The sequence below is a fragment of the Dipteris shenzhenensis genome, chromosome 26 (assembly GCF_047967505.1).
Source record: "Dipteris shenzhenensis isolate YYH24624 ecotype China chromosome 26, Dip_SZ_1.0, whole genome shotgun sequence".
Classification (NCBI taxonomy): domain Eukaryota; kingdom Viridiplantae; phylum Streptophyta; class Polypodiopsida; order Gleicheniales; family Dipteridaceae; genus Dipteris; species Dipteris shenzhenensis.
Genome location: NC_141621.1, coordinates 13,202,338 through 13,274,426, shown reverse-complemented (window position 1 = coordinate 13,274,426; position 72,089 = coordinate 13,202,338). Strand labels below are relative to the sequence as shown.

Sequence of the window (72,089 nt, the reverse complement as noted above, 5' to 3'; positions counted from 1 at the left end):
TGCAACAGCAATGAAATTGGTCATGCTTACGTACTCAGAATCAAGGATTACAATAATCAACTCAAAGCAGAAAGAGAGACTATGAATCTCACAAAATTGGTTCAAGTCATCCTGAATGGACTAGGAGAGGAATGCGAGAATCTAGTCCAGGGTATTTCCATTCAATGGCAAATTCCAACATTGGAAGAGCTACAGTCAGTGTTACTTGGTGAAGAAGTCAGGATGCAAGACATCCATGCACGCAAAGGTCATTCCAATGATCAAAAGCATTAATAGCTTTAGATAAAAGCAAAGGTTGAGGCTGGGGTAGAGGTAGAGCATTTCGGCAAAGTGGTCATCATCAACAACAAAGTCATCATCAAAGTCAAAATCAACATCAGCATCATCCTCAATAGCATCAACATTAGCAACCAAGAGGAAATCATTCCAAGAGATTCCAAGGAAGAGGGAATGCATCCACCACCATGTCAAACATTTTGTGCAGCTACTGTCATAATTTTGGACACTATCAAAGAGATTTCCGCAAGAAGCAGTATGACCAAGGAGGTCAATAAGCTTTATATATAATGAAAGATGCACCAATTCATGCATATGAGAACCTCTTGAAACAAAAATACTTATCCCCTAGGATTCTTCCATATAATAAAGTTTCACTCCCTCCTATCATCATAGCCATTTAGAGATATGACTTCATCTAGAGGTCTTTTTATTTTTGAAAGTTGAGGATACCCTCATTATAAATTTTCTTTCTCAAGGAAGGATGTGAAATGCATTCTTTACTTGGACCATTTTTTGGATCTCTTGAGTCCTAAGAAGCCTTGTGTTGAGATCGTTGGAGCATTATTCTTTAAAGCTCCTCCATCAACCCTCACTTCAAGCTCCCTACCTTGCCTTCCCAGCATTTGCAGGCATTGCTGCACCTTCACAAAATGATCCCTCCTCTTTGACTACGGAACATATGGATGGCCATTTCCATGGCACTTAGCTATTGCTACTACTGGTTCACGATATATGGTGTATTGATAATGTGGAGAATAATGGCTCTGCAAGTGCTGACATGAGTGTCATGTTCTGAAAATTTGGAATTTGAATGATCTGGTCTGGATAGCTTGACTAAATAAATAAGTTGGAGGGAAAGAGATCTCCATGAGATGTCTAGTGGATGCAAGTGCCTCACACAACAAAGCTAGATCTTAGAACAAAACTTGACGTTGCTTGCAAATGGAACATGGAGCAATCGCTTGGGCAGCCCCTGCAAGCTTGCAAAGACATCTATTTGATATGATCGAGCACTCACAAACATAGTTTCCTAAGGGCTAGTGAGCATCTTCATTTGAGCAATGCACAATTGGGTTCACAGCTCATAAGCAACACCTTAGCACTTGTCAGTTAATGGTTGGAGAGTGAGCAAACTAGAGCGTCGATATTTTGACGATCCTGATGGGGAAGGGTCAATTGAATTTATGAGTTGACATGTTAGTTTGGGGAATTGAGTGGATTGAGTATAGCAAGCCTAGGATTGAGAGCACAGTCATTGAGAGAGGTTCACTGACCAATGATGAGCTGAAGCAGCTACTAGGTGTTGTGAGCTACTACAAGAAGTTTCTTCAAGTAACCACAAATGAGTGGTATAATCTGGTGTTATGCTTTAAGATCAAAGTGTGGACTACAGAAAGTAATCATACCACTAGTTGGTTAATTCATGACTTAGCCACCACTGTTTGATATATGCTCGAAAAGAAGACAAAGATACACGGTCATGCATGAAGAGTTCTTGAGTCAATGAAATCGGCTACATCCAACCATGAGAACTGGTGCAGTCTCAGAGCTAGAGGTGAGTTCCCAAACAAGGCAAGTAGAAGCATCAACTGTCCAATAGGAGCATAGAGCAAAAAGAGAGAGACTCGGCCTTGCCACTCCAAGGGTGGAATTTGATTATTACATAGTGCTAGAAGGATTAACCACTAGTAATTAGCTAAGGCATCCAAGAAAACCAACAAGCAAAGGTCCATCATGGAAAGTGGAGTTTGAACACTCGTCTACAAAGAGTTTGGACCTGGAACAATTAGCCATTTTGTAAGTTGATCCTTAGCATGACCATGAGGACCATGAGGTTTAAGAATTCTTTGCTACTCAGCTGTTCCCTTGGAAGAATCAACAGAAATGACGACAAGTGTGATTCTTTGACCAATCCTCATGGTCATGCTAAGGATCAACTGACAAAATGGTTAATTGTCTATGACCATGAGGATTGGTCAGAGAGAGGCGTGATTGAAGAAGACTTGCAAGAAAAGATGGTCAAAGAATCAACAGAAATGACGACAACTGTGCTTTTGATGGAGATAGATGCCACTAAGCACCTAAAAGGGTGAATATAGAGCAACTAAGGCAATTTGCCCGAGTACCTCTTTCTATTGACAATATCCCTCACTTGGTCATCAACACACATAAGGCTTGTAGCTATTTCTATTATCATCCACAACCTCATATTCATGAAGGTGGGTATGACACATGGAGGTCTGGAGACCCTATTCTTGTGAGTAGGCATCATGCATACCCTATCTATGTAGCTAACCAAGTGGAAGACTCAAATACTTGGCTGTGTAGATGCGTGTACAGTTTATTCTGAGGCATCCAATGGATTATACCAGCATACCCCAAAAGGCACATACAAGAATCGTGCAAATCCCATATGCCCTTAAAGCAAACCTTTCAAGGAATACACTAAAGCACAAGAAGAGTACAAGGTAGCAAACGACAAACAAAAGCACGTCTAAGCGCCATGCAAATTCCATGTGCAATTTGAGCAAACCTTATCAACTAGGCGAGGTGGCTTGAACCTTAGCAGTACATGTACTCAGCAAACGAATGGGCCCAAGCCCTTAGCCTTAGTCTTATATTTGCTAGCCATAACCTTGGAACAATATATAAACTTTCACATGACAATGTGGACTTTGTAATCCCTTGCGAGCGACGATAGCCAATTCAGTGTGGACATTATAAGGACTTTGTACCTTTTTAAAAGCACCATGTAGTTCCATATCAAAGTAGGATAGTTGACCATGCAGGTACGTGTATAGTTTATCTTGGGGCATCCAATGGATTATACTAGCATCTATCCCTGTAGTAGAATTTGTCATTAAGAGAGGCAAAAGCTCTGAATAGATGTGGCTCTTTCCTTCTTGTGAATAATGGGCCTAGGAATTGTAATGATATGTGCGTATAAATGGACCTACACTGTCGATATAACGAAGTAGATGGTCCTTGTAAGGACCCATATGGATCTATATGGTCTTAAAAAGGATCTCAGGGTAAACCAATTAATCACCTCACAAGGAATAGTGTGCTCAACTAATGAAGTCTACGTATAGAAGGGAGAGAGAAAGAGAGGGATATATATATATATATATATATAGAGAGAGAGAGAGAGAGAGAGAGAGCATCAATCAACGAAGTGGCAAACTAATATAATTAATAAAGTCAAGTAATCTAATTATGTTTACTCAAACTAGATCGATTAATTAGTTGCACGGTAGCTTAAACCTTAGCAATGCATGCAATCAGTGAATGGGCCCAAGCCCTCCTGTCTTACGTTCGCTGGCCATAACCTTGGAATATATAAGCCTTCACAAGACAATGTGGAGCCCATAATTTCCTATAAAGATAATCAATTCAATATGGCCATTTTAAGGACCTTGTAGCTTTTTAAAAGCACCATGCAACCCCATGCCAAAGTAAGTGCACGCAAATTTTACCCCCAAGATCCCAATGATTATACTAGCATCTATCCCAATGGCGGAGTTTGTAGTTAAAAGCCCTAGGCAGATATGTCCCCTTTCTTTCTTGTGCTAAATAGTTAGCCTAAAAGTTTTAATGCTATGCACACACAAATGAACCTACATAGTTGATACAAAGAAGTAGATGGTCCTTGTAAGGACCTATATGGATCTATATGGTCTTAAGGCTCATACAGCCTAGAGAATTCAATGTGGTCATTACAAGGACCTTTTAGCTTTTTAAAAGGACCGCATAGATCCATGTCAAACTAGAATAGTCTTCCATGCAGGTGCTTGCAAAGTATATCTTGAGGCAAGCATTTATCTCAATAGTGGAGTTCATAGTTGAAGGACGCAAAAGCCCTAGAGAGATATATCCTCTTTCTTTCTTACAATAAATAATTAGCCTAAAATTTCAATGCCAAATCTTCCAAATTAATTTAATTAATTCTACCTTCTCAAGCTAAATTAATTAATCTAATTAATCACTTGACTAGTTAATCCAAATAAGTTCGAGACTCCTATTTATAATTCTTGCCTAGAGGAAGCATCCCATGCCATAAAGGGCCCAAGAAAGTTTTTTTTCGATGCATATTAATTAATATAGCGGAGTTCGTAGTAAAAAGAGGAAAAATCCCTAGGCAAATATGTCCTCTTTCTTTCTTATGATAAATAGTTAGCCTAAAAATTTTGACGCTATGTGCAAACAAATAATAGTTGATACAAGGAAGTAGATGGTCCTTGTAAGGACCTATATGGATCTATATGGTCTTAGAAAGGCTAATACAACCTAGCGAATTCAATGTGACCTTGTAGCTTTTTAAAAGAACCACATAGCTCCATGTCAAACTAGAATAGTCTCCCATGCAGGTGCATGCAAAGTTTATCTTGAGGCAGGCATTTATCCCAATAGTGGAGTTCATAGTTAAAGGAGGCAAAAGCCCTAGAGAGATATATCCTCTTTCTTTCTTGCAATAAATAATTAGTCAAAATTTCAATGCCAAATCTTCCAAATTAATTATACCTTCTAAAACTAAACTAATTAATCTAATTATTTACCTCACTAGTTAATCCAAATAAGTTGGAGCCTCCTATTTATACTTCTTGCCCCCATTGGAAGCATCCCATCCCATAAAGGACACAAGAAAGTTTTTTTTTGGTGCATATTAAATAATATAAAAATGCAAGAAAATTTGAAATGTAGCAATAGGTAGACTCAAACCATGCAAACCCCATGTGCCATTTGAGTAAACCTTTAAAGGAATATTACAAGGAGAGTACATAGCAAGGAACTACCTGAAAAATGCACACAAGCATGGTGCAAATTCCATGTGCCATTTGAGCAAACCTTCCAAGGAATACTCCAAAGCACATGAAGAGTACACATTGGGAACCGACAAACAAAACTACGCACAAGCACCATGCGAATTTCATGTGCCATTTGGGCAAACCGTTCAAGGCATACTCCAAAGCATTGGAAGAGGACACGATGGCGAGCGACGAACAAAAACACACAAAAACACAGTAGGAAACAACCTATTTGGCTAACAGAGTCTAAGCATGGCATAAAGACAGAAAGAGAGAGAGAGAGAGAGAGAGAGAGAGAATAAATCAATTATTGGTGGGCAGCCAACTAAACTTATCAATATGATCAATTAACTTTATCGGTCTACGTAATCAACTAATTATATTTTCCCAAACTAGAACAATTAACCAACTACGATGGCTTGAACCTTAGTAGTACATGTACTTAGTCTTAGCCCCACATTTGCTAGCCATAACTTTGGGACAATGTGTAAACCTTCATAGGACAATGTGAACCTTGCAATCCCTTGCAACAATAGCCAACTCAATGCGGTCATTGTAAGGACTTTGTAGCCTTTCAAAAACACCATATAGTTCTATGTCAAAAGTAATCAAACCCAACCATAAGGATCCGTTAATTGAATCAATCTAATCAAGCCGTTACTTATACCTTCTCAAGTTAAATTAATTAACCTAATTAATCACCTCATTAGTTAATCCAAATAAGTTCGAGCTTCTTATTTATATTTCTTCTCTAGAGAAAGCATCTCATGCCGTAAAGGGCCTAGGTAAGTTTTTCTTTACATACATTAATTAATATAGAAACACAGAAAAACTTGGAATGTAGGAACAGGTACACGCGCACCATACAAATCCCATGTGCAATTTGAGCAAATTGTTAAAGGAATACTCCAAGGAACAGGGAGAGTACATGGCGTGAATCAATCGAAAAAACATGCGCACAAGCACAGTACAAATTCCAAATGCCATTTGAGTAAATTATCCAAAGAATACCCCAAAGCATAGGAAGAGTACACGGGGGAAGCGACAATGTGCACAAGCACCATGCAAATTCCATGTGCCATTTGAGGGAACCTTTCAAGGAATACTCCAAGACACAGGAAGAGCTCACGATGGCATGCGACACACGAAAGCACAGTAGAAACAACATGTCCAGCTAATAGAGTCTAAGTATGGGAGAGAGAGAGAGAGAGAGAGAGAGAGAGAGAGAGACAGAGCATATCAATTAACTAAACAACCAACTAAGCTAATGAATAAAGTCAATTAATTTAATCAATCCAAGTAATCGATTAGTTATACTTACCCGAACTAGAACAAGACAATGTGGACCTTGTAATGTGTTGGAACAATAGCCTCTTTCTTCCTTGTGATAAATAGTGGGCTAGGAATTGTAATGTTGTGTGCATATAAATGGACCGCTGACACGATCGATGTAAGGAAGTAGATACTCCTTGTTAGGACCCATACGGATCTATATGGTCTTAGAAAGGATCTCAAACTAAATTAATTGATCTAATTAATCACCTCACAATTGGGAATAGCATTTTCGGGGCTAATAGAGTCTAGGTATAGGAGGAAAAAGAAAGGGAGAGAGAAAAAGAGGGAGAAAGAGAGAGTGGATCAATCAATTAACTAGACAACTAATCTAACTATTCAAACTAGATCAATTGATTAGCCGTGGTGACTTAAACCTTGGCAATACATGTACTGAGTGAATGAATGGACCCAAGCCCTCAGTCTTAGCCTTACATTTGCTGCCCACCATAACCTTGGAACATATAAGCCTCCGCAAGACAAAATGGACCCCGTAATTCTCTACAACAATGGTCGATTCAATACGGCTGTTATAGGAACATTGCACCTTTTTTAAAGGACCATACATCCCATATCAAAATAGGATAGTTTGACACGCAAAGTTTACCCCTAAGCACCCCATGGATTATACCAGCATCTATCCCTCTAGCAGAGTTTGTAGCTAAAGGAGTCGAAAGCCCTAGAGAGATATGTGCCCTTTCTTTCCTATGATAAATAGTTAGCCTAAAAATTTTAACCCTATGTGCATGCAAATGGACCCACACGATTGTTACAAGGAAGCAGATGGTCCTTGCAAGGACCTATATGAATTTAAGTGGTCTTAGAAAGCCTCATGCAACCTAGCAAATTCCATGTGGTCATTACAAGGACCTTGTAGCTTTAAAAAGAACCACATAGCTCCATGTCAAAGTAGAATAGTCTCCCATGCACCTAGGTGTATGCAAAGTTTATCTTGAGGAAAGCATTTATCCCAATAGTAGAGTTCGTGGTTGAAGGAGGCAAAAGCATTAGAGAGGACCTACAAATAAACAATTAACCTAAATTTTGTAATGCCAAGTGCATATAAGAGGACCTACAAACTTACATCCAATGCCATGTCACTCAAGTAAGCAAATCTAATTTAAAGATTTGTCAACCCAACCAATCTAACCAAACCATTACCTTACATTCTCAAGCTAAACTAATTAATCTAATTAATCACCTCAGTAGTTAATCCAAATAAGTTTGAGCTTCCTATTTATATTTCCTGCCTAAAGAAAGTACCCCATGCCATAAAGGGCCCAAGAAAGTTTTTTTTCCACACATTAATCAATACAAAACGCAAAAAAATTTGGAATGTAGGAACAAGTACACATGCACCACACAAATCCCATGTGCCATTTGAGCAAACCTCTAAAAGAATACTCCAAAGCACAGGGAGTGTACATGGCGTGGAACTACCAAGAAAGTCAACCTCGCCTCAGCAACGTTCTAGAGCAGAACGATCTTGCACACGACCTCGACCTCACCTCAGCAAACATTGTAGAGTGAAGAAGACGTAGGCAACACACGCACTCGCACCTCACAACAATCTCACAAATGACCTCAACCTCGCCTCAGCAAATGTTGTAAAGCAGAGCAATAACTAGTTAGTAACGAACGGAAGAGCACGCAATGCAACCAAAATCCTGCTCAAAGTCACCAAAGTGGATCCCCATGCAAGCTGCCATGCAGCCAATCACCATGCACAAACCAGCCAGAGCAAAACCCCGCACAAAGCTGCAAAGAACTCAAGTTGAGTTGGGGTTCATGAATTTTTTAAATTCAAATTAATAGGTGGATTTTTACACTACTTTTGCCAAAAGCCCCTAAATCCGTTCCTAGAGCACTGGACTCTAACAAGCCAGTGCTAACAATTCATCAGTTGCTTGCTAAGGAAGTATCCTAGAATCGTAGCTGACCCGACCACTCCAACAAGAATGACTGCACCAGTGTTCCAACAGATCAAGACAACAGAACATTTTTCGATCAAAATGGCAATCCGAAGATGATCACCAAAACAGACAGAATGCATAAATCACGAGTAACCGAGATGTTGACCAAAATGATCATTCGTCCTTCAAGCATCTGAACCACCTTTGACAAAGAAAGCAAATGGTGATTTACGCTTTTGTATTGATTTTCACCCTTTAAATGCAATCATAGTTTGCCACACTTAGACGATTTACTCGACCAATTGGGGTCTTCAAAGTTCTACTGGGTACTGGCGATGCTTGGGGATAGATGTAGGGGTCTCCTATTTGTCTTATATGGAGCTTTGAATAGTGTAGGGCCTGCCCCTCCAGTCGCCAAAAAACAAGGCGCCATGAAAGAGCAAAAGGTTATAGACCTAAGAATTGAACTCAGGACCTACTCTGTGGCGTTCATATGCTTTTGCCACCATGCCACACGGATGCTTATGCACAAGCATGCACATATGAGTACTGTTCATGTACATAGGTTTACAAGCAATGCTTATAAACATCCCGACGCCGGAAAAAAGCTCCGACGATGCTGAGGCCCGCCGCACCCGCTAGGGACAAGTGGGATACCCCTAGATCTATCATGATCCCAGATGGATCCCTTTAGATCCTAAAGATGCAGAAAAGAGGGGGTTCAGAACTCCCACAAGTTTGTACCACATTCCAAAGGATGGTCAACAACATTTTTAGTGATTTGATCCAAAAGAAGGTCCTCGACGTTTTGATCCACACAGCAACATGGGACCAGCACGTGGAAATCTCGAATGAAGTACTCAGACGACTTCAAGAAAACAATTTAAAATTACAGCTGAGAAGTGTAAGTGGGCTGCAAGTAAAGTCAAGTTCTTAAGGTTTTGTCATTTCGCCAGTAGGCATCCAAATGGACCCAGACAAAGTTAGAGCAATTTCACAGTAACCAACGCCTCAAACAGAAAAACAATTGCAGCAATTTTTGGGAATGATAGTGTTCACAACAAGGTAGATTGCGAAGGTAACGTATCCTTTAAACAAATTACTGAAAAAAGGATCAAAATTCGAATGGACGACTGAGTGTGCAACTGCATACACAAAGCTGAAAGAAATGATGTCCTCAACTGCGATCCTGAAATACCCAGATTTTCAAAAACCTTTCATTCTACAGACTGATGCCAAATATGAGGGTTTAGATGCTCTTTTATTGCAGGAAGAAGCCTGCCAACTACGCCCTATTTCCTTCATCAGTCGTGCAGAGAGAAACTATGCAACAACTGAGAAAGAGATTTTGGCAATTTTATGGGCATTTTCCAAGCTACATCCGTTATCTTCATGGCACAGAAGTAGTGGTGCAGACAGACCATCAACCACTGATCCCATTGTTGAAGAAGAAGCATCCCTCAGGCCGATTGATGAGATGGGTCCTCGCTCTCCTGGACTATGTGTTCGACCTCCAGTTCACACCAGGTAAATACAATGAATTAGCCAACGCCTTATTAAGAAGTCCAGCAGTTCAAAATGTCCAACATAGCCAGCCAGTCTATTTAAACCTCAGACTCTCCACAGCAACTATGACCGCTCCTTCACCTTTTCATATAGATTCAGCCGTCCAACCTAACAACAAGATCTAGTAGTAATCCGCATTATAGCTAATATCTGCCAGTTACAGCCCCATCCGGACCAGACTAGATTTCAGATCCACAGCAATCTTTCGTACTTCATTGCACCGAACCAAGAACCCCGTTTGTATGTAGCATCTGCTTTACGCTTCCATTTCACAAACTACTTCCATGCCCACCCGTTGTTCGGACATTTAGGTGTTTACACGATCTTAGAAGCTATACGAACCCAATACTACTAGCCGAAGATGTGCCTTTTCATTACTAGTCATATACAAGCTTGTCCAAAATGCCGATCAACTACGTCCTCGACATCAAAACCACCACAAAGCATAAGAGTGAGCAAGCCTTTTGAGTTAGTATCTTGGGATGTGATAGGACCATTTCCATAGTCTTTGCAAGGATATAATCACTCTGATTGAATATCTGAAATGGTGTGAAGCAATTGCAGTTGCAAATATTTCGGCTAATACAATTGCAGTTGCAAATATTTCGGCTAATACAGTGGCAAAGTTTTTCTTAGAAGTCGTGGCGATCCTAGCAGAGTGTTTGGGCGTGCAGAATGCTTTCTCAAGTGCTCACCATCACCAGACAGTCTGACTCACAGAACGACTGAACAAAACCATCAAGCAAATGATCAAGATGTATATCAGTTCCACCCATGACAATTGGGATCAGATCCTCTCCTATGTGCTTCACGCCTATCGAATGACAGTACAAGCATCAACCAAGATGAGCCCATTCAGAGCACTCTACGGCTGCGACCGTAAGTTCCCACCACAGCTACCAGACGTCCAGATACAAGGAAAGTTCCGAGACGCAGTCGATTGGTACCAACACCTCAAAAAAGTTCAGCCAATCTTGCGATCTGCAATACTGAACAACTAGCAAGTGGCTCAAGCAAGGCAGCAGCAGGATAAAATCGAAGGCCGTGAAGATGTGACGTACTAGATAGAAGACCTTGTGTCCGTGTATTACCCCGTTTGTAAAAGAGGCCTGTGCAAGAGCTTCATGCACAATTGAATTGGGCCGTATAAAGTGCTACAGCGATTCTGCATGTACACGTCTAAACTTCAAACTTGTCAAGTCACACGTTTGCAGAATTAAGCCCTTTCCACCATGCTAAATAGAAGCTTTTCACAATATCTTTTAAAAAACAAGCAAGTCGAATATGCTTTTTGGAGGAGGGTGCGAAGAGATTAATTACAAGAGAATGGCAATGACCAAACATCTGATATGTAGCAATCATAGCTTCATTTAGTAGTTTGTTGTATCTTTGGTATGTTTTATTCTTGTAATATTCTTAAGAATACTATGTGCATAAGTAGATATGTTTCTTTCTATTTGTAAAAGTAACTTGAAATTTTTAAAAGAAATTTTGAATTTCTACTAATGATTTTGCAAATATCTACAAATAAGCCTTATGATTCCTTCGAATTGCTTACTTATACTTTTTCATCTTTACTTTATTTCACTATTTCATGTTACACCCACAAGGATGAGGGGTAATTATGTGGCTGCTATAACCATAAAGCAATCATTCCATTTACATCAAGGCCCAAGATTTTACCACAATCATTTTAGCACATTTACCCCTTGGATCAAAGTTTCCTTTTTTGTGAATCACATGCAAAAGCATGAATTATGTCGTTCTTTGGTGACCCTAATTGAACATTCATTATTAGGTCATAAATAGTAGAATTTGCTTATAGCATGGTATGCAATATTCTTTCATTCTTGGAACTATGCTAGAGCTACAACCCTTATTTAAATAAAAATTAATAAATTTCAATATGCTTGCCATAATGCAAGTTATTAGAAAAAGTCATTAAATGCAAGTGATGTTTTTGCAACACGAGAAGAGCGAGCTGGATCAATCTTGACATGATTGCCCCACCCTCTAGCACCAAGTGAGCACGTTTAATAATAATCTTTCCATCTTGTCTCCAATCGAGAGAGTTCCTCCTCATTCATGTGTCACGCAAACCTTATAAGGAGTGGGTTATGGCTCAAAGGAATATATATAAAAAAATTCCTTAAGTGTCAACTAGACAAAAAAATGTACCCCACCCCAAAGGAAGTTTAAAAAAGAGGCTACCATTAATATTACATCAACTTTGAGAGTATATCTAGCATGCAATACTCCACTTGCATGCATGCATGCACAGAGAGAGAGAGAGAGAGAGAGAGAGAGAGAGAGAGAGAGAGAGAGTCCATAAGGCAAATAATGTTAAACTTGCATTCATGAGCCCAAGGCATGGTCCAACTGTGGGTGGGCATGATGCTATTCATGACACAGAAACATTGTCAAAACTCAATGTTACCAAAAATATTTGTATGACCAACAGTGCTAGATTGGATGTCAACGATGGAAATTTAGCTTTTTCATAATCTTGGCATATGCATCGTGTACCACTGAAGGCCTTCTCAATTGACGTAGCTGCTTGTTGGTCTGCAAACATAGTTGGAAAGCTACGGTTAATGGATCACTCACCTAAGCTGTTCATGCTTACACTTGAGACAACAAGGATCCACAATGAAGTAAGATTTGCAGATCTAATCCAGACCAAGAAGGTTCATACAAAACAAAGTATGAATTGACCTGTAACAAAATTCAGCTAATCTCTACAATACCACATAATAATGTGCAACTCAATTCCGAACAATCCTCTCCAATCCCACATTTATGGAGCAAAGAAGTGAGCTGTTGACAGCAACATGCAGAATAACAAGTGAGCAAAGTCAACTCACCAGCTAGTAGCTAACATGTGTAATGAAAATGTAATGAGGTAAAGGTATTTGACAATCTTGAAGTACTACCCATATGAGGTGCAAAAAGAGGGATTCAAAGAGTGCGGATGGAAAGAGAAAACATGTGAAAAACAATTGCAGCCATGTACAAGAGAACATCAGAGGGGCTGCCTGGTACAGGAAGCCAAAAGAGGGATTCAAAAGCCAGGAAGACAGCAGAGGGTCACAAAGAACATGCACGGATTTCCAAGAAAATACTCCGAAGATAGCTGTTAGCAAAGCAAGTTAAGCAGCCGCAACAGGTCAGGTTGCACGTCTACTTCTTGGTTCCTGTGACCTCTCCATGCTATGTGGGGCCAATTCCGACAAAGCAGAAACTGCATATGTAGTATATACCTAGATGAATCCAGGAAAAATGCCCAGACTCATCCTCTGAAACACAACAAAAAGTGCAGTCTCAATCTCATGATGATCACTCAATCACAAGGTTGGAAACCATGAACTCTATCATGCATAGCAGGGACCAGCTACTATGACATCCCCATCAACATCATCACTGCCCAACGGTGGGTGTAGACCATAGTATAGACAAATGCTCTCACACATACATATCTGCCCACCCACGAATACTTGAGCATCCATTTATACAAAAAGTCTTTGTACCAAGCTTCTATCAGCACTCTGGAGGTGAAGGGCAGAATCAGCCATGACAAAGGCTAGCACTAAAGGAGAAGGCTAATTAGAAAGTAGTCCACATTCTCTTCATTCAAGCTATAACTACTTGTGAAGTCTATAGTATTTCATTTTAGTCTATGCAAAAGATGCTTAGAAAAGAAAGCTGATATGGCAATGCACCACTTAACATCGAAAGAATTTATCACAATATCAGTAAGCCGCAACATGGTCGAAAACTTACGAAATGATATAGTATTTCATTTTAGTCTATGCAAAAGATGCTTAGAAAAGAAAGCTGATATGGCAATGCACCACTTAAGATAGAAAGAATTTATCACAATATTAGTAAGCCGCAACATGGACGAAAACTTTACAAGGTGAAACTGCATGTCTGCTAATACGGCAGTAACATATATCTAAATGAATCCAGGAACATGCCCAGACTCATCCTCTGAAATAGTGTAATTTCAATCTCATGATAGTCACAAAGTTGAAAACCATAAACTCTATCATGCATAGCAAGGACTGCATATGTAATTTTTGACAAAGTGAGGGATCAAGGAGAATCAAAACACCATGAGAGAGACATAAGGTAGGCAATACTCAATCTATTGCAATGTGCGTAATCAACAATACATAATAGGCTTCTTATATAGAGAGAGCCCTTAGAATAGTCAACACCTGTGGGATCCTCTAATCCACATCTCTCGTTGTGGATGTCCTCGATCCACATCCTCACATCATGTAGTCCACTTCCTACAGTGGCTACTTTAATACATTCCTATACCATACCTTAGCCTCTAATTATGTGCACATGGCACCATATCTCAACACCTTCTCTTAGTGCCATGATCCTTTGGCTACTGCAAGGTGGTCAGATGTGAGTTACAAGATCAAATCCTCCTCTGGGTACTTTCATAGCTACTCTCAGGGGGTCAGGTTTGTTTTACAAACGTGTGGGCTAAAGGTGGCAAGGCTTTTGCTTCTCAATACATGTTCTTGTCATTCTGCTCAAGGCTTGATGATGACTTCACGTAGTTGACCTACTAGTTCTTCAATTTACAATCTTCTTCCTTGTGTCCCAGCTTCTTGCAATGGTGACACTTTGGTTTGTTCTTCAGTCTACCGTCACTTTGATAGTGACCCATCCTTCCGCAACGGTAACACTTTGTTGATGTTTTACTGAACAATGCTTGTTCTTCATTATTGTTGCTACGTGTTGATGTAGATGTCGATGCCTTCAACTCTCTTTCTTTCTCAATAAGAGAGAACACATATTCCTCAAACTTTGGATATGGAAGATTCTTCAAAGTGGTTGTCCGTGCACTGTACTCTTCAGGTCGATGTGCTATGTTTGTCTTGTCTATTTGAGCTAAACATGTCATTGAGTTGATCATGTTGCCTTGCAAGCAGTATTATCACCTCATGTGATTTGCTATGGCAAGCCTTGTGGTTGATAAGTGTAGTGTGATCAAGTGCTACAGACAACCTTTCCCCATACAATGAACTTAATTATTACAATTGAATACCAAACAAAGACTTTATAGAGAGTCAAGTTTCCTACTGAATGAATATAATGCTTTTGAATTGTGCTCAACATAACTGTTGAGGACTCATGCCAGCATCACATGTTATCATACGTATATAGCACTAACCAAACGAGTGCATAAAAGGAAAGGGTTAGAAACCCTAACCCTAACCCTAGAGTAGTTTGTGCTTTAAAGGAGAATTACAAGTGCATCCTTTTCTCCTACTTTTGCAAATATGCCTTCTAGTTGGGTCATAATGCTTTTGATCTTATTGACAAATTGTGCCATGGATTCATTCTTCTCTTACGGTCTTCCAAAGCTTTTAATGCATCAGGAGATACCTCATTTGTGTAGACCAAGTGTGGAATCCTTCCCCAGTAACTTCTCGACAGTTGAGGTGCGTATTGCCATTGCAAAGGCCTTACCAGTTGCAGAAACTTTCAAATCTAGCAGTGTCTAATTGCTAACAATAATTCTGACTTGACAGGCGCATAGAGCTTGAAAAGACGATCACTTTTGCTTTTTGGAGAGTGCAAATTCTTCTTGGATTGCAAGTTATGGCTTGCCGAAGTTTTATGAAGAAGAGGTGGCCTTTGATGATGTGGCACAGAAATTCATATGCAGCATGCAAGACTGTGTTTAGAAAGGGACTGTGTGCTTAGGTGGCACTATGCCACGTGGCAATCTGTTAATCCAACCAAGCCAACAAACTCAATCATGATAACCATTAGTCTAACCATAGTACTAACCCAAGGTCATAGTCTGAGTGTAGCTTAACCAAAGTACATACTTAACCATGGTCAAGTTTGCCATGTGCCAAATAGTTAGAACCTTACAGAAAGTGAAGGATAAGGTCATCGTTTCTAATTGTGGCCAATCGCACGATCTCGGCTTCTTCAATTTGCTTCGACGTGTCCCTCGCTACTCCAAATCTGACGTCGACGGCAATCCCTGTCGCTAGGCGTTGAAGCTACTGCACGTGGAATGGACTGGCTATAGATGCGGTTGCGCTCTAGGTCGACTGTGGAGAGGCTTGCCGTAGGAGATGCGGTTGCGCTGCAGGGAGTCCGACGGAGGGCGTTGTCTGATGTGTTGTGGTCGGCTTGCTAGCCCGTAGCTTTGTTGGAGGCAACCCGTGAGCTTTGCTGTTGCGTGGAGGCGCCACTCAGTTACATGCAGACGCTTTGGAACGTTGTTGGGCTAGTTGCAAGTCTCGTAGAAGGCAGTAGAGCTAGAGCAAAGCCTTGGTTAGATTGTTGTAGCTCATAGGTGCACAATTGCTCTCTTAAAATATCTAAAACAAAAAACTGAACTCTCTCAAACTCTTTCTCTCACAATGATATCAAATGGACGGATATCTATAACAGAAATATATCTTTCTCTCGGATTAACAGAAGAACAACTCTCAAGAGTGAAAGTCTCACAATAAGAAGAATAGATCTCTATTCCTCTCCAACTGAAATCTAAGGAAGAACTCACACGAAGAAAGGAACACAAGGAAACTCTCTCTCTTGCAAATAGTGGAAGAATGGATGGAATCCTCTCAAAGTGGACGGAAATTTCTCTCATCAACGGAATGAAAGAATGAAAACACTCGATCGCTCAATCACTCAATCTCTTTCACAAGGATCTCAATGCCTCAGCGGAAGACAAGGAAGCTCTGATACCATGACAAAGTGAGGGATCAAGGAAGATCAAAACACCGTGAGAGAAATGTAGGCAATACTCAATCTATTGCAATGTGCGTAATCAACAATACACGATAGGCTTCTTATATAGAGAGAGCCCTTAGAATAGTCAACACTTGTGGGATCCTCTGATCCACATCTCTCCTTGTGCATGTCCTCAATCCACATCCTGACATCATGTAGTCCACATCCTAGGGTGGCTACTTTAATACATTCCTATACCATACCTTAGCCTCTAATTATGTGCACAAGGCACCATATCTCAACAAATTTTCCATCGCAATATGGTCCCTCGTAAAGGGTTATATCCTTCTTTCATGTCTCCTGCAGGACCGTACTATAATTGGTTCTCAATAATAGCCAATATGTCTTTGGGAGGCTGCCTGCAATGTTCGTAGTGTGAATGAGAAAAGGCTGATGTTTATGTAGAGATCCCTGTTCTTCCAAGCTGTTTCACATCAGCTTTCCTAACTCATCTAGCAATTCAGTCTGCCCAAAGCAGCAGTTTTCCTGGCCTCTAAAGTGGTTTCCTGAGTCAATCCTCATCCAACCCCTAAGAGAGACTATGATCAGGTCCCCAAATAGTCCCACTTCTCGCTTTTGCCACTCAACATCTGGTTTTTAGCATCCCATGCATCACCTCCTTGCAAGACTATTGTGGCACCTTGTCACTTGCCAGAACAACCTCACTGGAATTCGACTCTCTCACAAAGCAAAGATACACAGATACACAAACAAAACTGGTAGCACACAGAATGCATGTAAACAGAGCTGAGCATGAGAAAACATGGCATTTCTACACAGATACACAAACAAAACTAATAGCACACAGAATGCATGTAAACAGAGCTGAGCATGAGAAAATATGGCATTTCTTACAGGAGTACAATAAAAAGGGCATCCACATACACAAACATTCAATAATTGTTAACTCTCCTCATGCCATGAAGATGCTAATGGCTCACAATAGCATGTCCACAATAAAGAAGCCAAATGCTGCAAGGCTGTGCTGTGTACTCAAAGGAGGGTACAAGCTGGGGCTAGATGGCTGCTCTGGCCAAAACCAGTCATCACGACGACGACTAGCAGTGGACATGCCTCCCAAAGCCAAGACTGTGGCCACAGCACTAGAGCATGCATGCTCAGTCAATCACCCAAAAATCACCACCATGCTTGCCAATGTGTGCATGTATGCTGTTTCACTCTGCCCATCCAGCCTGTGTTCCCCAAGCATCTCCCCATCTTGAGTCTGGCACCTGCGGGCAAATTAAAAGGGACTACCATACTACATAGTTACCAGGGACAAGGAAGGTTCTGGAAGAGTCAAATGCCAGAACAAGAATGTGTCAGGAAGGGGTAGCGTGGGCCCATGCCATGTCATACGATACATCACACAATACATCATCATATGACATAGAAATGTACTATAATATGGAAAGGATCATTTTTTACATCTCTGACCTTATCATTTGAGCTTTAAACATCAGAAAAATTGGCATGCTATAGATGAATGGTGATATTCTATAGATCATACAGCATATACATGATTCATGATATTCTATGGATCATACAGTGCATAGGAGGTCATGTCCTAAAAGCAACAGCCCATGCCACAAACAAGTGCCTTGGGTCCACTGCCCTCAATACCAAATAGGCAAAACTCAGGAGTCAAGTACATGATATACATTTAAAAAGAAAGTACAAAACATAATAAAACTCAAGCATCAGCCATGCCCCTGATCCATCAGTCCATGAAGTCTCGAAATCAGCCCTGAAGGACTGAAGGCGGCACAAATGATAGAGGCCTCCCAGATCCCAAAAATCTTGTAGCAGCATTCCCAAAATGTTTCGGGAACATCGAAATGCCAAATCTACCATATGCACACATGGTGTTCCAATGCCATTCCAGGATTTCCCTGCTCCGGAACAGTGATCCCCCGTTCCAAGAAGGGGGAACAGCATTGTCCTAGTAACTATGGGGACTACCTTCCCATCTCCACCCACTTTAGTGTGCATATATTAGGACCAGTCAAAATCAGCCCACAAGAAGTTCTTAACCACCTTTTATAGCATCCACAATAAAAGCACCATCCTGAAGCTATGTGCCACCACCATGTGGAGAACCAGACCTGCCTGACTACCAAGTCTCTAGCTACACAAAGAAGGTACTTCACCAGGTTCTCTAGAGAGCCACACAATACCCAAATCAAACCTACTGATGTACCTGGTCCATTCAACCTCCGAAAGCTAGACAGATCAATCCAATAAGCTATGAACCCAATCAAACCTTGAGGCCCTATCCTCAAAAAACAAGGCTGTGTCATCTATGAACTCAAAGTCAAGGGGGAAGCCTTAAGCTTATCAGGCCAAAAACCTGAGCTTTTACATAATATTCCAAGGCCTCTGCCATGAATAGAAGAGGAAGTGTACAAGAGGAGGGCCCTATCAACCAAATCTTAAGAAAGCAAAAGCCTCCATCATGTGCCCCCCAATGAGTATCCGGCAGGAGCTACCTATGTGTAGTGGGAACAAGCCTCAAATCTCTCCCTCCAAGAAGCCCAACCATTCATCAGGCCCTCTAAAAAGCCTAGGCCCACCTAATCAACGGCCCTCTTAAGGTCTAGAAGCAAGACCATCAGGGGCTTGTTCACTCACTGCGCCCAATCCATAGCTTCAAGGTAGAAAAGGATGTTATCCATGATGCCACAGCCTGCAATCATGAACAAAACCTGTCTACGCATAATGGAGCAACAAATCTATAAGTTGTAGATGCAGACCTGGAATCTTGGCTGACACCTATCAAACCATGGGAGAGGGACGCTAGCATAAACCAAGCATAAAAAGACTCATGGAATGCCAATCCGTGAGTCACGAGAATATCCAACAAATGTCAAAAGAAGGCAAGGATGAGCTCATCCATACTCTCATAGATTTGGTTTGGAAGACACACAAAACCTTAGGCAACTCATCAACACAAAGGGGCCCCAACCTGACCAAATAAAAAACCTGTGCCCGGTGCCGAAACTTCCTGTTACCTTGCTGAGTCATGGCCAAGGGAAAGTCATTGAGGATAACAAACATATGGAGGTCAAAATGGAGGCTAAGGTAGAAGAAAATGCCAAGAGGGCTAAAACATTGTCCCATGGCGTGAGCAAGCACAAGCGGCAGAAGGTCAGTCAAGAGACCTTCGAGGAGGAGAAGAAAGCGAAAGCCCTTAACGTCAAAAGGTTGGGCAAAAGGAGTATGCAACGAGCCCACTGGAACTGCAAGAGACCTCACACGAGAAGTTTGCGGTGGAGATTGCATCTTGATAATGCATGGAGAGTGGGGAGGGATGAGACGCACGAGAACTGCTCATTATCAACCTTATAAATACCAAAGTAAGACAAGACGTCCCATAAAGAGGGAAGACTTGAAAGGGACTCCAATCTTCATCAGCGAAGATCTCAAGTAGATGCAGATTGAGCATCAAGAGGGTGATGGGGGAAAGAGCTTGCATCTACCCTTCGACATGCATTTGTTTAATCTCGTGGACCTTGGTTTCAAATGGCTTAATGTTGGAGGCTTGCTTTTCCACCAATCCTTTTCAGATTTTTTTTCTCTTTCCAAACAGACCCCTGCATCTCCGCAAAGCTGGCCATTTATTTTATGCATAGGACTAGCCGTCCTTGCAATTTTGTGTCATAATCCCAAACTAACGTGGATGAGGCATCTGGCTTTTAAGATTGACAGTGTCTTTGAGTGCCTTCGCATGCCCATTCCATTTGGCATGACTTGTCATCCTGCAAACTAAAAAAGGTACTAGATTCAACCTTGGGTTTACTTGCTGTTTTTAACAGAGAAAGATCAGCATCAAAGACCGACAGTAATCCACAGTTCCTCTCTAGTTCCATCGATGGATTTTCGTCTATGCACTCTTCGTCCCACAGTTCCTGCTATTATCCTAAACGAACATGTAAACGTGTCTTTGAGTGCCTTCGCATGCCCAATCCATTTGTCACATTGTGTCATCCTGCAGCTAAAAAGGGTACTTCCTAGGTTCGGAATACAAGGCCTAACATACAGATTTTACTTTAAGTTTACATCTTGCTTTTTTAAAAGAGAAGATCAGCATCAAGGACAAACAGATAGCCATAGGTTCTATCCAGTTCCTTCAACAGATTTCCGTTTATGTCCTCTTTTCCTGCTTTCTGCCCCTACATGTCGCATGGGTCCTCCTCCCACATGAATGGATGTAGGCCAGCCACATGGGCCCTCCAAATTTGTTGAGACCCCCCCTTCCTTACGTTCATTTATTCGTCAAGGACAAAGTTGAATGAAGCTCATATGGCATTAGCATTTACAGGCTCTTGGTTTGATAGTCCCATCTCAAGTTTGGATTAAAAATATAGTGACTAGTCTATACTCCATAGAATATACCTAGATGAATCCAGGAACATTCCCAAACTTATCCTCTAAAAACACAACATAGTGCAGTTTCAATCTCACGAGAGTCACTCATAAGATTGAAAACCATAAACTCCATCATGCATAGCAGGGACTAGCTACTATGACATCCCCACTGACGTCATCAACGCCCAACAGTGGGTGTAGACCATAGTATAAAAGTATGCTCTCACACATACAAATCCACACACCTACACATACTTGAGCATCCATTTATACAAAGTCTTCGTATTGAGTTTCTGTCGGCACTCCGGAGGTGAAGGGCAAACTCAGCCATGACGAAGGCTAGCACTAAAGGAGAAGGCTAATCAAAAAGTAGTCCAAATCTCTTCATTCAAGCTACAACTGCTTGTGAAGTCTAAACGATTTCATTTTAGTCTCTCCCAAACGAGCAAAATCTAGCTGATAGGGCAATGCACCATTTAAGATAAAAAGAATTATCGCAATACCAGCAGGCCGCAACTTGGACGAAAACTTCATAAGGTGAAATTTGCATGTCCGCTAATACGGCAGAAGCATATACCTAGATGAATCCAGGAACATTCGCAAACTCCGTAGAATGTTTGTACCTCGAAGCTTGTAAGTTTTAAGACTTTTACTTCGTTGAGTTCTGCACTGGAGTCTGAAGTAAAGTATGCAAGTTTTTGAGTCTTTCTAAATAGAATTGGTTATCTAGTATCTGTGAGAGAAACTTAAGTTCTCTCGGATTGATATACACAAAGATTAGGAACATGCTTAATAGGAGCAATGTAAGAATAAGGCTAGCACAGAAGTTGAAGGATCCGAAGGGTCCAATGCAAGTAGTGTCATTGTAAATTCATGCACCGAGTCCTATTTGACATGCATACATTAGGATCACTCCTGCGTCATATGATACCCTTGGAAATTGGTTTTTGAATCTTAAATCCTTAATCATTACATGAATTGAGAAATAAATGTGATAAGTTCCTGAATTATCAATAAATAATGTGAAACTTGCTTGGGCCTATAAATAAATAGTATTAATAGAGGTGGAGGAGACGGCTCCACTTGAGGATGCATTCTTAAAGGACGAGGCTCAATTACTTGGGCACTAGACAGAGACTGAGTATTACAAGGACAGTACTACCATAACGAAGGAAGATTATGCATCCGCATCCTTCTCTAAGAAAGAGGAATAGAGCCTCGATTAATCAGTTAAGAGAGCCATGTCAGCACATCTTCATGCTGTCCACATGTCAGTCTATATGCTGGCCATATGCCAGCCTCAACCGATGTCCGTTTCTACCCAAATCTGCCCGTGTTGCAACTTGCTCTCATGGCCATTAGCGACTTCTCATGCCCCCCAATCCGATGCAGGCTTACAGTTGGGACAATGAACCATCTACTCCAACGCAAGAACTCTTGATATTTTCAAAAAGATAAAGTAATGGTAGAAAATCAAAAGAGCACAAGAATAGAGATATTAAGGTCAAATAGAGGAAGGGGTAGGAATGAGTATGAAGAGTTCAACTCAATACCTCCTACACTCCTCAACAAAAAAGGGTGATGGAGAGGAATAATCAAACTAAACCTGAATTGCAAGCAACCTGTTTCAAAAGAATCGTTTGAAAACATTTACTTTTCTCCAAAACACATTCAATTTTGGAAAAATTGTATGATGCCTGGTACTGCGCAATAGCCAATAAGAGATAAGTCAAGCAAGCGTACACAGATGCAAAGTGCACATTGAAGTAAAGCATGCACAAGGTCGAAGCAAAAGCTCACTAGAATGAAATTTATGTAGAATAATGAAACTTTCCAAAAGAAAACTACATAGCAGATGAGACAATATTACGCGGCAAATGAAATGTCTATTGACTTAGCCTCAGAAAGCATCTTAGCTTGTTTCAAGGAGGTGTCATCTCTAAGCAAGTGACATACTTTGTAGATCAAAACATGACCCAGCATGACTGTTGTTCGAATGACAGGTAGAATGCCAAGAGGCTACCCTAAGAAGGTAAGCCTCATCAAAATCATGACTGTTGTTCGAATGACAGGTAGAATGCCAAGAGGCTACCCTAAGAAGGTAAGCCTCATCATTTTGATGAGGCTACAAATTTCACAAAAGGCTACCTTACCATACACAGCTAACTCTAATAAGACCAATGAAGCTATTACAATGCTGCACCAATCCAACCAACCATGGACACAGAGCTCCTATGATCATGGACTATGGGTTCTCTACAAGTAGCAATCTCTAAAAATCCAGACGTATTAGACAAGTGGCCTGATTCTAGTACAGACACTATCAGAAAGGCACGGCACTTTATCATGAATTTTTTGATTCAGGTAATAGTCACAAAATCCTATCTGCAAGATTAATTTTCAAAAACCCTGAAAAAGTAGAGCGAAGTTCATAGTATTTCTTAAACCCCTTTTCGATAGAATCCTTTCATGAGCTCTATGCTAGCAGCCATGTTGTTGAGACCCTTGGCTCACAGTGGATGTTGCAACACATTGTGACATTTGAGTAACCAAACACCATGTGAGTACACAAGAACATAAGTGATGTAAGGAAATGGATAAGCCAAAAGGACATGTCACTTGGACAAACTTGAGGACCAAACTGAGCTGCCGCAGTTCTATACTGTAAACCTATTATGGAATTTATTCCTATTTTTGTCCACAAACTTGCTTATATTATCTTGTCTAGAGCAATTGCCAGTATCAATTCCTTTGACTATCGAGAACGGTTAATCACTAAAAAAAGTGTTGGGATAGATTGAGCCTATGTTTTGTTTTTGTAAACCAGAACTTGGCATTGCTGATGTGTGCTTCAACAGGACTAATTCAGCTAGTATGAAAGACTTATTCACACAAACAAATTGTATAAAAGGCTGAAGAACTACGTAAGAATCACCTTTGAATGAGCATTATGCCGCTTCCCAGCTCTCCATCGTTTATATTCTCCACTCTCATTTTCTTTGAATCTAAATTTGTAGGACCTTCACATGAACAAAAAAACCCATCTTTGTGAGCTCTTGAATGTTCCAACAATCAAATTCAATGAAGCTTCCTCAAAGATGGATTTAAAACGCTTGAGTACAGACGAGTAGGCTTTGATCTTGTATTTCTTTAACTTGGATGCATATGTCCGCCGTTGCTCCATCTGCGATAGTACAAAGACATCGTGAAAACACTGCTAAGCAGCACTTTCTACTAGGAAACTCCTTCCATTATTTTTATTAAAAAAAACTAAAACGATATATGCATGTGAGATGTCTATGCAAGGTTTCCTCTCTTTACTAAATGAATTAGATAGATGTCATACGGATGCTGGTAAGGAAAATTATCACATTAACAAGCTGTTAGAGGAAACGTTTTATAGCAGCTAAGCTTGCTGCAAAATCAGCCCTTCAACATCCAAGCTATCCGTGTGACATAAACATGTTGGAAATCTACGTGTAAAACCCCAATATAGCTCAGGGAAGGGCTTCACCCTTGGCTGTCTTCCAGGGCAGCAAGGTGGATCAAGAAAGCATTCACTGCCTCGCGTGGCTGTCCGCCAGGGATAGCTTGGAGGTGTGTTTGCAGGCACGGTGACAGCCAACTCAGCACACAAGCTTAGGGATCTAGAAGTGCCATTGAGGTGGGAGGACAGCATATGTTGGTAGGGGACAGAGGACCACACTCTGATGGGACTCTGAACTTGTTTTGTATCGTGTCCATTGGACAAAAATATAGTTACTGTTGGTTCTATATCTCTCCTGTGAGCACTGTCTATTTACTGGCTTGCACATGTATGCTGAGCACACTAAGTAAATAAGTTCCTTTTTGGATTCCACCTATAACACCACTGTGTGAGTTCCTGGGCTACTTTATCCATCTTCCAATGTGTGTACCCTCTGTTTTGGTTATTTCTAACACAAAGTAGCTTACTCCAAAGATCTGCTTCAGAGATGACTGAAGGTCTTTACCCAAATAAAGAAAGGTGACTTCAACTCAAGAAGTGTGCACTTGATGAAGAGATGTTGGCAATGAGTGCAAGGTCGACGGAAACTTCAGGGAATCTACAGAAGTACCCATGGTGACCTGGATGCATATTCCCAATTTCGGAGACAATAAGATGCTGGATGGGAATAATTATCCAATCTGGAAGATAAAGCTACAGAGTCGCATGGTAATGAGAGAACTATGGCAGATTACTAAGAACGTTGAGGTCAACCTCAAGGACCTTAAAGATGCGACAGGCAGAAGGCAGATAGGCATTGACAATTATTTTCAAGATGACTACTAATTCAGTTCTTCTGCATATTCAATTGGCAGAGACTACACGTGAAGCTTGGAGGATCTTGAAGGATCTGTATGAGACTAACAATGCACCACATATAGTTACCCTGCAGAATCAGTTATTCATGTGACATTGGGAGAGGGAGAAACTGTCAGCAACCATCTGGTCAAGGTCGCAGTGGCGAAATGGGCTAGTGATTGGAGAAAGGTTGAGGTCTCTTACATTTGAGTCCTTTGCTGCTCCAGGAAGAAGCTAGGTTGAAGTTGCAGGATACAGATGGTGATGAGAAGGCATTACCGCTTCTACAAGGAAGGGTAAAGTCAACTCCAGTAAGGGTAAGCAAAACAAGAAGCCTATACCTAGATGAATCCAGGAACATTCCCAAACTCATCCTCTAAAAACACAACATAGTGCAGTTTCAATCTCACGAGAGTCACTCATAAGATTGAAAACCATAAACTCCATCACACATAGCAGGGACTAGCTACTATGACATCCCCACTGACATCATCAGCGCCCAACAGTGGGTGTAGACCATAGTATAAAAGTATGCTCTCACACATACAAATCCACACACCCACACATACTTGAGCATCCATTTATACAAAGTCTTCGTACTGAGTTTCTGTCGGCACTCCGGAGGTGAAGGGCAAACTCAGCCATGATGAAGGCTAGCACTAAAGGAGAAGGCTAATCAAAAAGTAGTCCAAATCTCTTCATTCAAGCTACAACTAAACGATTTCATTTTAGTCTCTCCCAAACGAGCATCTAAATATAAATCTAAACAAGAAGCCTGAAGGATTCTTTAGGGGACAGCAACTCTTCTGATAATGACAGCAATAAAAAGAGAAAATGCTATCACTGAGATCAGCCTGGACATATTGTATGAGGCTACAGGAGGAGGAAGGAGGATGAGCAAAAAAAGGAGCCCAAGAAAGAACAGTCTGAGTCAAAGACAACCAATTTGGTAAGAAGTCCGTTGTTCTTGGTCAATAACCTTGAGATCTGTGCCATTGATCCAGGTATGACTACATGCATGTTTGACTTAGAGAAATGGTCAGAGGATCCAAAGCCTTTTGTGAAGTTGATGGATCGCACATTTTGATCGGATCGTACTGAGAACAAGGCTGTAGTGGACCAGGATCTTATAAAATGTGGAGCAGTGGAACAAGCTGGTTAATCCCCAGAGATTCATTCGGACGTTGTTCTAATTGGTACTTCGGGAGGTACCTGACTTGCTCCAAAGGTGGGTTCCAGGGTCTGATGGAATGAGGAGCTGTGGAACACGCTGGTGCACGCCCAGAGGTTCATAAAGAGGCCGTTCAAGATTGGTACTTTGGGGAGGTACCTGACTATTCCAAAGGCAAGAAAGACAACAGACCAAGGCACGTTTTCTCTCTGTGCATCAATATGGATTTCCAATGCACACTTTGTTTGCAACGTCTGTCCAGGTGGAGGGTAAATTCTTCCAGACATGCAGAGGGGGAAGTCTCAAGGCAGAGGCATTCAGAGCCATCTGGATGTCTTCTGAAGACTTTAGTGTCTTGCACTCGATGGAGATTAAGATATTGACAAATGCAGGTGACAAGGAGATTTCTTAAGGTGGGTCATTGGCATCATTCTGAATAGGGAATACGAGTGATTACAGGTTACGTTGGCGGACTACATGTTGCCTTGGCAGGCTTAGGATTCAGATCTGAGTGGAGCTCAGTGAGACTTGGGTCCAAAGACAGCTGGGAGCAGTTCCAGAGTTTCTGGAAAGGGATCAGTTGGTGGAGACTATGTGGAGCAGCCACAAGGTTCTCACTTTATAGTTTCTGAGGGTCGAGGTTGGAGATACTATTGCGAGGAAGATCAGGTTGAAACAGACCCAGGATGCTTGATACTTTGAAGGGTCTGGTCTTTCTTGGATTCTGAGGGGGATGACTAGATGGACATTTTGGTGCCTGGGACTCTTGGAGAGTCCGGAGTGTTCCTGACTTCGACCAGTGATTGTACCAATGTTCCAGCAGTTCCTGCACAATAAGGAGCAGACCTAGAGATACTAGAGGTGCAGGTTCCTGGACCAGATGATGAAGACATACTGTACATGTTCCTGAAAGCTTTTGCATGGCAGCTGAAGGCATGGTTCAGCAGAGTGGGTATCGGACCATGGCACATCATTGAGAGGGAATGTTGGAAATTTATGGTCAATGCCCCAACCTGTGAGCTACCAACTGAGGAGAGCAACAAGGCTGGACACCTACAAGATGTTGGGTGAAGGGCACACATAGGCAGTGATCAAAAGTCCTCCAAGGACATCCACATGGACCACCAAACCCACCATAGCTGGTTGTCCCACACTCCTCCTTCAGAGCTGTAAATATGTCCATACTTCAGGGCTGGCTGTGGGACTTACGGATGCCCAGCCAGGGGGCCCTCTAAAGGGCAGAGGATCTGGTGCAGAACGGCAGTCACGTGGGCTTCTGTGCAGGCCAGCGTAAGCCCTTGTACAGGCCCATGTAGTGGGCAGATGGGCTGGCAACCCCAAGGTTGTTAACAAGGGCTTAGGTACTATGTCATCCCGACACTCGAACAATGCACAACAGTGTGTGCATACCCTTGCATAAACAAGAACATATATCTACAACACCACACACACAAGTATGAATTCGTACAAAAGCATTCAATTGAGTTTTTGCAAGCTCCGAAAGCCAAACTTAATCTTTTGATGAAGGCTAGCACTGGGGGTATGACTCAACTTATCCTCTAGAAACTATGCGAAGAATACCATCAAGTGTATCTTGCAGAACAAGCAATATCTTCCATGACAACCCTATGAACCTTCAACAGCCACTGGTGATAAGATCATTGGATTTGCATAAGCTTTTAAACGTGACACATAATGACGTAGACATGAAAATATATTTATGCAAATATTTTCCTATGGAATTCCTTATCATTCTTGATTAAGGCTGACACTTACAATTAGGGTAAAAGTTTTTGGTGCCTGACAACATGTACACACACATCCAACGGTGAGTAAGTTCCAATCTCTCAACAACGCATTAGTACAAGGTAGGCCAGCATATATCACATTTTACACTGTTCTCAGCTTTTCACATGGCAGGCGGAAATGCACAGATATGTAATTATGTTGTATGTAGACTTGACGAGCCCAAAAATCATGCTTGATCATGGTTTGTCATATAATTGACATAAACTTTAGTTTTGCTTCTGGTGATGGCTTGGCGTGCTCCATTCTTAATTATGAACAAGCCAAATCAACTCGAAGAAGGAAAACCCCATGTGCACTTTCTGTTGTGGAAGAACTTTAGTAGGACAAGGAATGGCAACTCTTCGGAGAATACAAGAGCTACTCGGTAATTGACCATGATGCGACAAGATCCCGTGTTGGGCTGGGGGTGAGTTCCACAACTTATCTGAGCACAGAAGTGCAAAGCCCTTAAGAAGCTTAAATTTGCGTAGTGGAGTATGTACCTGAAGAGGCGGAGATATACTGGATGAAGCGAAACCCCAGGGTGAATTTCGGCCAAGATGTGTGCCAAGAGAGGTTGGAGAGAAAGAGGCTGGGATCCATAAGCTACGGCGTGGTGCAGAAGTGGGCGTGAAGGGGAGGAGCGAGAATGAGCGTTGTTCTTGTGTTATAGAACGGAGCAAAGGGAACAATCGCCATAGCTGCCTCATTGCTCACATGAGTAATTCTGTTTGGAAAAGTTTGTTGTTCACCTCATTAACCCAAGTCTCTTCCCACTTGACTCTGGTTAGCCTGTCGAAAGGCAATCCACTACACAACACCGTCGGCACAACGTGGGTATCCACTAGAATCGAAGGAGGCTCGGCTTTCAATCTTAACATGTGCATGTAACTCCGATTGGGTCTGATAAACTTTAGGTTGCCTCATTTCGATAATATCCGGAAGGAAACCGGAATGCAATCGGAACCACACATGTGCCCAACCTATCTCACTTTAAACTCCCAACCCATTGCTATGTATTGTGTATATCCGTTCAGGGACCCATAACCTTCTATTTCGTCGATGCTTTCTAGAGGCTTTTTGGCTCTACTAAGCGTTTAGGGATTTCTTTTGGCTAATCTAGGTTGATGGTTTGTTTTCCTTTGTTACTAGTCAAGCTAACCATGTTAGAAAGTAGATTGGTTGTGTTAATTATTTTTAATTGTTAGGTTAGTGTTTAAGTATTAGGTTTCAATACTACCTCAAGTGCTCCCATTTTAGAAAGTAGTTGGTTAATGGGCATTAAAGGTTGCCTTTCTTTAATACTACCTGAACTACTCTTCTTTTCATTAAAGCAGTGTGCATAGCGAGTATCCTTTGCTTTAGGCATAGAGGAGAGCACCCTTCAATGGCTCCATGGTTAAGGATGATCATGTCAAAACTTTTGAGACGGTGGAGGGCTTCAACAAACACACACACACACACACACACACTTTTTTTTTGAGAGGGGGGGGGGGGTAATTGCACAGTCATAATATTACAATTTCAATATTTTACAAAGAGATTCTCGAAAGAATAGAATCTCATGCACATCAAAAACACAAGAAAACAATCTCCATGCAAGAGCTATGATGATCGCCCTCCTGACAGGCATCATAAACATATTCCCTCAAGGAGACTCTGAAGAACTGATATGGCTGAGTAAACTGTCTGTGCAGATACGCCATGTTATGTTCAGTCCACAAAGTCCAACAAGCCCAATATCTAATCCAATATCACACACACACACACGCACGCACGCACTCACGCACACAGATTCATTGGATGCCCACCAAAGGATTATATCAACTAGAGAAAAACACCCCGGTAGGGAGTCTAGAGATGTTTGATAAACCCTAAGGGTCTCGTGTCAAATCTAAAATTCGAACTCAAACTAGAGAAAGGACATGTGCCCTGGAATTATGCATCTCCTATGTAATCCATGAGGAATTGAAGCTCCGAATAGGCTTGACTGAGGTCCCACAAGGAACATATCCACACTCAATAGGTGTAGCCCCCGAGTCCTCTCTATAGAGTTCACTTAACAATAATGAGGGTGCTTGACATGGGATAGAGCTCACTAGGCATGTGTCTAGTCTCCTATTAATCTGACATCTTAGGAGGACGAAGTCATGATTCTATGCCAACAAAATCCCATCTCTAAAGTCTTTTCACATTTGAAGAAGAAGTATGTGATCTTAGGGCCATATTTTGCAACACACCTCAAGGCCTCATGTATAAAGAGTGTGGCACATTGTGATGATGGTAGTCAATCACTTGACTCATGTTGAGACATTGGCAAGTAAACTATAAGCAATGAAATCTCCCTGAAACCTCAATGTATCTAGGCATCTCATCCCTCGATCTTCATCTCCTATCTTACATAGGGTACATAACTTTAGGTCTCTGCAATGTTACATGGCCACAATCTTGCATTTAAAAGCTATAAGATGGCTTCATGAGTTGACCCATGCCTATCCATACTATGTGGGACAGGTGCACTCTAGGTATCCTGATGTATAGTGAAACCATCTTTGCTCAAGTGGAAGAAATGCTCTATATAGAAGGCCATCATTGTGGCTTGTGGCTATGGTGGGATTATCTAGCCATAAGTCATCTCTTATGACTTCATAAATCTCTTGATGCATTTGGTGTAAAAAGAAAGCATTCAAGGAATACTAGTATGGAGGTAGGTGGTAATAGGCATGTGTGTGTGTGTGTGTGTGTGTGTGTGAGAGAGAGAGAGAGAGAGAGGTCCATCAATAATTGAGCCATACAATTAATTCCATTGATTGGATAAAAAGTAAAAAAAGGGAAACATATAAGAAAAAAATGTATAAGAAAAAAATGTTTGAGACATCTAACTTGAAAAATGCAACTAGAGTTGCAAATATTTCGATCAAAATTAAGAATTTTTAATAATATTGAGTTTGACTAACAGATGTTGAATCCTCACGCAGTCTAGGTTCCAAGGTCAGGGTCCACTTACTTGCCACCATCCAAACAAACTAGGTGTTAGAATAGCATAGTCATGTTTGGGTAGATAAGTAATGCTTGTTTTCCCTGGCTTGTTATTATCGCTCTATCTAGGAATATAGACAACCATATGGATTCTTAGATAATTAAAAAAAATTTAAGTCACAAGTGGAGTAAGGAGAGAATGAGTGCATGGGTTGAGAAAGTATTAGAGGAGGTGGACTTGGTGTGTGGGGTGGTTAAAAAGAGAGTGTAAAGGGGAGATTTCATGGGGGGTACATAAAAGAATTAGTCATAGTTGGGGAAGTATACATGTGTGTGTGTGTGTGTGTGTAAAGAAATAAGTGTATGTGAGTGTGAGATACATTTACTAATCAAAATTATTGTGTGTGTTGACTTATTCGAAAATCTAAAGACTGACCATCTCGAATGTGAGACATGCGTTTAGTTAGTAATTTATTTGAAAATAGAGAGATCTATTTTAGACAATACATTACTGATGGAATCGTTTCAAGATGTGTGTGTGCACACGCACGTGTGTGTATGCACAAAAGATATTGAAGATCCTTTTTGCATAGTAAAATGACAAGAATTGAAGATCCTTTTTGCAGAGTTAAATGACAAGAATTAAAGAAAAGTTTTATAATCAAGACCAAACAAAGACACTTTGAATATGAGTTTATACAAGTAGTAAAATGACAACATTTTAGTGAAATGGGAACCTGGAATGTTTGTGAGCAATAGAGGAACATGAGAGCTTTGAAATCAAACAGCTTGACAAACATTTTACCAAAGGGGGATGCCTAAATACGTGCCACCATCCAATAAGAAAAACATGGCTGAGAACATGTTTTAGCTTGATTGGGAAGACAGGTGTCATAAAACCCCCCTTGTTTACAAGGTTGACATAGAACTTTTGCATACCAAGCACGGACAGCAGGTGTCATAAAACCCCCCTAGTTACAAGGTTGACATAGAACTTTTGCATACCAAGCATGATCTAGCTCATCGAAAGCTAAAAGGAGATTTACTTTCCCATAATGAGTTTAAGTATAACATAAGTAAGGTGTATTCCTATGAGAGTGTAAGCAAGGAAATTACTCTTAGCAAAGAAAAAATACTAATCTCACGAGAGTAACATTTTGAGAATCAAGTTATTGTGACTACGCAATAATTAAAACTGATAGAAGAGAGGAGTGAGAGGATGGGAGGAGGAAGTAGAAGAAAGGAGTAGGAGCCAATAAGAAGTATGAGAAGGAAGGTTGAGAGAAGAAGGGATTGTGTGTGTGTGTGTGCATGAAGTAGGAGTCAATAAAAAGTATGAGAAGGAAGGTTGAGAGAAGAAGTAGAAAGGATTGTGTGTATGTGCATGCGCACACACATGAACACGTGTGTGTGCATACATGTTCATGCAGTGTATGCATGTGTGCGTGCGAATGCGTGAGCCATTGCACCTCTTTGGGAACAATGCTAGATTGATCTTGGTTATGCATGGAATACTTTTGCCTCTCGCATCATGCAAGCAGTAATTCATGACTATGGGAAGAATTACCTCCATGACTTGTACAATGGGATTTTATTGCTTGGACATCCCTCTTTAATGTTAGGCATGATTATTCCTAGCCTTTAACCGCCGTTGTGTCCACTGTAGCAATGTTGAGCCCTCTTGGTTTCCCACCTCCTATCATGACCTCAATTATAGTTGATGCAACATTCCCTTCCCCTTAAGAATGGTTTACATCCTCAAAAACAAAATTAGGAAACCTCGTTTGGAGATTGCTTACCCTTTTCCAAGTTGAACTCTCTTCAGTTCTATCTTTCCACTTAACCAGACATTCCTGCCATATTGTATGTTGCATTCTTTTTTCTTATTTATCTATTCATGTTGTAAAGATGCACGTTCAATGAGTTTAATTAAGCAGGACTTCATTTCCAATGAGATTATCATCATCTCCCAATTTTATTTTTAGCCTACTTACATGAAAAATTGGATGTAGTCTACATCCCTCGAGTAAGGCTAATTTTTGTAAGCAAGTTCTCCAATCCTCTTAAGCATTGTGAATGGTCCACAATACCTAGGAGACAACTTAAGACATTTACCTATCTTTAGAGATTTTGAAGATTCAGGTATCCTAAGATAGACTTTCTTATTTACTTCAAACTCCAACCTTCTATGGTGAGGGTTTGCATAACTTCTTACTCTATCCTGAGCTCTTCTAATGCTATCTTTAGCTAACTTGAGCATTTGATTCATATCCTTAAGAAAATCTTTGTCTGCTTGAACCTTCTCTTTTTCAAGTCCCACTACAACTGGGGCTCTAGGTTGAAATTCATACATCATCATGAATGGACTAAAACTTGTAGCTGAATGTTTAGCACTCTTATATGCAAATTCTAATACAGGCAAATATTGTTCCCAACTAGTTTGCAGTTTATTTACATATGCTTGAAGCATATCCTCAATGACTTGATTGACCCTTTCCGTTTGACCATCGCTCTGTGGATGATGTATGGTGCTCATATTCAAAGAAGTTTCCAACCTCATAAACACGGCCCTCCAAAAATGGCTATTAAATTTGCTATACCAATCATTAACAATTTCGACTAGTAGCCCATACAATTTATAAATATGCTCCACAATAAGCCTAGTGAATTCTAGAGTTTGAATAAAGTGAGCCATCTTGGTCAATCGATCAACAATTACCCAAACAGAGTCTTGCCCCCTCTGTGTCCTAGATGATCCAATGAATAAAATCCATAGAGATGCTTTCCCATTTTGCCAGATGGAATCTCCAATGGGTGTAGGAGACCTTCTACCTCAAGGCATTCAGCCTTATTGACTTGGCATTTTTAACACTTCAATACATAATCTTGGACATTCTTATCTATTCTAGGCCAAAAGGTTTGCCTCTTTAAAAGCGCATATGTCTTTTGAATTCGCGGGTGTTTAGCACTTCGACTATTATGACACTCAATAATAATTTGGTGCCTAATGTCATTATTATCCGAGATACATACTCTACCTCTGTAGAGGAGTAGCCATTTTCAATCATAAATTTTTTCCATTTGAGTCATTTATCACCAACCTATGGTGTGTCACCATTTCCATGTGACAAACACCTCAGTGAAAGCTTCTCGATTAATTGGATCCCTCTTTTTAATTGCTTTCCATATTTCAGAAAGTGAGGATCAAACTCACAATTTCCTTTTAGGAAATCATTTTGGAATTGAGTAAAACTCAATTCATTAACAATTGAAAATTTGGCTTAGGGAGTCTACTACTACCACATTGAACTTCCCCTTCCGATATGTTAATTGGGTATCAAACTCTTGCATTATTTCAGCCTATCTAGCTTTTCTTCCTTAAAGCCCTAGTTGATTGCAAATCCACTTAATGCTTTCTTGATAAAAAATGATCTCAAATTTGGCACCATGCAAATAATGCCTCCATTTCTTCAAAGCATAGAATATAGCATACAATTCCTTCTCATATGCGAGTATATCCATTGGGCATGGTCTAACTTTTTGCTTTTAAAAGCATTGGTCGACCCTTTTGTGATAGTAGTGCCCCAATAGCAAAATCAATGGCATTTGTTTCAACCACAAAAAGTTCATTGGGAACCACTACATTTAAGACAGTAGCAGACACTATAGCCACTTTTAGTTTCTCAAAACTATTCATCCCATATGAAGGTACTTCCCTTCCCCTTAAGCTCATCCATCATTGAAATAGCAATTTTAGGCTAATCTTGGATGAATCTCCTATAAAATCCAGACAAACCTAAGAATGCTTGCAATTATTGTAGCTTTGTAGCATGCGGCCATTCCAATATGGCCTTAACCTTCTCAAGATCCATATGAATTCCTTCTTAGGATATAATATGTCCCAAATATTTCACGTCTTTTGCAAAGAATTCACATTTGGATTCTTTTGCAAAAAGATGAGTATCTCTAAGCTATTGGAATACTCAAATGTTCCCAAATGCTTTTTTCTCGTTTTACTATAGATGAGGATATCATCTAGGAATATTACAACAAATTTTCCTAAATATGGCCTCAAGACACTGTTCATAAATGTCATAAAAGTTACTTGAGCCTTTGTTAGACCAAATGGCATACTTTAATCTGATAATGCCCATACCTAGTGTGAAATGATGTCTTAGGGACATCCTCTTCTCCAATTCGCACTTGGTGATATCCTGATCTTAAATCAATTTTAGTAAAATACTTTGCCCCTCGAAATTGATCAAAGAGCACATCAATGCGAGGCATAGGATACTTATTTTTTATTGTGATTTTATTTAGGGCTCTATAATCTATACATAAACGGATAGTGCCATCTTTTTTCTTTACTAGTAAAATTGGTGATGACCATGGTGAATTACTAGGTTGAATTTGGGCCTTTCTAATGTTTTCCACTAATTGTCTTTCGACTCACGTTCTTCCATTTGACTAAGTCTATATAATGGTTTATAGACCAGGCGACATCCAAGACTTATGTTTATTTTATGATCTTCATGTCGCTCGGGAGGTAAATCATCAAGCAAATCAATTGAAAAAACATCTTTAAATTCAACCATCAAAGCCTTAAACAAAGATTCATAGTTTTTAATTACATCAATAGAAAATTTATTCTTTTCAGATGTAGCAAAAATAAAATTACCAATAAAAGAAAGTTCACAAAGGTAAACCTTACATTGTTGTTGTTATAGAAGTCATTCCAATTACATAGAACAAATAAGAGGAGAGTTGGGTACATCATGTTCTCCCTGAATTTGGAAGACTCAAATATCTTTTTCAAACATACTGGAGTTATTTAAATAACTCCTCTATAAGCTATGCCCAAGATTATACTGCCACTCTTGACCAAGGACAACATCTATTTGATGGAGATGCATAATATGAAAATCCAAGGCATCTGGATAACATTGGATATCCACCTCTACACCATTAATGATGGTGTTCCATACCTTTTTATCACTACCCTTCGCTAGAGAGATCACATATTTATGGGCACTTGGACTCTCTGGCAACTTCAATTTCTTAACTAATGAGTAGTTTAAGAAATTATATGTTACGCTATCATCGACCATCACTCTTACTCTTTGCCCCTTAATTTTTCCATGCATCCTCATTAAATCATGGGGACCAAAAGAGGGCTGCCACATTGCCGCCGCCGATAATAGGTAGCACGTGCGGGTGTTGTCCTCATGATAAACCTTTATCTTAGTGTACTTTTTAGTATCATTAAGTTGCAACACCTACACCGCATACTTGTTTTTGTGGAAACTTATTGGGGCTTTAGCTCTTGCCGGTTTGTTTTTAGGGCAGTTCCAAGCAACATGATCTTTGCCCAAACATTTGAAGCAAAGATTTTTTGTTCTTGGCCCTTTCATAATCCTCTTTCTTCAGGAGAGGATATTTTTGTGTTTGAGGTTTCTTAGGTGGTGCCTGAGAAACCTCCTTCTTAAATTGCCCCTTCCTTTTCAAATTGGGAAATTTGTTGGACTTAGAAACAAACCCTGTTTGTTCTAAAGTTCCAACTTTGGATTTCCCCATCGTGTCATCGTATATTTGGGTATACTTAATTGCTGCTTCAAATGTCTTGGGAGAATTTATTGTCACCTTGACCTTATAGGTGTCTTTCAGACATCTCTTGAAACCCCTTATCTTCCAGAATTCATCCATTCCTTTTAGCTTAAGGACTACCCCCCTATAGTTTGCTATGTATTGGGCTAGAGTGGTCTTACCCGTTCTACAATTGTTCCAAGCCTCCCACACTCTTTTTAGCTCATTTTTAGGTTAAAATGCTTTTAAGAAGCTTGTTCAAATTGAGACCAATACCTAGGGATCCTATCATTTTCCTTGAGGATTATCCGCCATTTATAGGCCTTATTTCCAAGGGAAAGACTCACTTCACAACTTGATTTTGCCATTATTGCAAGAACGTATTTATTGCATCCTTGTTGCATTCTTTCTCTTCCCCATTGAAAATTGGTGCTTTTAAGTCCTTAATAATGTTAGAGGTTTCTCTAAATCGAGAAGTAAACCTCTCAACTTGACTAGGAAAAGTCAGTGATTGCGCCATAGGATTTACCAATTGAGAATCAAACAGTTTAGATATGGCCTCAATTAGGGCTTTTAATGCATCATTAATCATCCCTAACTGCTTTTCTATATTTTGTGTTTGAGTTTCAAGTTTAATGAATTCTAAATACGGAATTTCGTAATTACTGTAATGAACATCCTCCATTTCCATACTATCCTTTTGAATTTTGTTATGCACTTCCTCATGTGTTTCCTCTTCCATAATTGATTCTCCTTTTCTAGCCCTTTCCTCTCTCCCCCTGATCGTCTCCTCTCTTTTTGGAGTTGTCATTTGATAAATGCAAAATTTCCAAAAAATATAAAGCAAAATGCTTTATCAAGATAAAAAATCTTATGGGCCACTTCCCTAATATTTATTTAAGGCTCTGGATTTTGTCTTTAGAATCATCACACTCTTTAATTTGGAATCTTGCCTGTCAATCTCGCTCTTCTATGTGTTGATCTACTAAATGAACATCTCATCGTCCATTGTTTGCTAAGCCACCTAGTCTTGAATTCTGCCTAAAAGTTAAAGGGTTATGATGAGTAATAAACCTTGGAGAGAAAGAGGGGGGTTGAAAAGAACCTTAGAACCTTTGGAAGAGAAGGGGGACTTTAGACTTTGGAAGGGGGTATAATAGCCTTGCTGATATGGCTTTTTCAAAGGCTTAAGGCCTTTGATGACATGCTTCTTCACTGCAATTCTTTGTATTTTGTGTTAGACACAAGCTGCTTTTTCATTCATGTTGATGCATTTTTTCCTTTATGAAATCATAGCAAACACAAGTCTCCATGGTTGTTAGAGCTTACATTAGCTCATAAGCTCTCTCTCTCTCTCTCTCTCTCTCTCTCTCTCAGTGCCTTCATTCTGTCTCAACTTAACTGTGCTTGCTAAGCTGATACATAACCTCTGGACGTGTCAAAGTTTGGCTTGACTATGCGAGAGTAGAGAAGACCTTTAGATCTCCAAGCATATCAATTTACTCATTCGGCTTCCTCTGTGTCATCGACCTCGTTAATGGTTCAATATTCTCACAAGCGTGTGCTGGGAATCAAGGTCTAGGTGCTCGTATGGAAATTGTTGAACACCACCATGATCAACATGTCCTTAATCAAGCATCCCTTTAGAAGTGGACTCTCGAGGGTATGTTGCATGCAACATCCCTTTAGAAGTGGACTCTCAAGAGCAGTTGGAGCTCAAGGACAATGATGGAAACGTTGTGTGGGCAGTGAGGAACACAGTGGCCATGGAAATGCAGGAGACCTGCAACCTTGTCATCTACAACTCCATTGTACATGAGGATTGATTAAGTGTTGCGTAGCCTAGCACTCCTATCATGTTGGATTACACAATTCATGTCGACGACAACTTGTTATACAGACTATCAAATTATTTCGTGTCTCCATTTGACTTTGCTAACTATACCTTTCCTTGCTACTTTAAATGTACCAAATTAGCTCTTCATACTGACACTTTACTAGTGTTAGTATATAGCGACGCTTTACCAGTGTTGATATAGCAACACCGATGCTTTGCACACTAAAAACAAAAGTGTAATTTCGGTTGGTATTTTTGTTAAAAATCGTCAAATACCTAGTAGTGTCTTTCAAATTAGTGCCTTTTCATACATTCAAAATGGTAAAAATAGATGCCTTCCTCATGGCTTTGGCTTTTGCCCAATTTGTGAAATAGCCAGTAGTCACAATAATATATCGGGCTTGTATCCATTTTGTCGCTCGCTGGATTGATTGGACCTATAAAATCAACGCCCCATTTTTCAAAGGGTTGATCGGCAAGAACTCCTATTAGACGCATATATCTATGTATTGTTTATATACATAGGTGTTGATCAGTAAGAACTCCTATTAGACTCATATATCTATGTATTGTTTATATACATAGGTGTTAGTAGAGCCGGGTTTTATTCGAATGATGGCTTGGTTAATGTGATGCTGTTATATGTTTCTTGTTCTAGCCTCCACCAGCTAATAGGTTGACACTCGATAGTGACTTTATGGAATTTGCTCTACGATAGTGGATTATGCAGTGAGCTACAAATTACTTGACATAATATTCCATTGCCTTAGAAAGCAAAACATATTTAGTAGTTTATTATTCTAAGGATCGGAACTTCTGTGAAAGTTATTTTGAAACATGACAATTAATTGTGTTGCATGTCGCTTGTGAGTGGTTTAATTTACATTAGCATTGCAAATTTGCATGTGTAATTCGTGTGCTCTTTATTTTTAAGTAGTTTGAGCGCTTACAAAATGATTGTTGCATGCACAAGATCACTACGCACCCATCCTTGATGCATGACAATTAATCCTTCTTGTCCAGACACATTAACAATGGCTTTGCCTCTATGCATAATCAGCTAAAGGCACGTCGCCTCAAGTCAACACTTTTCCTGTTGGATCCTCAAATGTAAGCATAGCTCTAATACCAATGAAACATCATAAGAAGCTCTCTACCTTTACCACCCAGCCATGAGTTTGTCTAAGAGATCGTCCATCAATCGCCTAGAAGAGAGAGTCCTTGTTCTCTCTCCTTTCTCTCTCCTTCTCTCTTGTGTTCTCTCTAGAACTCTCCCTTGTACCTAGTGCCTACCATGTGGACTCCCACGTTGCCAAGTGTACTTTATAGCCCACAACATTGCCCTTTGCACCTAATATTTGGGCTTGAGATTTTCTGAAGTGAACTTCAAGATCTTGATCAGTTATTGCAGCAACAGAAAGTAGATTTATTTTGATTTGTGGAAGAAAAAGTACATCAGATAGCTTCTTAGACTCACCATTGGGTGCCGCAAGTGAGATGGTACTGGTCCCTTGAACTGCACATTTTGCATCATTCCCAACCACGACATTTGTGGGTCCTTGTAGAGGCTGAAGAGAACTATACCATTCTTTCATACCTACCATGTGTCGGGTTGCATCGTTATCCAATACCCATGAAGTATTGCTTGGTGAAGATTGAGTCGTGGAGCACATCTCAATAGCCACAAATAGATCAAGCTCAACTTTAGCATTGTTGACAGTGTCCTTGCCCTTCCATGAAGCTTTCAAGGTCCCGTTCTTCTCATCAGATTGCTTCTTTCAACAATCTTTTGCAGTATGACCTTTCTTGTTACATTAGTAACATGACCCTTGAAACTTCTTCTTCTTCGGCTTCTTCTTTTCTGAAGAATTGGCACTTCTCCCTTTCGTAATAATAGTGAAAGTAGCATTGCTCCCACCATCATGACTCTTTCGTTGCATCTCCTCCTCAAGTAGTAATGCACAAAATTCTTCAAAATGTAGGAGTTTGAACTTGATGTTAATTGCAAGTACCAGACCATCAAATTTCTATGGAAGAATTCGAATGCACCTCCCAGCTAGCTCTTCGTTAGTCTTTGCAATGCCCATTGCAGCCATTTGATCATGCAAATTCTTGATCCTCGTGATGAATGTCTCAACAATCTCCCCTTCTGCAAGCTTTTCAGCAAGTTGATTTTCTAGATTTTGAATCTAAGTTTGATAGCGGGCTCGTACTGATTCTTCAAGATGTTCCAAGCCTCGGATGCGTTGGATGCGTGTTGAATTAATGTGAAGCACCGAATCAGATACACTTGGGACGATGACGCAAAGTGCATCAGCATTGCATCACTTCCATGCTTGAAGAAGAGTAGCATCAGGAGGAATTATGTTGCTAGGAATTGCAGGATCGGCATTGGCAACTGGTTCCGGATCACTCCCAAGAATGGTTTCTAGCAGCTCATATGAGTCTAGAATTGCACTTATCTTAAACTTCCAAAGAGTGCAGTTTGTACCATCAAGTTTGCCTTTCGTGAAGGTGGCTGGTCGAATTTGATTCATTGGAGTAGGAGCAGTAGCAACAGATACTCCAAAAGTGCCACTAGGAGTAGCCATCACACCAAGTGTTAAAGCTTTCTTGAAACAGAGTTTCTTGCACTACATACAAAGAGATTTCCCATTAAGAGTATGGCCCAATGGATAGTAACATTCAGAGGGTTTCAATTTTGTCCTAGAACCTGAGGGGATGCTACGATGGAAGCAAACAACAGGGTGTCTTGATGTTCCTAAAAAATAATAGGCCTGAGTTAGTATTACTATAGGAGCTCAAAGGTGGGTGGTTTTATCAATTCTAGTTTAAGATGAGGGGATTAGGCTATGATTCAGTCATGAATTGTCCCACTAGAGGTAAGGGGGGGTAGCAATTTTAGTTCAAAGGTTGGCAATAGTAAAGAGTTGTTTAAGGATGGGCGAGTGTCATAGCGTTTTTTGTCTTAGTCAATGGGTTGGTCTTTCGAGTGATCAGTGTTTACGCCCCTAATAGTTCTCAAGGGAGGAGTGAGTGTTGGGCTATTCCTGAGTGAGCACATGAGTGAAAAGCCCAATGAGGGTAATTGGATTTTAGGTGGGGATTGGAACTTCACAATGGATCCTTCAGATCTCTCTCACATGAGTGCACGATGGTGGCAGGTCACATGAGTGCAGGATGGTGGCAGGGAGAGAATGGCTTGGGAAGCGTTGGTGCTTAGTAATGGGCTCGTGGACTGCAGTGAATTGGTTCTAGTAGTACTCCAAGAGTTTACTTGGGACAACAGAAGAAAAGGTGAGGACTTTCATGCAAGCAGACTAGATAGGTTCTACACTTCAGAGGAAGGGTGGTGTATGTGTGGCCCATTGCATGGCGAGTGCATCATCTCCTCCTGCTTATTCGATCACTCTCCTATCAAATGGTCTTTTAGTGTTCCAATTAAGTGTGGGAGGTCGCCAAATGTGCCCTACAAATTTAACAAGATCTTACTGCAATCTATTAAATTGTTTGTTGGGGTTCACTAGATTTGGAGGACTACAAGTGTCGAAATCATCGATCTGTGTGCCAAGTGGGATGCGACAATCTAGGCAAGTGCATATTTATGCCAAAGAGAAAGACAGATGGTGTAGGGCAAAGTGGAAGAGCAAAGATGACCAGTTTTGTGAGGTCAGGCAATCTCTCAAACTAGCAATGGCCGCCTTCCTAGGGGATCTATGGCTACCACCTTATAGGTGGAGGTAGAGACTGTGATCCAACACAGAGAAATTGAAGATGCCGAACTGGCCAGAGTTTGTAGCTGCCAATTGTGGCTTGTAGTGCAAGACTTCCTCTACAAATCCTTCTTTCAAATTATCAAGCAAAAAATTAGAGGGAGATGGTCGATCATGTTCTGGATGTTGATGGAGCGATGGTGACAGACTTCTAGCTTGTAGATGTGTTTTGTTAGCATTTTAGTAACTTGTGGGTGAATAGGTGATCTAGGATCCATTTTGGAAGGACAACCTTTAGGAAGTCCTATGGGATATCCAAACCAGGGATTCAGAGTTTCATCACACTCTCCTGGCCAGGCCCTTTTTGCTTACAGAGCTGGAAGAAGTACTCTTCAAGTTGAAAAATGATAGGTCCCAGGCCTTGATGGCCTTACAACTAAATTCTATTAGGCTTTTTGGGACATTTTGGGCCCGGACCTGGTTTAGATGGCGAATGCAATGGTATGGTTAAGCGCTCTCTCTCCCAGGACATGAACGTCATGTTGGTCAAGGTGTTCCCAAAATGACAGAGCAAGATTAAGGTAGGTGATTGGCACCCATAACGATGTTAAATACATCATACAAGATTATAGCTAAGGCCCTTACAAGAAGAATTAGAGACATTTGCAATTCGGTGGTGGATGCTAAGCAAAAAGGATTTGTGAAAGGTGGGGACATATTCAAGAACATCCTCAATGTTTCCACGGCATTAGACTATGCGGGCCTGACTCAGTAATTATATTTGAAATTAACTATTTTTATGCCATGTGTCTATTAGTATTAGGTGGGTGCTATCACCACCAAGCCACAACAATTTCTCAAAAGTTATATATATATATATATATAAAATTAATTTACCATGTCGCCATTAAAATTGCTATTAGTGAGTTTCTTTGTAGTGGTGAAAGGTCCCTCAAAGCCACTCGCCAGTTAACCACAATAAATTTTATGCCTGTTTTCTCTAAATTCAATTCTTTCCCAAAGCCACATAATTTTGTATGTGAAGCTGTATGATTTCATGTGAGTCACCACATGCTCGTTGCTTATATCATGACTTTGAAGGGTGCATCGATGTCCTATATTCATAATTTGCTCTTTTCTTGGTATATCATCACTTTCCTTTGTTGGTATAACAAAGATAACACTAAAGCAATGAGGTCACAATAAGGGGGAAGTTGCTACAATCTAATGACATTTATAGAAAGCATTCCATATTCCGAATCAAAGTGCAGAGGTTGAAGCCACATGATCATAGTTGTGCACAAGTATGACTTCTCTCCCCTTCGCAATTATCATCAGTAATCTTTTACCATGTTTGCATATGGAATATATATTTTGTCAATTGACACGCATACATTTTAAACCTATTAAAAATGTAAGGGCAAAAATATCAAAAAAAGATTAAGAAGCTAATAGCTCCTAAACCAACTACTAAAAATGAAATTGCTTTAATATACTAAAAAGATAACTCCTTTAATATACTAAAGCTTATCTCTTGTGACTCCTCCATCTCTCCCTAATTGATATATCTTTTGTGAATAAAAATGTTTGGTGGATTTGTACCCTCGATGTATGGATTATCAAAAGGTGAGTTAGGAAAGGTGGGATTTGGTAGAAAGTGTTGGGGAAAGGCTCTAAAACGATTGAGTATTCAATTGGGTACCTACAATTCCAATTCCCTTAGAGATGCTTTGGATACAAGTGTGGGCCATCTTTAGGCAAAAAAAGAGGCATTGAACAAGTGGGTAGTTGTTGCTCGTTATGCCATCATTTCATTTTCTAGTTGGATGTGTCTAAATAGATAACTAACAATAACTGAACGTGCAACATCAAGCCTTACCTATAACAAGTAGTGGAGATTTGACAAGTCAAAGCCCTACATAGAAGATAAGTTTTAGACATCTAATTGAGTTACAGTAGTGGACTTCGTTCATCTTTTGCAAAAGGGATGAAGCTTAATTTTAGAGAGCATGACATCGGGTAATTTTCATTGTATTCAATTGATTTTATAGGATTGGAGAGGTTAATTTGATTTGACAAGTGTGAGGACTTTCATGGTATTCTTGTGATGTTAAAGTTTGTAACGATGCTATAGACTTTGTATGTAGTGTACATGGAGGGAATATTAAGATACTTCTACATGTTTAAGGAGATGAGTGGAATTGGAATTAGTATTAATAACCCCTTACATCCAATTACCAATAACAATTACTAATAATTGTCAAACCATAGTTTTAGAGTTCATGTTGTTTATGAAGGTAGCACCAAACTCTAAGGCTACTTGCAAGAAGGTAGGAAATGGGGCCTTCATATCTCTTGCTTATTATGTACTTCCTAACCTAATTAATTCAAGGCCACCTATTTAAACTTCATTTATTAAAAATCTTGAAGGCTACCTAATGAAAGTCTTCATTTACAAATTCTCAAGCCTCCATTTACATGAGAATCATTGTATAAGGGTTGATTCCATACTTCATAAAGATCCTTTGTATCAGTGCATTCCATGTGCATTGTAACATCTTTCTCATTGTCCAATAAAGTCAACTGTAGTAGCTCACTCTTTCTTTATGGGGAACCTTTTCCTTTCCCATGTGGAAAGATGAGGCAATAGATGGCTATGAAAAGTTACAAAATAACAAACGTCCTTTGGACTTAGGGTCGAAGGTCTTAGTCATAAAAAAAGCTATACTATAATGTATTTTTGAATGTGGACATCCAGCCAAAGGATGCTAGGCTAGATGATAGAGGCATTTAATGTCCTTGAGGAGGTAGGTAATAGCTCGACTCCCATGGGGTAAAGTGAGTGCACGAGGATGGTTTCTTATTCAAAAAGGTTGAAATCAGAGGAAAATTGCCATTGATTATTTAGGACATTAAGCTATAATAGAGGAAATTCTAGGTTGGCATGGTGCCACAATTGAGTCGATTCATGGGCGAGAAAGCAATTTTTATAGCATGCAAATTGTTGCATGACACGATAACAGAGATGGGTGAATTGGGATTTGAGGCAAGGTGATAGTGCTTTTTGAGACAAAAAATGCTAGTACTGTAAGTACTTATCTCCTTGCTTTCAAAGCAAACTTGTAACCTCTGGGCATGTCATTGTCCCACTCAACATATATTCGAGGCCAAATGGTCAAAATTGACTTGATGACTTGCAATATTTCTAGAACATTGCATTGCTAGAATTGGCCTCATAGAGAGAATGCTCTAAGGAAAGCATCATGATTTACCATATCCATACATAAAGGATCTCGACTATGCCTCTTGATGTTGCTTCCCTGTTGCATCTTGGGAATTAGGAAGGATTCATCTTGTTGGCCTCATGGCCTATTGCATGTGATCTTAGTGGAATCTAGGATTGGCTAGGGAGAGCAAGGGAAAGGAGGAGCGTACATACCAGACGGTTGAGCGTGGCAAAGCTAAGTGTGATGACAAGCACCTACCCCAATGATATTCAAGGAATTTTGATTGTGAGAGGCAAAAGTCGTGGGAAAGATTGTGAGGGTGGCTTCAAAGGAATGTGCTACGACTGACTTGGAGGGAGGAAGGTGAAGCAACTAGTCTTCTTCGATGCGAAGTGATGCTTAGAAAAAAGGCATAAATGTGCATGGGAGGGGGTGTAGATTCCATAAAAATGAGCATGGGACTATTGACTGGGGCAGTGGAAATGGGCTAATCCCGCTGAGTGGTTTTTTCGCATCCACACGTGCGAGCTAGCATGAATGATAAAGGGTTACACCTTATTGGCTCAATGGCTTGCTGCATGTGATCTTACTAGGAATTTAGGATTGGCTAGGGAGAGCAAGCGAAAGGATGATGACCCAGAGGACCTATATGAGAGGCCTTAGAACCAGTCCCCGTGCATCGGCTCCTGCCACTCATTTGGAGATCATGATCCAAAGTGGAGTCCTGATGGAGTGATCGAATAGTGTGTTGCACCATTTTCCAGTGAGTGAGGAAAAATGGGGACTGCCATGGGCCTGAATGCAGCTAGAGTGGGTACTGATAGCCATTTCTAAGGCCCCATGATTTTGAGCCGAGGTCCTCTGGTCGTGGACCGGCTCATAGCTTCACCGATTGTGGTAAAGCTAAGTGTTGAAACGGTTATGGGAAAGGATGTGTGAGAAGAGGAAGGTCAAGCAACTAGTCGTCCCATGCGAGAAAAGGCATAATAAAATAGGCACAAAATGTGCGTGAGAAGGGGGGCCCCCGATTCGAGAAAAGGGGCGCGGGATCAGCGGCTGAGGCGGTGGAAATGGGCCGGCCGGGCATGCCACACGCGCGTGGCAGGCTTTTCCGCCTCTACACGTGCGAGCCAGCGGGGGTCGTATACGGCGCTCGCGGCCGTGCACAATCATCATGAGCGTGATGTCACGTGGGGACAGCCCCCACATGCGTGGGGGCGAGTCACACGTGTGGCCCTGGGCCACGTGGGGCCCACAAGCGCGGGACCCAAGATCTAATAATCCTCTTAAAGGCTCGGGACGGAGAGCACGCGAAAGCAACACGCGCCCGTCGCGCGTGCCAAAGTAGAACAGACGGCTGCAATTGCATCTATCTGCACGGAATCTTCGGCCCTGGATGCCTGCACGCGCCATGAGGGATAGACGGCTGCGATCGAATCTATCTGTGCGGAATCCTGCGGTTCTGGATGCTTGCAGGTGCAAGAGTAGAATGGACGGCTGGGATTGAATCTATTGGGGTGGGATCCTCGGCCAAGGATGGGTGCACGTGCGGGGGAAGATGGACGGCGGGGGGTGAATCTAATAAGGGGGTGGAATCTTCGGCCAAGGATGAATGCACGTGCTGGGAAATGGCTTATTATCTTCTTGATCTTCTTCATCATAGTCTGCTTAGTTAGGAAGCTCTGTGTATTTTCGAAGCTCTGTTCCGCCATAGCCAGCAAGCTCAAGCTCAGCTCAGTTCACAGAAGGCCATCGCCATTGCTCTCTCTCCCCTCCCCCCCTTCTCCTTCGCCATGACCTCTGGCTCCCGCGCTCCCACCTCCAAGGAGCGCGAGAACAACAAACGTCGCGAGCGCAAACGCCGCGCCATCGCCGCTCGCATCTTCGCTGGCCTCCGCCAGTTCGGGAACTACAAGCTCCCCAAGCACTGCGACAACAACGAGGTCCTCAAGGCCTTGTGCCAGGAAGCTGGCTGGATCGTCGAAGAGGATGGCACCACCTACAAGAAAGTACGTATAGCATCTTTATCATCGTCTTCTTCTTCTTCAGGATCTTTTGCAAGCTCGGTTTCCTGCTGCAGATCGAAGCTTTCGAAGAAATGCTCGCCCTCGTTTTCTTCGTTCCTGGTTTTTTTGCGCATTCTTCTGCTGCAGATCGAAGCTTTTTAGCAGAATGATTGATGATTGAAGGTCCTGTTTGCTTGCCTTTGCTTCACACAGGGATGCAAGCCGCCTCCTGATCGAGTAGATGTCTGCATCTCCTCCACCGCTAGCCCTGCTTCCTCCTACCAGGGCCCCGGCGACGGAATGCCTCTTCTCCCATGGCTCAAAGGATTGTCTTCTGGAGTTTCAGCTGCAACAGCAGCAGCAACAATGGCTACCTCTGGCGCGGTGAATCGGAACGCAGGGATGCCGCCCCTTCAGATCGTGCGCGCAGGGAGCTTTAGCGCTCCTGTCACCCCTCCGCTCAGCTCGCCCAGGCTCTCCTACGTCAAGCCCGACTGGCCAGAGATTAGCGCCAAAGGCAGTGGCGATGCCTTGGCTGATTGTGCCGCTGCTGCCTTCTGCAATGCTTGGCCTCAGAGCCCCTTCCTCTCCGGTACCTCCACTCCCACGCACCCTTCCTCCTTCCTCGTCTCCGGAGCCTCCACCCCCTCGCCTTTCTTCGCCTCAGGCACTTCCACCCCCACTCACCCTGCCTCTGTCCTCCCCTCCGGCGCTTGCACGCCCACTCACCCTCCACCCCTTAGTGCCGTCCGGGCTGTGCCTCTCCACTTCGCAGCCGCAGCTGCAGCCGCAAATCTGTCTTTCCACGCGGATGCTACCTCGGGCGCATCTTACGTACGACCAGCCCAGGACGCCGAGCGTCCTGGCAACACAGCCTCCGATTTCGACAAGGCTTGCACGTCTGGACTGAAGATGGATTCTACAGGCCCAAAGCTGGATCTGGCGAGCAGAGGAAACGAAATGTACAACGGGGCTACTACGAGTATACAAGGAGGGACGGCACGGGACAACTTCCCGAATGGCTACTTCGATCAATCGAAAGGGAAGGTACCGGACAACTTCCCGAATGGCTACTTCGATCAGTCGAAAGGGGGGTGGATTTACAAGAACGGAGAGGCGGAGCAAGCGATGAGAGATCTTGCAAGTGCAGTACCAGATGCAAGAAGCATAGTGACGGAGAGTTTCAGGATGGAAATGGAGATGGATGTTGCAAGGAGAAGGCAAAGGATGACGAACTTAGTGAAGCCATGGGAGGGAGAGACCATTCATGAGGTATCTCTTGGAGAAGAAGACTTGGAGCTTACTCTGGGAAACTCCACAACCAAAGGTGCAGTTGCTCCTTCTGAGATTTCATCCAGAGCCACTTCCATGTCCATTGATTGAGGCCTTTCTATCATATTTGCTTAGATTGACGCTTGCTTCAGATGCTTCCATTGGGAGTTTGTCTTTCATATTTGCTTAGATTGATGCTCAAGCATCAGGTCCAGATTCACCATTCGGACCTCCTTGATCAAAATGCTAGCCTTGATTGATTTCTTTTTTGGGAGCTCTTCACAGCTCTATCTGTTGGTTGCTTGGGCTCTTCCCCTCAATTGTCATTCACAGTCAGTCACTCCATTTGCAGAGTCGTGACACTTTCATGACATTTTCCTTGTAAACCATGCCCTTGCTCTGAGCTCTGTGTTCTGTGTTGGTACTTGTAAAATGAGCCCCTCCTCAGTTTCACAAAGATCTCCTTCATCATATTTCTATCTTATGTATCGAGGATGTATCTCTGCTGCTTGTGGACGTAGGAGCTCATTAAGTTTATAACATCATGGTTTTCCTTATGCTATGAAAGATGAATGAAAAATTGTGCATTAACATCTTCATCACTCTTTTATTTGCTAGATGTCCTCATTTTCGGGGGTCATCATTGCAAGCATGTATTTGATCTTTTAGAGGGCATTCTATAGTTTATATTTAAAACGTCCCCTGAATACCTAGGTACTCACATTCATGACATACCACCAAATAGGGTTAAAATGTTTATGATCAAAAAATACTTGTGTAAGTAAAGCCAAGTCCAGCAATGATCTTTACATATTTTTGCAATTACCAATCAACATGTGACAAAAATGACCTTTACATATTTTTGCAATTACCAATCAACATGTGAACATTGGGTAATATACTAGCAAAACAAATGTATCTATAGATATATGTTGAATCTATTACTAAAAAGCCTCAAGTGTCCTTGAGCTTCTTTATATGTTATCTAAAATCAGTTGCATATAAAATGAAATTTAGAATGCTTTTTAGCCCACTAGGATGATTTATTGTAAACAACCAGCCAAATATATAGGTAGGCCAAATATATATCTACCTAAGTTGTATTTGCATCTCTAGATATGACTTAATTTAAGTTTGAATATTGATACTATCTTGCACGTGTTTTTGAGTTGTGATGCTGATTTTTACCTACCTAAGTTGTATTTGCATCTCTTGATGTGACTTAATTTTAAGTTTGAATATTGATACTATCTTGCACGTGTTTTTGAGTTGTGATGCTGATTTTATATTGTTTGCCAAAGACATAGTGCTAAAGGAGTGGATATTGCAATGTTGAAATGTTGATAACGTAGCTTTGAATGATACTAATAGAGTTACAAAAGATAAGTATTTGGATTACAAAGAAATTTGTTTTCCAATTGCATCCTTTGCTAATACTTGAAATATTACATCTCTATGGGACAATGCTTCTTGCAATGTGTATCATGCAACCACCTTGCCCTCTTAAAATTATCTTTTTTTTATATTTGGATTATTTGACTTGCCTTGGAAACAATTCCATGTCACCTTTTCGCATGCTTTTTACTTGTACTTTGGGGTCCCTTTGTCCATGTGAAGAGAATTATAAGCAAAAATGTGTAAAATGTGTATCTCTAAATTAGAAGTACTACATGATGTACAAATATCTTGTTGAAAGTAGACTTGTAGAAGGCCTTGTCATTCTTTTGCTTGCATTTTGCTTCCTCTTACTTCATGGTCTTTGTCCATGTAAAGAGAATTATAAGCATAAATGTGTTCATTTTATGTCTAAATTAGGGACATATTGCATGATTCACAAATATCTTGTTGAAAGTGGACTTGAAGAAGGCCTCGAACCAAATATGATCTTTTCAAAGAACTTTCCTTATGAAATTGAGGATATCCGAACCAAATATGATCTCTTCAAAGAAATTTCCTTATGAAATTGAGGATATCCAAAACCCCGACATTGTGTTGAACCAAATATGATCTCTTCAAAGAAATTTCCTTATGAAATTGAGAATATCCAAACCTTGACATTGTGCTTTGAGATATATATACAATATTGATTATGATGATGAGAAACCAATGATCTCTTTTTTTTGTAGGAAAAGAAAAATGGAATTTATATAAAAAAAGGAAAAATACAAAAGGATAAAAACATAGCTTGACCACTTGTCTATAGTGACAAAATCAATTTGGAGCTGAAATATTTGATGAGCCCTAAAACTTGTTGCACCTATTGGGGAAAATCAAGAGGTTCTTTGTGGTGATGGATGTTTGCAAGGTTGTGAATTCTCTATGTCTTGTAAATCACTTCAAATCTAACGAGATTCCAGAGTTGCAGTTGGGAGTCATTCAAACAACCTCTATCGCCAAGAAGGGCTATATCCTAGGGGAATCACACATGTATTTGAGCCCTAGCTAGCCATTTTAGTATGTGGCTCCATATTCTATGGACCATAATACAACTCCAAAACAGGGGAAGGTGTTTCTAGGCTAACTTTTTGTAACAATTATGTCGGGATTATCAAGTTCCTTTATAGTGCAATGATAATGTATGGGAATCAATTCAATTGATATGGCAAATCTCCTATGGCACAATTTGCTAAGATGTGCATCTTGATTTTGATGACTTGCCAATGTTATGGAAGGTGTATGTTGTTGTGCAGTGAGATGTTGCTCATTGCTTTCATCTTGTGTAGCATATTATCACCCATAATTCAATTTTCACTTTCCATAGTTGTCATCCAATTTTTTGTTTTGACCCAATAAAATATTATGTCATGAAAATTTTCCATTGTTGTAATGATGTTGAAAAGATCCGTTCGTGCTTATGAGATTCCCAAAACTGTACATGCTGACACAAGAAGGATCCCATTGAAAAAACTCATAATTGAATGTTGGAGTATTAGTTTTATTCAAGCATGGTTTGAATAAGGATTTTTGAAGTTTGGGAGAAATTGGAGATGCTAGTTATTTGAAGATTGAAAAACAAAGGTACCTAGGATTGCTTTGCAAATTGTTGAGCATGTTTTGAGTAAGAACCCTTACTGTTTGTTGCTGACGAATATATGTGTAAAGATTAGTGTGTTGTCAAAGAAGGCTCTCAATCATGATTGGAGAATAGTTCTTCAACTTTAAATTTTGGTGCCGTTTCATAAATTTTTTTTCAAAGGACATAACAAACTCTGAGAATGATTTTGGTCCCTGAAATTTCTTGCTCCTACAAATTTGAACGTAGCCATTCTTTCTCAACTCTATTTAATCATGGTTTGATATAGAGGATCCTTTTTGTTTGAAGCACATAATTTCCTTTGGATATTGTACTTTTAAAAATGTCAAATATGATCTTAAAGAGGCCTAATGAAGCTTCAAATTTGCTTTGATGGCTTTGAAAAAGATTACAAAAGATGGCCTAGGCCTTTGAAAGAGGCTCTGATGGCTTGGAAAGCTTTAGAAAGGGCCCTAGAGAAAGCCTTGCAACTCAAAACTTTGTTCAAGGAAAAGAAGCGGGCAAAAGTAGTTTATTACAAGTAGCCATGTATTAACATAGGCTAGGATAAAGCAATGTATTGCAATGTCATCAAGATAAAGTAAGGTAATCGATCATTTGCCATGTGAAGGATGTACGGGAAGTATACAATTTGTGCCACATGATGGATAGGCTACCACGTGGCTTGTCTTCTTTGACTATCCAATCATTGCCAAACAATAAGATCTAGTTGTGTGAATGTTCATTGTTGGAGACTACTCTCTTGGTTTATGGATAGACTTACTAGAGTATTGTTGAGTGTGTGGTGGTGGGATAGAAGAGGATGGTTGTGTCACACCATGATTTATCTAATTTTGTTGCATATAATGGATCCATGAATATGAGTCATTTTTGGGGTTTTTGGGCATCTTTCTATCTAAATGGATCTATAAGAATAGATATTTTTCTTGTCAAGAAGCATAATTATGAGGCATCAATCTACTTTTCTTATTAAGGAGCGTACTTATGGTGCACAATTTGAAGAAATTAGTAGCTTGGATGTGTATTATGAAGCACATACCTTGGATTTGTATTATGAGGTTGTGTCCTCTAGGGAGTAAATAGGGGGCTCTAGAGGAGTAGTGCCACATTGGCATCTTATCCAACTGACTGCTACATCATCAGTGATTGGCCACATCATCATCCAACCATGTCATCATGACATGTGGTAGTGCCATGTCATCTGCCCAATCAACATCCATGTCATCAGTGCCATCTAAGCACTGTGCTACACATACACACAGCATGTGAACATAGTGCCACATCACCATGTGCCACATCATCTTTTTGACCACTCCCCTTGGACAAAGTTTGGCACATATTTCAAATGGCCATAACTTTTGATTCAGAGGGAATTTTGTGATAGTCCAAAAAGCAAAAAAGCCGCCAGATTATGCTCTACGTGCTAAGCAGCTTGAATCTACATTTTAGATTATCCATAGGTAAGCATCATTGAATCCTCATCATCGAAACCACCTCCTGATCCATTGCAGCGCATCCAGTACATAAAATGAACGAACTAAAACTCATTTTGCTGCATTTGATGATTCGACGTGTAGTCTGGCTCTAGCCTAGTGCATCCATAGAAGAGATTCAAATCCACCAAGCTAAGTAAGCAATTGCCACATCATTGTTGAGAAACCATGCTCAACATCATGTGATCATATGTGCATAGGACTAACCCAATAGAGTGCTATAAAGGAAAGGGTTAGATGCCCTAACCCTAATCCTAATGCTAAAAGGGTTTGTATATATTCTACATTTTCAACTAAATCTAGTATACAGTTAGTCATTTGTGGAGTGCACTCTAGTTGTGCCCTCTCTCGTCTTCTCCTCTCCCCTCTTCATATTTTGTCATGGTATCAGAGCTCCCTTAACTTCCACTAAGGCATTGTGATCTGTACGAGAGAGTGTGAGAGATTGAGCGATTGAGAGTTCTTGAGCGATCTTGTGTTCATTCTTTTACTTCCGTTGAGTGATATAATTTTCGTCCTTTTGAAAAGTTTCTGTCCATTCATTTGCTTCTTTCTTCTTGAGTGTTTGTGAGAGCTTCTTCTTGAGTGATATTCACTTCTATTCATTGAGAGAATTTCCATCGATGAGATGTATTCTCCTTGAGTTTCCATTCATTACTACGTGTGAGCGAGAGAGTTCCTTTAAGTGTTCAAGAGAGCTTGTCTTGAGAGATTCAGTGAGAAATAGTAGTTCTACAATCGGTTAAAGGCATGCTTAGCAACAACACCTATTAAGCAACCAAAACAAAGGCATCTCCATAGGCATCCAAATCGATGGCCAACGAACTCAATGCCAATCGAGCACCATCTTCTCACGTCAGATCAGAATACCTGGATTTATAAAGTAGTTGTTGAAAACCAAAGGCGTGGTTGGATCCAGTGGCATTGTTGCTTGTAGATTCGCATTGCATAATTGTTGCAGCTGAGCAATGAACTAAGGATTAACATTGGATCGTTCACTTGCAGGCGATTAGAGAAGGATGAACAATGGGCTCTTCCAATCGTGTGAGCACCTGACAATGTTATCATCTCATCTTGCGACAGACCATGCGAAAGGAAGACCTGTGTTAGAATTGGGGTGGTGAACGTTGGCAACGGCTCCTACAATGCCTATCAGTAGATGTTGGCTCCACAACGGCCAAAACCTCCATCAACACAAAGCTCCATGGCAACTAGCTAACGGCACTTCTCCTGCGCTAGCTATAACAGTGTCGCCATAGCCCAGTTCCACCAGCAACATACTTATGTCCACCAGCAACAATGAACTCTCAACAAAAGCCAACATCAACTTTCTATACAGACAGAGGTGACCTCTGGTAGCTAGCATGACACAAGCAAACAGTGATGGTGTGGCGCTCCTCCATGCTTAGCCTAGCCTATAGCAAGCTCAAGGACATGTAATAGTGCCTCTATCATGACCACAACAACGTTCCCAGCTCCATCTCTTAAGCAACCCCTCCACAACGCTACAAGCGACATCAACAAACCCTTCACCGAATTCCAATGCTTCTTCCTCAGCTTATCTACATCACTCACGTTGATTCGTCAACAAACTACCTTAACAAATGGATAGCTTCATCAAAAAGCTAAAAAAAGACTGATCTATAGAGTTCGACATGTTTGACATGAAAGATCTTGGACTTATGCACTATTGTCTTGGTATTGAGTTCTAGACAGATTCAGACATCACTTTCATGAGTCAGCTGAAATATGTTGACAATCTCCTGAAGAAGTTTCATATGGCAGATTTCAAGATTGCAGCCACTCCCATGGAACAGAGTTTGAAACATACAAAAGATTCAGAAAAGCCTATAGTCAATGATAGGTACTATCGGTAGCTCATCGAATCTCTTATATATCTGACTATTACATGGCTAGATATTTGTTATGCAGTAAGCTCACTTGCACAGTTTATGTTAAATATGAAATAGTCTCACTAGAATGTAGCCAAAAGAGTCTGGAGATATATCAGAGGTAAAAAATAGTTTGGAATAGAATAGAGAGGAAGTCATCCAAGGTTGCACTGATATTGTGACAGTGACTATGCCGGAGATCATGAGACCACAGGAGATCGACACAGGGATATGCATTTTTCCTTGGTCAAGGTGCTATATCATGGTTGTCAAACAAACAACCAATTGTTTCTTTGTCTTCAAGTAAAGTAGAATATAGAGCACTCACTATAGGTGCATAAGAGGCTATATGGCTTAGACGACTATTGTCAAAAACAGAGTACTTTGATGAATCAAAGCCAACAACAACATATTATGATAATCAATCGGCTCAAGCGTTGGCCAAGAATCCAGTACATCACACCAGGACAAAGCATATTGATGTCAGAGAGCACTTTATCAGAGAAAGATTGTTACTTGGTGACATCACACCATAGCATTGTGATAGCAAAGAGAATGTTGCAGACATCTTTACCAAACCACTCGGTAAAGAGCTTTTCAAGAAGCATCAAAAAGCTCTTGGTTCGACGCAGAGAAAGGACATTCCCATTAAAGGGGTGTGATGGAATGTAATGCTCAGTCCTCCTTCAATTCCCTAGATCATCATCTTGAGGGAAGACCTACTTCATGATGTTGATCTTGAGGGAATGTGTTGAGAAACCATGCTCAACATCATGTGATCATATGTGGATGGCACTAACCCAATAAAGAAAAGGGTTAGATGCCCTATCCCTAACCCTAAAAGGATTTGTATATATTCTACATTTTCAACAAAATCTAGTGTACAGTTAGTCATTTATGGTGTGCTCTCTAGCTGTGCCCTCTCTCCTCGTATCCACTCTTCTCCTCTCCCCTCTTCATATGTTATCAATTACTCGATTAGTTCCCAACGGCGTTAGTCCCTTCAGTTCTAAAATTTGTTACACATTCCTACATCTGACACTAGCTAAGTCTCTTGGCACTCAGTAGTTGATCACATAGTTTGACACTTGGCAATGATCTTCCTCGGATTTAGGATTATTGCACACATCTTGCAGACACATGCCACGCATGTAAAGTCACACATTGTTGAATGATTATTGGCATTGGTTCTCATTCACACATACATTAGCAGCATTGTACAGCCTCTTGGCTACTCCTGACACCCAATTGTCACCATTATGTTACAAGTTTGATCCTTGGCATACACACGTTCTTCCATCACATGACTTGGTTCACAGATTGACGGATTCAGTGTAAGCCCCTAGGACCTCCAGCATGGAGTTATTCACATGACACAGTTCATGAAATACACCAGTCATGACTGCGGATGAGATCCGTGAGTGGAAAGAGAACCTACTTTGACCATGCCATAGGGTGTATACAGGTTTATGATGTAGACTCGAGCCTCATTGATCTTGAGAGATTAGACACAAATCGTATATACAGTCCATAATGTAGATTAGTGGTTGGATCTAGGACTTCAGATCAATCTCTACATCAGCATTTGGTACCTCATATGCCTCAAGGATGCCATATGCTTTTTCAGTGGCATTCTAGGCTTCTAGGCCTTAATACTGTCAGCTCCACCTTGAGCCTTTGACAGATGCTATATCCCATGCCGATGGATTTTTAGCATGCACACAATAGATGACATTCAGCTCATGCCAGTTGAGCATATAGGTTTGAATGGTTGTTGTACCTTGTCTGTGTTATGGGCCTTTTCTTTAGCAGAGCAGAATATCATACCTGCACCTATAGCTTCAAATTTTATGCAGCCCCTAGATCACTCTGCCCATACTGACTATGCGATCTTCTTCAACCTTGCATCATTTAATAGAGATTATCCACATGATGGATAGGCTACCACATGTCTTATCTTCTTTGACTACTCTCCTTTGACTATCCAATCATTGCCAAACAATAGGATCTAGCTTTTGTGTGAATATTCTATATATTGCAATTCTATCTTCACAGACAGTTCACACAATCAATGTTTTGTAGTTGATTCAGACAGTGAAGAAAGCAAAGCATAAAAGTTGTATGATCCCATCAACCGCAAGGTCATTATCTCTAGGGATGTAATCTTTGATGAGGAATAAGAATGGCAAACGTCAAATACAAAGGAGATAGACACACCGATTATTTAGTGCTCTATAGAAAAGGTTGATGAAGAAGAGCAAGAATTGCCAAAAGCACCTCAAGAAGAGCCACATCAACTCAGACGGTCTACTAAAGAAAGCAGACCACCAGCGAGATTGACATATGCTCAGAAAGGCAAAGCATTTCATGTTCAAACCACTAATTATGCTCTTATGACTATCATCATGGCTACAGAGAAGAGCCAATCTACTTCGAAGATGCAGTTGACAAGCCATAATAGCAAACTGCTATGAATGAAGAAATGGACACTTTGTACAAGAATACCACTTGGGAATTATGCGACCTTCCACCAGGAAAGAAGGCCATAGAAAACAAATGGGTATACAAAGTGAAGTACAATCCAGATGGAAGGGTTGAAAGATACAAATCCAGACTAGTTGCAAAAGGATTTGCACAGTAATATGGTCAAGATTATGATGAGACATGCTCCAGTAGCAAAGATGGATTCTATACGCTTCTTAATATCACTAGCAACACTCAGTAGATGGAATGTGTACCAGCTCGATGTCAAGAATTCTTTAGTGAATGGTTATATAGACAAAGAAATCTACCAGCAGATTATGTTGAACCACGAAATAAGAATCAGGTTTACTATCTCAAGAAAAGTCTCTACGACCTAAAGTAAGCACCCACAAGTAGGTACAGTAGAATCAATAAGTATTTTTTGAATCTAGGATACTTGAAATCCAATGCAAATCATACTCTCTACTACAAAGTTCAAGGGGAAGATGTTACTATTGCACTTTTGTACGTAGATGATCTGATTGTGATCGAAAGCAAGGATAGCTTCATTGAAAAGCTAAAACAAGACTTATTTGCAGAGTTTGATAGGTTCAACATGAAAGATCTTGGAATTATGCACTATTGTCTTGGTATTGAGTTCTCGAGAGATTCAGATAACACTTTCATGAGTTAGCTAAAATATGCTGACAGTCTCTTGAAGAAGTTTCATATGGCATATTGCAAGATTGGAGCTACTCCCATGGAATAGAGTTTGAAACTTACAAAAGATTCAGAAAAGCCTAGAGTCAATGACAGGTACTATTGGTAGCTCATCGGATCTCTTATATAATCAGATTATCACATGGCAAAATATTTGTTATGTGGTAAGCTCACTTGCATAGTTTATGTCAAATCCGAAACAGTCTCACTGGAATGCAGCCAAAAGAGTCTTGAGATACATCAGAGGTACAAGATAGTTTGGAATAGAATAGAGAGGACGTCATCCAAGGTTGCATCGGTACTGTGATAGTGACTATGTCAGAGATCATGAGACCAGCAGATCAACACATGGATATTCATTTTTCCTTGGTCAAGGTTCTATATCATGGTTGTCAACAAACAACCAATTGTTTTTTTGTCTTCAACTGAAGTAGAATATAGAGCACTCACTATAGGTGCATGTGAGGCTATATGGATTATAAGACTATTGTCAAAAATAGACTACTTTAATGAATCAAAGTCAACAACAATATACTATGATAATCAATCGGCTTAAGCATTGGCCAAGAATCCAATATATCACTCCATGACAAAGCACATTGATGTCAGAGAGCACTTCATCGAGAAACTGGATTACTTGGTGATATCACACCATAGCATTGTGATAGCAAAGAGAATGTTATAGACATCTTCACCAAATCACTCGATAAAGAGCTTTTCGAGAAGCACCGACAAGCTCTTCGTTTGATGTAGAGGAAGGACATTCTTATTTAAGGGGTGTGATGGAATGTAATGCTCAGTACTTCTTTGATTTCCTGAAATCATCATCTTGAGGGAAGGCCTACTTCATGATGTTGATCTTCAGGGAATGTGTTGAGAAACCATGCTCAACATCATGTGAACATATGTGCATAGCACTAACCCAATAGAGTGCTATAAAGGAAAGGGTTAGATGCCCTATCCCTAAACCTAAAAGGATTTTTATATATTCTACATTTTCAACTAAATCTAGTGTACAATTAGTCATTTGTGGTGTGCACTCTAGCTATGCCCTCTCTCCTCATCTCCACTCTTCTCCTCTCCCCTCTTCATATTTTGTCAATTACTCGATTAGCTCCTAGTGGCGTCAGTCCCTTTGATTCTAAAATCGGCTACACATTCATACATCTGACACCAGCTCAGTCTCTTGGCACTCAGTAGTCCATCACATAATTTGACACTTGGCAATGATCTTCCTCGGATGTAGGATTGTTGCACACATCTTGCACACACATGCCACCCATGTAAAGTCACACATTGTTGACTAATTTTTGGCATTGGTTCCTATTCACACATACATCAACCTTGTACAGCCTCTTGGCTACTCCTGACACCATCCTTGGCATACACACATTCTTCCATCACATGACTTGGTGCACAGATTGACAGATTCAATGTAAGACCCTAGTCATAGTTTTTACAATGTTCTCATGGGTAGACACTCTCCTTGGTACACAGGTAAGCCTCTAACAAACATCACCAGATCACCTCCAGCATGGAATTATTCACATCACATAGTTGATGAAATATACCAGTCATGTCTCCAGATGAGATCCATGAGTGCAAATAGAACCTACTTTGACCATTCATTGCTATAGAAACCCATTTAAGATGTAGACTCAAGCCTCATGGATCTTGAGAGATCAGACACATATGTACCACACATTAGCATGGATCAGCCCACAATTTTTGATCATGCACACATTAGCATGGATCAACCCATAGTTTTGGATCCCTCAGTATGAGGCATATTTGATAGTAAGACCTCAACATGAGGCACATTTAACGATAAGCACTCAACACGAGGCAGTCCCATCTACATAAGCACACTATGATTCGAGTGATGTACATCCACACTTCCATTCACACATGGATCTGACTCCATTTACTGTCATGTCGAATGATGCAGAAAAACAACACGAGTTCGGTTATGATTATGCAGATTTATGGCATTTAAGTCCTCAGTATGAGGTGCTCACATGTTCTGCCACATGTGGAGATACATGCCACAATGCATTCAGCTCTTCAGGTGATTCCATTCCGGCATCCATCATTGAGGCTTTCGCCTCTGACACAGAGCATACCTTGAACATAGTTTTCGTTAATAGTACAAATCAGCAGATCAATCTTCAAGACAACATTGGCTCAGCCATGTTGCATTGCATGACCCTTGGATCGAGTGATCACCACCTCTTTCGATCAATAGATCATTCCTCAACATGGGGATATTTATGCATCAGCGTGGTCCTACCCTAGTGTTGTGGACATCATCAGGTTCAGCCATATTACAACCTGGGGAACCTCAGTGTTTTAGCATGCACTTATGTTTGTTGTATATAGTCCATACTTAATGCAGATTAGTGGTTGGATCTAGGACTTCAGATCAATCTCTACATCATCATTCGGTACCTCATATGCCTCAAGGATGCCATATGCTTTTTCAGTGACATTCTAGGTTTCTAGGCCTTTATACTGTTAGCTCCACCTTGAGCCTTTGATAGATGCTACATCCCATGCCAATGGATGTTTAGCATGCACACAGTAGATGACCTTCAGCTCATGCCATTTGAGCATACAAGTTTGACAGGTTGCTGTACCTTGTCTATTTTATGAGCCTTTTCTTTAGCAGAGCTGAATATCATACCTGCACCTACAGCCCAAAAATTTATGCAGCCCTTGGATCACTCTACCCACACCGACTCTGCGGTCTTCTTTAACCTTGCATCATTTAACATTGATTATAATTAGAATGCATCAAACCTTCGACATTGCTGTCATTTTTTTGGGGTCAGTGACACCCTCGTATGTCACAACCTACCGTATCACATCTCCATTGCTACATTGACTAGCCTCACATTCGAATGACTCTTCTGTAGAGTAGCTCCATAGTCCACAACAACACATGACATGTTCAGCTTTGACATGCTCTACATGCAGCCATAGTCTCACAGCTCTCCATGTATTCAATTTTTGATTTACCAGTCTTTGATCCAGGTGGACTTTACTTTCTGCATATTTTCTTCCTCTTCCTTTTGGCTTTTCTTTTGGGTTTTATTCCCAAAGTCAAAGGATGACCCACAACTTCAGAGGGGGAAATACACATCTTGTATAGGATCTAGTAAGTTGTACTCATTGTACATGCTTTTGCTATGTAGTTTATGTTCTTACACACGCACATACTACTTTGATTGTTTTTAGTTTTCTTTTCAGTTTCTTTGCTACGTAGTGAATGTGCATGTGTGCTTACACATGCACATACTACTTTGATTGTTTCTAGTTTTCTTTTCAGTTTTAGATGCTATCATATGCACTAAATGAAATCCACAAAAAGATCTTGTACATGCACCCGCTACTTACCCAATGCAATTTAAGAGGGGGGTGTTAAGGATGGTGTAAATTACACCATCTACATAGGGCATTAGGACAAACCCTAACCCTAACACTAACCCTAAGGGTTCACATGTATATATTCATTTATATTCAAGACAACATAGTGTATAGGTAGCTATATCACGTGCACTCCTCTCTCTCTCTCTCTCTCTCTCTCTCTCTCTCTCTCTCTCTCTCACACACACACACACACACACACACACACACACACACATGCACGCGTGCACACACACACACATGCACGCACACACACATGCATACACACATACATGTTTGATTGTCTCATTATGATGTATTTTTAAAGTTTTAAAATTTGAATCTAAGATTGGAGGCTGAGGCTCAATAGTACTAGTTTGCAGACTTGCCTTTTTCTAGTTACTAGTATATATGTAACATGTTCTTTGAAGAGTACCTAATGCTCATATTTAATAGTACGTAGTAAGGGAAAAGTTACATATTCTTGAGAAAAATAGCAAGTATTTTATAGTAAGAAAATAGTAGTTAGTAAGGAAAATATCATATACGTCTACAAAAACAAGTATATTATAGCAAGAAAGAAACAAGTATATTACATTCTATATGTATGCTTGCAACTATCATAATATGTTTCTACATGTGGCCATCTCAGTACTATTGTCTAGGGCTTGATGCGGTGACAATAGATGCATTAAGTTGAGTTGAGAAGTGATAAACCAAAACTTACTAACCAGAAGTATCCATTTCAAACACTATTACTGACCTTTTTGTGCAGGTATACATGGTGTAATAGTTTTGACATTTGTCCAAAGAAAATCCAAGAAAACGAGAGATGTAGTCATAAAAATGATGAGATCTAGTATGTTATCATGGACAACTGAAATAAGCAAGAAACTATGGGTGATATAATTTGGGCTGAGAATGGTATTGGCACTCATTCAAAAAATGTGAAAGGTAGTGGAAGCATGGCTCACAAAGGCTTGGTCAAGGACATGGTGGCTAAAGTAATTTGCTAACATGCACATGGGTGTGAAAAACCCCTATGACAAAGAGACACTAGAGAAGATGATTCCAAAAAAGAGAAAGAAGGAAAGGCCCCCTGCATTTTCTTAGAAACCTCCTCTAAAAGGCAAGTTAGGTCCACCAAAGTCAGTTGTAGATGCAAAGGGACCATCGTCAAAGGCATCACGAAGGAAATACCTGTTAAGATAGTACTTGGGAACTTGCCAAGTATGTCTCCAAAAACTACTAGGCCATGGGTCTACAAAAGATTGTAATTTGTTTGGATTGTGGCATAAGACACTTGTTGCCATCCAATGCTGGCTCTTTGTAATTCTCCATGGTGAATAAAAGATTTACTTTTTTCACTATGCAAATATGTGTTGGGCTTGCAAGCTACATGTAATTAGCAAAAAAATTAAGAATAAAACATGAGTGCTTGCATTTTCCCCTTTGGTACAATTGAGGTGCAATATTTGAACAATGCTTTACCACATCATCCTTGAGATGCTAATGGTGTAAGGATGTCATTATATATCATCCACCCTGTGCATGTTCATAATTCATACCTTTGTCTCTTGTAAGACCTTTGTTTATGATGCTAATAAGTGCTTAGATGTCTTTAAAATATTCTTAGATTTATTTAAATATGTTTTAGATGTGATAATGCCATATTAATTGTGTACATATGTGTGAAGGATTCTAAATGTAAATGTACACAATTGAATGATCAATCCAATATGCAAATTTGGCTCTTGTGGTTGTTGATGTAGCAGGCAAGTTGGCCATATATGATCTAATTGGGATCCCTCAATATTCATGGCAATGAGCACCCTCATCAAGCGGAGCCATGGTGGTTTGCCACCATGTTTTACAAATGATCCATATATTCATGGCAATGAGCACCCTCATCAAGTAGGGCCCTAGAGGTTTTCCACCTTGTTTTACCAATGAAGGTGCATCAAAGCATGTTCATCTATGACTCGACTTCAAGTTGCGGGGACCCATGCAAGGGATGCAAATAAGCTAGAAAATTTATGGCTAAGATTAGCGCTAGCACTACCCAGCCATCCCCACATCGGGGCAGTCCCTCTTAGAGCACATTCCCATATTAGAAAATCATCCCTCCCAAATTTTTTGATGAGTCAAAAACATGTCTTCCCAACATTCCCAAGAGATCTCCTACAATCATGATTTTGGCCACATTCCCGTGTTGCACACAAAGTTGCTACATAATTTTTAGGGCAAATTTGGGCCTTCCCCTCGCAATCCTATTATAGCACCTAGCAACCTACCCAAGTTTTGGCAACCTCTTGACAATACTCATGTGCTCATGTAGGTGCCTATTTCTTGGGCTAGAAAACCTCTATCTTTTACCATAAAATAGTAACTATATTAGATTCAAGACTCACCACTCAACCAAACAACAAAACTCTTTTGATGTCTTAGCAAAATTTTCGGGCCTTCTTAAAATGACTACTAAGCTCATTTGTTGAGACTGTAGTTGTAGGCAGGTCTCTATCTTCCTTAAGCAACTATTTCCAAAATATGATCACCTTTTTTGCAAGATAGCTATGAATTCCACTCAAGCACAGGAGGGAGCAACACTTGTTGCATTATTTGGCATGTCTTGAATGAGGAAAGATTTAGAGGGTGCCCTCACCCTATTTTCACCTATCCAATTGTCTTGATTTTCAAGAGGAGTGGTAGAGACATATTCAAGTAGCAGCGAGTCATGAAAATTGACAATGAGTCATGAGTTGTCGTTTGCAATAGGCTATTATGATTTGTCACTAGTCTTAAATATTGATCAATTTTATAATATTTTGGAGACATCAATGAGAACTATTTTCATAACTTTTACAAAATAAGCATAGTTTCAAACTTCTTTTGAAGCTAATTGAAAGCTAAAAAAGTTTCTACCTTTCACATCAAATGACAAATTGAAAACAACAAGATCAATGATATGATCTAATGTTCTTTGAAACTACAAGTAATTCATACATGTCTAAGTAAAGAATAATACATAATTTACTTAGAATTACAAAAATGTGCTTTTTCTTCTACAAAAACTTCATCCCTTTTTATTGAAGTTCATCCCAGTCATTGAATTAGACAATATATTTGGTGTTAAGATAAATAGGTATATGTTGACTATAGCCAAAGAAGAGGCTTGTTGAAAGGAAATATTTTGATAGATGTAGAAAGAAAATCAAATATATGAATGGCCAAATTTTAGACGATTATGAGTAGTACAATTTAGTGGTTTACTTTATTTTGATCTAAAGATGAATCATGAAGATGAAAACAGTTGTCCTTTTAAAAAATGATGTAAATCTGGATTCTAGGATCCACTTTGTTGATAAAGTTAAACGAATAGAATTTTCCATCAATGAAACAAACTTTTCATCCAAAAAGAAAAACTTTAACCATGAATGAATGCAAATTTCATTCCACCAGAAGGCAGAAAATTTCGTCACATAAAACTTTCATCAAGAGAAAATTTCCATTGGTGGAAATTTTTTCTGTCAATGAATTTTGAGATTCTAGAATCCCATTTGATTCTAAATCCCAAATTTCATCGACAAAAAAAAAATCCGTTGATGGAACAAAATTTTTTTCCCGTCGATGACAAAACAGAAATTTTTTCCCGTCGATGAAATTTGGGATTCTAGAATCCAACGGGATTCTGGAATCCCAAAATTCATTGGACGAAAATAATTTCTGTCGATGGATTGAAATTCCTGTTGAGGCCATGGGAGCCAAGTGTTGTAAGATACGACATATATGAATGTGCTTTCTCTTTCTCTCTTTTATTTCTAGTAACCACTTCTTACAAAAACCATGACCTTAATCTTTAAATTCACATGATGATTATTTTTTTCTATGAAGCCAAACATGATATATTTTGATGTGATCCCTCTCTAAGAATATGCCTAGGCACTTACACATGCTAATGAAGCCATGAGACCATGTGTTAGAATCCTAGGCATCTCCTATCTATACTATAGGGAATGAGTACTGATTTTTGTGGGTGTGCCAACCTAAGGACAATTGTATGTTCTTCCTATAAATTGTGCAAGTAATCTAGGGGTATTGCTTGGTCATGTTGCCAAGGTAGTTAGGTTGGATGAAGGGTTTAATAAAGGCTGGTATAAGGTCCGATTAAGGGCTAGTAAAGACTAGCACTTGCATGACTAATTGGTGCTAGTGAGGCTAGCTAGCCAAGGTCAGGTCAAGGCAACCATTGGGTTGGACCAACCAACCATGTGGGTCATCTTAAACTAACCAACCAACCCGGGTAAAGTCCATCAGTCTAATAGCCCCCTTCTATAGACAAGCCTATTTCGACCTTCTTATTCAATCATTCACAGACACAACTCTATAGATAGGCTTATTTTGACCTTCATATTCAATCATTCATAGGCACAACTCTATAGAGCCTTTATTTAAAGTCTTTAAGAAAGTAGTTCACCCTTGGTTGTGATCTTCCATTTGTGACTTTCTCAACAGTAAAGAGTAGAGTTTTTGCAACACATGCTTCTTGTAGTCATTTGTAGTTTATTGCATAGTACCTTCTCTCTCTCTCTCTCTCTCTCTCTCTCTCATAATACCTTCTCTCTCTTCACTCTCTCTCTCTATATATATATACTAAGTCAGAGTATATATATATATATATATATGCATGCATAATTCCATTACATACTCTGACATAGTATTAGAGCCCAAGGTAGCTTGAAGCCTTTGACACTGAGGCTCTAAGCACCCATAACAGAAGGTGTTTGTTGTTAATCAAAGGAGTGTATAGGTCAAGACAAGGAAGGGTGGCTAGAAGGAGGTGTCCAATGAAAGACACCCAACTTGCAAAGATCCTACAACCTCTTCTCTCTTTTCTTTCCCAACCACCCTCCCTTCACAAGAGCAACCCCCCCCCCCCCCCCCCCCTTTCTATGGAAAATTTGTTTAAGAAGGCTAAGAAGCCAGGTGAAAATCCCTATCCTTCCTATCTTTCCCATGCACATCACTTAGATGGAAACAACTACATTGTCTCGGGCTACATCCCTCCTCGTCATCATCTCATCCCACTAACTCATGCTGCCCTCAAATCATTTTTCTCCTCATCAAGGACTTTGCACCATGTCCAAGGGTAGTCTCAAATGCGTAGAAATGTATGATGTGTTGTTGAGCTCGATCCGTGTCTCTCCCGTGCCACCATCCCCTCTTGCTATCTAATCTAACGCAATAGGATCTCTCTATGTTACCGCATCTCCATTAGATAGAGACTAAGGCAAACCTGGTCTTGAAAGCAAATCAATTAGACAAGAGGCCCAAAACCATGCCCCTCCTAATAGAGACAATGGTACCATCCTCGGATCTTATAATAAACCGGACAAATTCAAAGGAAATGCTCCTCTGTCTCCACATCCCCCAACATCCATAGACTATAGATCTATTGCTCTCTATGTATACCCGTGGCTCTCGTGGAATCTAAATCTCTTCCTACACCTATCTTCGTGAAGTTGATACCAAATTGTCTATTGAATCTCCCATTATTGCAACAAGTAGTTGTCATCCTCATGCCACATTCTTATTCCTTAAATCAATCTAAATCTCTTCCTACACCTATCTTCGTGAAGTTTATACCAAATTGTCTATATTGAATCTCCCGTTATTGCAACAAGTAGTTGTCATCCTCATGCCACATTCTTATTCCTTAAATCATAGGATAGTTGATTGGATAGTTGATGTCTAGGGACCTCCCCTCTTTGTCCTTTGCATTTGGGTATTCTCTTGCAAAGCGATAGAGCATTGTATGTATTTTCTCATCTTAGACACATCGCTAGGGTAACTCTCTCTCTCTCTCTCTCTCTCTCTCTCTCTCTCTCTCTCTCTCTCTCTACAAGAGTACATGCCCTTGAAGGTCTGTCAAATTGGGTTGAGAGCATGATACAATCGAAGTAGGGATGCCCCCTCTCACTGACACTATTTGGGCTCTATATAACAAAATATGAAGAGGGGAGAGGAGAAGAGTGGAGATGAGGAGAGAGGGCACAGCTAGAGAGCACACCACAAATGACTAACTGTACACTAGAATTAGTTGAAAAAATAGAATATATACAAACCCTTTTAGGGTTAGGGTTAGGGGATCTAACCCTTTCCTTTATAGCACTCTATAAGGTTAGTGCTATGCACATATGATCACGTGATGGTGCTATGCACACATGATCACATGATGTTGAGCGTGAACTCTCAACACCTTCCCTCAAGATCAACATCATGAAGTAGGCCTTCCCTCAAGATGATGATTCTGGGGAATCGAAGAAGGACTGATCATTACATTCCATCACACCCCTTTAATGGGAATGTCCTTCCTCTGCATCAAACCAAGAGCTAGTCGGTGTTTCTCGAATAGCTCTTTACCGAGTGGTTTGGTAAAGATGTCTGCAACATTTTCTTTGCTATCACAATGCTGCAGTGTGATGTCACCAAGTAACACTCTTTCTCTGATAAAGTGCTCTCTGACATCAATGTGCTTTGTTCTGGAGTGATATACTGGATTTTTGGCCAATGCTTGAGCCGATTGATTATCACAGTATATTGTTGTTGGCTTTGACTCATCAAAGTAATCTGTTTCTGACAATAGCCTTCTGAGCCATATAGCCTCACATGCACCTGTAGTGAGTGCTCTATATTCTGCTTCAGTTGAAGACAAAGAAACAGTTGGCTGTTTATTTGACAACCATGATATAGCACCTTGACCAAGGAAAAATGCATATCCCTGTGTCGATCTCCTGGTCTCATGATCTCCAGCATAGTCACTGTCACAGTATCCATGCAACCGTGGATGACTTCCTCTGTATTCTATCCCAAATTGTCTTGTACCTCTGATGTATCTCAAGACTCTTTTGGCTGCATTCCAGTGAGACTGTTTTGGATTTGCCATAAACTGTGCTAGTGAGCTTACTGCATAACAAATATCTGGCCGTGTGATTGTCAGATATATAAGAGATCCAATGAGTTGCCTGTAGTATCTGTCATTGATTGTAGGCTTTTCTGAATCTTTAGTAAGTTTCAAACTCTGTTCCATGGGAGTGGCTGCAATCTTGCAATCTGCCATATGAAACTTCTTCAGGAGACTGTCAACATATTTGAGCTGACTCATGAATGTGCTATCTGAATCTCTCCAGAACTCAATTCCAAGACAATAGTGCATAAGTCCAAGATCTTTCATGTCGAACTCTGCAGATAAGTCTTGTTTTAGCTTTTTGATGAAGCTATCCTTACTTCCTGTCACAATCAGATCATCTACGTACAAAAGTGCAATAGTAATATCTTCCCCTTGAACTTTGTAGTAGAGAGTATGATCTGCATTGGACTTCATGTATCCCAGATCAGCAAAATACTTGTCAATTCTGCTGTACCAACTTCTGGGTGCTTGCTTTAAGCCATAGAGACTTTTCTTGAGATGGCAAACCTTGTTCTCCTGTCCTGGTTCAACATAACCGGCTGGTTGTTGCATGTAGACTTTCTCGTCTAGATAACCATTGAGAAATGCATTCTTGACATCGAGCTGATACACATTCCATTTACTGAGTGTCGCTAGTGATAGCAAGAACCGTATGGAATCCATCTTTGCTACTGGAGCATAAGTCTCATCATAATCTTGGCCATATTGTTGTGCAAATCCTTTTGCAACTAATCTGGCTTTGTATCTCTGAATACTGCCATCTGGATTGTACTTCACTTTGTATACCCATTTGTTGGCTATGGCCTTCTTTCCTGGTGGAAGGTCGCATAATTCCCAAGTGTTGTTTTTATACAAAGCATCCATTTCTTCATTCATAGCAGTTTGCCATTCTGGCTTATCTACTGCGTCTTCGAAGTACACTGGCTCTTCTGTAGCCATGATGGTAGTCATAAGAGCATAGTTGGTGGTTTCCACCTGAATTGCTTTGCCTTTCTGAGCATATGTCAATCTGGCTGGTGGTCTGCTTTCCCTAGTAGACCGTCTGAGCTGCTGTGACGCTGATTGGGGTGTTGCTGGCAATTCTTGCTCTTCTTCATCAACCTCTTCTGTAGATGACTGTGAAGTCGATGCATCTATCTCCTGTGTAGGTGAGGTTTTCCATTCTGATTCCTCATCGAAGATTACATCTCTGGAGATAATGACTTTGCGGTTGATGGGATCATACAATTTGTATGCTTTACTTTCTTCACTGTAGCCAACCATGATGCATTTGCGTGACTTCGCATCCAATTTCCTGCGATGATCATCATGTATGTGGGCATATGCTATGCAACCAAATATGCGGAGATGCCCAATGCGTGGCTTGTGTCCAGTGAATGCTTCATAAGGAGTCATACCTTGTATCGGTTCGGTAGGAAGCCGATTAAGCAAGTAGTTAGCTGTAGCTATTGCTTCTGCCCAATACTGATTCGGAAGATGCTTTTCACTAAGCATTGCTCTAGCACTGTCTGCTAAAGTCCCATTCTTCCTTTCAGCTATTGCATTTTGCTGAGGAGTATCTGCACATGTGAATTGTCTTCGAATGCCGTGAGTTTTGCAAAAGTTCATGAATGCTGAAGACATGTATTCACCTCCTCTGTCTGATCTCATGACCTTGATCTTTCTGCCTGTTTGGTTTTCTACCATGGCTTTAAATTCTTGAAATCTGGCAAACACTTCAGATTTCTCTTTCAGAAAGTAGACCCAACAATATCTGCTGTAGTCGTCGATGAAGGTCAAATAATAAAGTGAACCATTGATGCTGCGGGTCTGGGCATAACCCCATACATCTGTATGAATTAAATCAAGAATACCTCGTGCACGAGAGGTACTTCTGGCAAAGTTGGTTCGCTTTTGTTTGCCGAAGCAGCATGCTCACAACCTTTCCAAGAAACTGTAGCTTCGGAATCCCAATTGCCCTGAGATCTAACAAGTACTTGAAGTTGACATGACCATATCTCTTGTGCCATTTTGCAGATAGTGGCATCTGTTGCATTTGAGCTGACATGGCATGCTTATCTGGTACTGTAGCTAGCATCCTGTATAAGCGTCCTTCCTTGACACCTTTTGCTACTAGCTGACCTCTTTTGGATTTGTCTCTGATAGTGCATTCATCACCGTCGAAGATGACTTTGTAGTTGTGTTCCGTCATTTGACCTACTGACAAAAGGTTCTTGCTGAGCTTCGGAACATAGAGCACATCTTTGACTAATCCTTTTGTACCAGTGAAATTATTCATAGGGATAACACCTGTCCCTTGAACCGGATTCGGTGTATTGTCTGCTGTGTAGATGACATTCTTTTGACCTTCTAATGGCTTCATTTCTATGAACCATTCCTGATGATTTATCATATGAGATGATGTACCGCTGTCGATGTACCAAGGATCCTGTTCCACTTGGTCGACTTGATAACTGAAACCTTCTTTGGGATTGAAATCAGTGTCTAGGTGCATTGTATCAGTCTGATGCAATTCCTCACTTGCAAGAAACATATTGCCATGTTCATTTGCAAAATGACTGTGACTAGAATGTCCACCACGATGATTTCCTCTTCCTCGGGAATTTCCTCGATTACTGCTGGATTGACCGCCTTGGTCATACTGCTTCTTGCGGCAATCTCTTTCATAGTGTCCAAACTTGTGACAATAGTTGCATTGAATGTTTGACACATTGGTGGATGCATTCCCTCGTCCTTGGAATCTTCCTCGGTTGGAATGATTTCCTCTTTGCTGATTTTGATGTTGCTGATGCTGATGCTGATTCTGACTTTGATTTTGTTGATGATGATGACCACTTTTCTGATATGATCTACCTCTGTTTCTGCCTTTGCCTCTGCTTCTGTCTGAAGCGGTGAATGCCTGATCATTAGAATGACCTTTACGTGCTTGAATGGCCTGAGTCCTGAGTTCTTCACCAAGTAGAACTGACTGAAGTTCTTCAAGTGTTGGAATTTGCCATTGGATGGTAATACTCTGGACCAGATTCTCATATCCTTCTCCTAGTCCATTCAGGATTACTTGAACCATTTCTGCGGGATTCATAGTCTCTCCTGCTGCTGCAAGTTGATTGTTGTAGTCTTTGATGCGGAGTACATAAGCATGACCGGTTTCATTGCTATTGCAGAAACTTTG

General features: G+C 40.5%; 2 protein-coding genes across 2 annotated transcripts; one reads left to right on the top strand and one right to left on the bottom strand.

The window, feature by feature from the left end:
- Window positions 1–12,224: 12,224 nt before the first annotated feature.
- Window positions 12,225–29,114, bottom strand: LOC147884698 (Ribosomal protein L35). Its single transcript, XM_087397888.1, has 4 exons — window positions 28,830–29,114; window positions 24,169–24,227; window positions 23,979–24,063; window positions 12,225–12,460 (listed from the first exon to the last, which is right to left on the bottom strand). The coding sequence occupies exons 1-4, from the start codon at window positions 29,034–29,036 to the stop codon at window positions 12,371–12,373; spliced, it is 441 nt and encodes a 146-aa protein (XP_087254014.1). The 5' UTR covers window positions 29,037–29,114; the 3' UTR covers window positions 12,225–12,370.
- An 18,210-nt stretch (window positions 29,115–47,324) lies between these two features.
- Window positions 47,325–49,540, top strand: LOC147884697 (uncharacterized). Its single transcript, XM_087397545.1, has 2 exons — window positions 47,325–47,674; window positions 47,885–49,540. Exons 1-2 carry the CDS (start codon window positions 47,459–47,461, stop codon window positions 49,052–49,054), a joined length of 1,386 nt encoding a protein of 461 aa, XP_087253671.1. The 5' UTR covers window positions 47,325–47,458; the 3' UTR covers window positions 49,055–49,540.
- The last annotated feature ends 22,549 nt before the right edge of the window (window positions 49,541–72,089 follow it).

Bases quoted from the DNA above. Each gene is read 5' to 3' on its own strand.
- LOC147884698 (XM_087397888.1), bottom strand. From the start codon at position 29,036: ATGAGGCAGCTATGGCGATTGTTCCCTTTGCTCCGTTCTATAACACAA. The intron at 24,064-24,168 runs GTCTGTACTCAA...GTTCATGTGAAG, and splicing joins TACAAGATCAAAGCCTACTC to GTCCTACAAATTTAGATTCA. The intron at 12,461-23,978 runs GTGATTCTTACG...CTATGTTTGCAG, and splicing joins GGCATAATGCTCATTCAAAG to ACCAACAAGCAGCTACGTCA.
- LOC147884697 (XM_087397545.1), top strand. From the start codon at position 47,459: ATGACCTCTGGCTCCCGCGCTCCCACCTCCAAGGAGCGCGAGAACAAC. The intron at 47,675-47,884 runs GTACGTATAGCA...TGCTTCACACAG, and splicing joins ATGGCACCACCTACAAGAAA to GGATGCAAGCCGCCTCCTGA.